The sequence below is a fragment of the Entelurus aequoreus genome, linkage group LG15 (genome assembly GCF_033978785.1).
Source record: "Entelurus aequoreus isolate RoL-2023_Sb linkage group LG15, RoL_Eaeq_v1.1, whole genome shotgun sequence".
Classification (NCBI taxonomy): domain Eukaryota; kingdom Metazoa; phylum Chordata; class Actinopteri; order Syngnathiformes; family Syngnathidae; genus Entelurus; species Entelurus aequoreus.
Window position 1 is genome coordinate 6,591,047 of NC_084745.1, and position 71,761 is coordinate 6,662,807.

The following is a 71,761-nucleotide window of genomic DNA, read 5'->3' on the forward strand; positions in this document are numbered from 1 at the left end:
AAGCTGTTTTTCAGTCAGGAAGTGAAGAAGTGATTACCAAAATAAAAGTGTTTTCCCAGTCAGGAAGTGAAGAAGCAATGACTAAAATAAAAGCTGTTTTTCAGTCAGGAAGTGAAGAAGCGATTACCAAAATAAAAGTGTTTTCCCAGTCAGGAAGTGAAGAAGCAATGACAAAAATAAAAGCTGTTTTTCAGTCAGGAAGTGAAGAAGCGATTACAAAAATAAAAGTTTTTTCCCAGTCAGGAAGTGAAGAAGCAATGACAAAAATAAAAGCTGTTTTCCAGTCAGGAAGTGAAGAAGCAATGACAAAAATAAAAGATGTTTTTCAGTCAGGAAGTGAAGAAGCGATTACAAAAATAAAAAGCTTTTTTCAGTCAGGAAGTGAAGAAGCGATTACAAAAATAAAAGCTTTTTTCAGTCAGGAAGTGAAGAAGCACTGACAAAAATAAAAGCTGTTTTTCAGTCAGGAAGTGAAGAAGCGATTACAAAAATAAAAGCTTTTTCTCAGTCAGGAAGTGAAGAAGCAATGACAAAAATAAAAGCTGTTTTTCAGTCAGGAAGTGAAGAAGTGATTACAAAAATAAAAGCTTTTTCCCAGTCAGGAAGTGAAGAAGCAATGACAAAAATAAAATAGGAAAATACATTCATACCAATAAAAGGTAATTAAATCTATTTTTATGGACTTTCCTCTTTGTGATGTTAAGTTCCTGTTATAAGCTGTTGTATACAGTATATGCCTTGAGCTCTTATTTTGAAGGCGCTAAGAGCGGAAGTGGATACGTAGTGGTAGAGCGGAGTTTTGAAAACAAACGAAATAAAGTGGTCCTCACGTGTAAAACTGGAGCCTCTGTGTTTGTTATTTTGTAGTTTTATACAGTATAGGCGACATATATAAACCCTCGGTTACAGTAATAATATTGAAATACATAAGAATTATATTCTGTTAGCCGCGTAAACAAAAACATACTTCAACCTATCAAGTTCCGTGTAGTTGTAGTTTTAGCCACTAGAGGGCGACATATGTTGCAGGAAACCGGAGCTCTGGAGGAAACGAGTCTTTTGTGTCTGTGGTTTTCTTCCGGCACTCACATGTGACTGACGACACGTCCAGGAGCTGCCAGCCGAATTCCACAGGATGACTTGACGTTTGGATTCCAACATCGTCATCATCACAGTTGAAACAATTTCTCTCCAAAAGATGTGGTTGTTGTTCGTTGGGAATGACGTCATTTCCGGCTTGTCAGTAATGTCAGGAAGGTTTGTGCGGTCACTTTGCATGCACACAAACATTTTTCATTTGAAAACAATTTTAATTTTTTTTTTAACTTTGGAATGTATTTTTAATTGAGAAAAAAATAGTTTTACTTGCAAAAAAGTGATTTTAATTTTTAAAAATGGATTTTCTTTATTGAAAAAAAGTTTTATTTACCAATTGGTTTATTTGATGAAAATTGTTTTACTTGCAAATGTTTTTTTTTACTTGCCGAAAATAGATTAAGCTTGCGACTCAGTTTTTTAATTGATACAATTTTTTATTTGGGAATGTATTTTTAATTGAAAAAAAAATTGTTTTACTTGCAAATATATTTTTTAATTAAATAAAAAAAAAAATTTAATCTGCAAATTGATTTTTTTATTATTGAAAACGAATGTTTTACTTACCAATTGGTTTACTTGATTAAAATTGTTCTACTTGCGAATGTTTTTTTTTTTTTACTCGCCGAAAATAGATTTTGCTTACGAATATTTTTTTAAATTCATAAATTCTTTTTTTTTTTACTTGTGAATATATTTTTAATTGAAAAAAAATAGTGTGACTTGCAAAACATTTTTTTAAATAACATTTTTATTTTATCTGCAAATGTATATTTAATTGAAAAAAAATGTTTTATTTGATAAATTGTTTTACTTATGAAGTCTTTTTTTTTTACTTGCCAAAAATAGATTATTTTGCTTGCGAATCAGTTTGATTAAAAACATGTTTTTTACTTGCAAATCGTTTTTTTATTCAACAAAAATTATTGTTTGAATGAAAAAAAATTGTTTTTGACTTGCGAACCATTTTTAATTGAAATTGTTTTTTTTTTTACTTGCGAATCCTTTTTTTTAACCTGCAATTTTTTTTAAACTTGCACATCATTTATTTGATACAATTACATTGTTTTTTTTAATCTGCAAATTGATTTTTTTAATTGAAAAAAAGTTTTACCCACCAATTGGTTTACTTGATGAAAATTGTTTTTATTTGCGAATGTTTTTTTCTACACTTGCTGAAAATAGATTTTGCTTGCAAATAATTTAAAAAAATATATATTAAAACATTTTTTAAACTTGAAAATCGTTTTTTTATTGAACAAAAAATGGTTTTACTTGCAAATACATTTTTAAATGAAAAAAATTGTTTGACTTCGGAATCTTTTTTTTTTTTTTTTTGAACTTGTGAACCGTTTTTAATTGAAATATTTTATTTCCTGCAATTTAAACTTACAAATCATTTCTTTAATAGAAGAAAGTTGTTTCTTTTGCAAATTGTTTTCTCAATTGAAGAAAAAGGTTTTACTTGCGCAAAGACAAAGAGTGGAAGTCAGGCGTGGGTTTAGAAAATGTTTATTAAATGGATGGACAGGCTGTCAAAATGGCTTGAATGGAAACAGCAGCTTAAAGTGAGAGGATGTAAAAAAAAACAAAAAAAAACAGCTTTGTTTGCTCTGCAGAAATATGTACAACACAAAAAGGCCCCAAACCCCCAAAAGTAAGTAAGACACGTTTTTGAAATGTAGAAAAAAGCAGTACTGTAATACTTGACACTGATAAACACTCGCTGTGGACATTTGATGTTTTGTACAAGAAAATAATTTGAGCGTTTCAAAAAAAGAAAATTACATTTCCAACGTGCACTTTGTCTCCAAAGAATGTCGCCGGAAGAAGAAGAAGAACCCGCATGCATGAAAGGATCCTCCAAGGCTGCTGAGATATGTACATCACTCTCTAGCGCCCCCCAGCGGAGACAAGTCTTCACCTTCAAACTGTATAATATATGCAGTTTGCAGCCTCCGAAGAAAAATCGGAATACAATCAAATGGATCTTTCCAACTGCCTGTGAAAATACTCCTAAACACGTCTGTCATAAAGCAGATTGAAAAGGACTTCATAAAATATTCCATTTGTCAGCAGTTCCTTAGAATTCTCTGGTCAGCAATTAGAAAATATTAGTGTCATTTCTCTCTCTGCCCGCCAGGTGGAGGCAGCAACACAACAAAGCCCACGAAAGTGTGGTTTGCGCGGGAAGCACTGGGAGCAACGGCCAGGTGGGCGGGGCTTCCCTGATTGGCAGTCCAATTGCCGACCCCTTCGACCATAAATATGTCATCTGCAAACGTCGGCAAGTTTTATTGCAGCAAAACTCTTTTTGCACATGCGCACCTCGACCTGGGCGTCTGGAATCTGATGTGTGTGTGTGCGTTTTGTCAGTTGTGGGTCCCTATTTGAATGTGTGTAGCAACATTTAGGCCCTGTTAGATTTGTGTGTGTGTAAAAAAAATAAAAATAATTCAATGTGTGTGACTGTGTAAAAAATGTGTGTATTCAGATTTGTGTGTAAAAAAATGTATCTGTATTTATGTGTGTGTGTGTGTGTGTAAAAAAATGTGTTTGTGTATTTAGATTTGTGTGAAGCAGGAACCTTGATTGGCTCTTTTTTTAAATGTTTTAAACATGACTTTAGTGACACTTAGGCCCTGTAAGATCTCTGTGTGTGTGTGTGTGTGTAAAAAAAATACTTCTGTATTTCTGTGTGTGTGTGTGTAAAAAATGTGTTTGTGTATTCAGATTTGTGTGAAGCAGGAACCTTGATTGGCTGTTTTTCTTTTAAACAGGCGACATTTAGGGCCTGTAAGATTTATGTGTGTAAAAAAAAAAAAAAATTATTCAATGTGTGTGTGTGTATATTCAGATTTGTGTGGAGCAGGAACCCTGATTGGCTTTTTTTATTTTTATTTTATTTTTTAAACATGACTTTAGTGACACTTAGGCCCTGTAAGATTTGTGTGTGTGTGTGTGTGTGTGTGTGTGTGTGTGTGTGTGTGTGTGTGTGTGTGTGTGTGTGTGTGTGTGTGTGTGTAAAAAAATAAATCTGTATTTCAATCTGTGTGTGTGTAAAAAAAAAAATTGTATTTGTGTGTGTGTGTGAAAAATGTGTTTGTGTATTCAGATTTGTGTGAAGCAGGAACCTTGATTGGCTGTTTTTCTTTTAAACATGACTTTAGCGACACTTTGGCCCTGTAAGATTTGTCTGTGTGTAAAAAAATGTTTTTAATTCAATGTGTGTGTGTAAAAAAAATGTTTGTATTCAGATTTGTGTGAAGCAGGAACCCTGATTGGCTTTTTTTTTTTTTTATAAACATGACTTTAGGCCCTGTAAGATTTGTGTGTGTGTAAAAAAATAAAATGTAATTCAATGTGTGTGTAAAATAAATGTGTAATCAGATTTGTGTGCAGCAGGAACCCTGATTGGCTCTTTTTTTTAATTTTTTTTATTTTTTAAAACATGACTTTAACAACACTTCTGTACTGTAAGATTGGTGTGTGTGTGTAAAAAAACAACAACTGTATTCCTGTGTGTAAAAAAATGTGTGTGTGTATTCAGATTTGTGTGAGGCAGGAACCCTAAATGGCTTTCTTTTTACAACTGACTTTTGTGACACATCTGCCCTGTAAGATTTGTGTGTGTAAACAAATCTGTGTGTGTGTAAAAAAAAAAAAAAAAAGTGTTTGTGTAATCAGATTTGTGTGAACCTGATTGGCTTTCCTCTTACGACTGACTTTTGCCCAGTAAGATTTATGTGTGTGTAAAAAAAAAATCTGTTTCCATATTTCAATCTTTGTGTAAAAAAATGTGTTTGCGTATTCAGATTTGTGCAAAGCAGGAACCCTTTTTACACGCGACTTGAAGGTGTAAAAAGACTTTGCCTTTCCGTTCCCTACACTCACCACTAGGGGGCGCCTAGTGTTATTCCGTGCTGAAGCCACCGCAGGAGACGCCGTGAGTAAAAATTCATGTTTTCGCAGTTCAGTATTTGTGGTCTTCAAGTAAGTTAGCAGGAACGCTATCTGTCAAAAAGTTGTGTCTAATGTGACAACTTCACGGAATAACACAAATCTGAATACACACACATCTAAACACAGACACACACACACACACACGGACGCACAGCCCGAGGTAGGCGTTTGCAGCAGTTGTACTTCCGTGCGAAAGGATGGCACTGGATGACAGGAAGTGCGAGGCAGAAATAAATAGCAGGAAATAAGTTAGAAGCCAACAATGAGCTGATAAATAAAGCGCAGAGTCCACGGAAACCGCCTTCGACTTGGGATAAAGTGCTGATTGAGGAGCTGAGCGCGGCAGTTCTTGTACCGTGTGACCCTCTTGGGAGCGGCAGAGTCCACGGAGCACAAAAGAGAAAGTGAAAGTCCATCGCAGCAATGCTCAGCACTAAAAGCTGGAGAAATGATCCCTGAGGTGCACCGTCTCCTCCTTCTCCTCCTCCTCCTCCTCCTCCTCCTCCTCCTCCTCCTCCTCCTCCTTCTTCTCCTTCTTGGTTTGGGCGAGGTCAGCGGCTGCCGTCTGGCGCTCGCAAGGCAAGTTCGGACTTCAGGGACACGTCCTACGAGGCGTCCTCCGAGGCGTCCTCCGAGGACTGTCCTCCGAGGACTGTCCTCCGAGGCGTCCTCCGAGGATTGTCCTCCGAGGACTGTCCTCGGAGGATTGTCCTCCCAGGAGTCCTCCGAGGCGTCCTCCGAGGATTGTTCTCCGAGGACTGTCCTCCCAGGAGTCCTCCGAGGATTGTTCTCCGAGGACTGTCCTCCCAGGAGTCCTTCGAGGTGTCCTCCAAGGATTATCCGGCGAGGAGTCCTCCGAGGCATCCTCCGAGGAGTCCTCCGAGGCGTCCTCCGAGGATTGTCCTCCCAGGAGTCCTCCGAGGACTGTCCTCCCAGGAGTCCTCCGAGGCGTCCTCCCAGGAGTCCTCCGAGGATTGTTCTCCGAGGACTGTCCTCCCAGGAGTCCTCCGAGGATTGTTCTCCGAGGACTGTCCTCCCAGGAGTCCTTCGAGGTGTCCTCCAAGGATTATCCGGCGAGGAGTCCTCCGAGGCATCCTCCGAGGAGTCCTCCGAGGCGTCCTCCGAGGATTGTCCTCCCAGGAGTCCTCCGAGGACTGTCCTCCCAGGAGTCCTCCGAGGCGTCCTCCAAGGATTGTTCTCCGAGGAGTCCTCCGAGGACTGTCCTCCCAGGAGTCCTCCCAGGAGTCCTCCGAGGCGTCCTCCGAGGATTGTCCTGCGAGGAGTCCTCCGAGGCATCCTCCGAGGCGTCCTCCCAGGACAGTCCTCCGAGGCGTCCTCCAAAGCGTCCTCACAGGAGTCCTCGGATGACAGTCCTCGAAGGACTGTCCTCCGAGGCGTCCTCCGAGGACTGTCCTCCCAGGAGTCCTCCGAGGCGTCCTCCGAGGATTGTTCTCCGAGGAGTCCTCCGAGGACTGTCCTCCCAGGAGTCCTCCGAGGCGTCCTCCGAGGATTGTTCTCCGAGGAGTCCTCCGAGGACTGTCCTCCCAGGAGTCCTCCGAGGCGTCCTCCGAGGATTGTTCTCCGAGGAGTCCTCCGAGGACTGTCCTCCCAGGAGTCCTCCGAGGCATCCTCCAAGGATTGTTCTCCGAGGAGTCCTCCGAGGACTGTCCTCCCAGGAGTCCTCCGAGGCGTCCTCCAAGGAGTCCTCCGAGGCGTCCTCCAAGGATTGTCCTCCGAGGAGTCCTCCGAGGCATCCTCCGAGGAGTCCTCCGAGGCGTCCTCCCAGGACAGTCCTCCGAGGCGTCCTCCAAAGCGTCCTCACAGGAGTCCTCCGAGGATTGTTCTCCGAGGAGTCCTCCAAGGACTGTCCTCCCAGGAGTCCTCCGAGGCGTCCTTCAAGGATTGTCCTGCGAGGAGTCCTCCGAGGCATCCTCCGAGGAGTCCTCCCAGGAGAGTCCTCCGAGGCGTCCTCCAAAGTGTCCTCACAGGAGTCCTCCGAGGACAGTCCTCCGAGGGGTCCTTGGACACGTCCTACGAAGAGTCCTACGAGTAGTCTTTGGACACGTCCTATGAGGAATCCTACGAGGAGTCCCACAAGGAGTCCGAAGGGGCTTCCTCCGAGGCGTCCTACGAGGAGTTTTCCGACACGTCCTACGAGGCATCTTACGAGGAGTCCTACGAGAAGTCCTTATGGCGTCCAACGAGGAGCCCAACGAGAAGTCCTCATGGTGTCCAACGAGGAGTCCTACGCCTTGGCAGACTCCATGACAGACAACTTCATGGCTTCCTCCAACATCTGATTGTCCGTAAAAGTGGCGGGAGGTTCTGGGACGGACTCGGAGAGTCCGATGAGGGACTCCAGGAGACAGGTGCCGGGGTCGGCGGGGTAGCTGGGCAGCTGGAAGTGGAAGAAGTTGTCCATGTGCTCGTACTCCTTCAGAGAGTTGTAGAGCGAGCTGGGTCCCAGGCAGGGGAAGCCGTCGAAGAACTCCAAGTCCGACTCGGAGGACAGGCTCAGGTCCATGTTGTAGCTGGCCGAGCGGTCCACGCTGGGCGAGGGCGTGCGCGGCACGCTGCCGTGGAAAAGCCCGTTGCCCTGGTTGGCGTTCTCGTCCAGGAGTTCCGAGGCGGCTCGGTTGTCGGCGTGCTCGTCCAGCAGCGACACGTCGATGTTGTCGTTCTCGTCCGCAAAGTCCGCCATGCTGAAGCTGCTGAACGTCTCCGCCGTCGCCGCCCGCCGCCGAGCGTCCGCGGCGTCCTTGTCTCTGCTCTCGCTAAAACCGAGAGTGCGGCTCAGGCCTTTCTCGTCCGCCTGCGTAGTATTGCGGCGCTCGCACGGGCGTCCCGTATTCAGCGAGTCCTCGCTCTGCGCCGACGAGTCCGACGCATCAGTCATGTCGCTGCTGCAGCTGTTGTCTCCGGCGCACGCCAGCTCCGAGCTGAAGGGGAAGGAGGGCGCGGGAGGGGCGGAGCTTATGGCGCAGGGCTGCTCCTCCAGCCGCTTCTCCAGCTCCAGCTTCATGATGGTGTGGATGTAGTGCGTCTGAACTCGGGTGGAGTTGAACTCGATGCGGCCCTCCGTGTTCCCGCAGCCGTCCTTGGTGCAGCCGCACGGGAAGGAGGAGTGGTCCATCTGGGGGAGGAGTCACACACGTCAGACAGGTTCCGGCCGGGATTGGTCACCTGCCGCCGCTCTCACCTGACACTTGATGCCCGCCAGGCTGCAGCCGCACGTTTCGGGCTCGCAGAAGCCTTGGCAGTCGCAGCCGCAGTTTTCTCTGGAGAGCCTCAAGTCGTGCAGCTGCCGCTTCTCCTCCTTGTCGATCTTCTTCACGCCGGCGGCTTTCAGCAGAGCGTAGCGCTGCCTCGACGGGTATGGCTGCAGGAAGGAGCCCTCCTCCAGGTTGGTGGCGCCCACGTCCACGTCCTGCTCGGGGACGTCGTCCACCGTCAGTCGCTCCGCCTCTTCGCTGTCCTGCGTTCCGTTTTTTGTCAGCTGGGGAGGACAAGAACACTCAGTCAGGAAGTGAAACAACGATTACAAAAATAAAAGCGTTTTTTCCCCCCAGTCAGGAAGTGGACAGATGATTACAAAAATAGGTGTTTTTTTCCAGCTAGGATAAGATGAAGTGTTTTTTCCAGTCAAGAAGTGAAGAAACAATTACAAAAATAAAAGTGTTTTGTCAGTCAGGAAGTGAAGGAGCGATTACCAAAATAAAAGCTTTTTTTCAGTCAGGAAGGGAAGACAAAATTAAACTTTCTTTTTCTTTTTTCCAGCAGCTAGGAAGTGAAGAAACAATTACAAAAATAAAAGTGCTTTTTCAGTCAGGAAGTAAAGAAACGATTACAAAAATAAAAGTATTTTCCCCCAGTCACGAAGTGAAGAAACAATGACAAAAATAAAAGCTTTTTTTAGTCAGGAAGGAAAGAAATAATTATATAAATATGTGGGTTTTTTCCCAGACAGGAAGTGAAGAAAAAATTACAAAAATAAGCTTCTTTTTTTTCAGTCAGCAAATGAAGAAACAGTTAAAAAAAAAAAAAATACAAGTGTTTTTTCCAGGCAGGAAGTGAAGGAGCGGTTACAAAAATAAAAGCTTTTTTTCAGTCAGGAAGTGAAGAAATGCTTACAAAAATAAAGGTGTTTTTCCATGCAGGAAGTGAAGAAACAATTGCAAAAATAAAAGTGTTGTCAGCCAGGAAGTGAAGGAGCGGTTACAAAAATAAAAGCTTTTTTTCAGTCAGGAAGTGAAGAAACGCTTACAAAAATAAAAGTGTTTTTTCCAGGCAGGAAGTGAAGAAACAATTGCAAAAATAAAAGTGTTGTCAGCCAGGAAGTGAAGGAGCGGTTACAAAAATAAAAGCTTTTTTTCCAGTCAGGAAGTGAAGAAACGCTTACAAAAATAAAAGCGTTTTTTTCCCCCCAGTCAGGAAGTGGACAGATGATTACAAAAATAGGTGTTTTTTTTCCAGCTAGGATGCGAAGAAACAATTACAAAATGAAGTGTTTTTTTCAGTCAAGAAGTGAAGTAACAATTACAAAAATAAAAGTGTTTTGTCAGTCAGGAAGTGAAGGAGCGATTACCAAAATAAAAGCTTTTTTTCAGTCAGGAAGGGAAGACAAAATTAAACTTTTTTTTTTTTTTTCAGCTAGGAAGTGAAGAAACAATTACAAAAATAAAAGTGCTTTTTCAGTCAGGAAGTAAAGAAACGATTACAAAAATAAAAGTCTTCTTCCCCAGTCACGAAGTGAAGAAACAATGACAAAAATAAAAGCTTTTTTTAGTCGGGAATGAAAGAAACAATTATATAAATACGTGTTTTTTTTCCCAGTCAGGAAGTGAAGAAAAAATTACAAAAATAAAAGGTTTTTTTTTTTCAGTCAGCAAATGAAGAAACAGTTAAAAAAAAAAAAAAAAAATACAAGTATTTTTTCCAGGCAGGAAGTGAAGGAGCGATTACAAAAATAAAAGCTTTTTTTCAGACAGGAAGTGAAGAAACGCTTACAGAAATAAAAGTGTATTTTCCATGCAGGAAGTGAAGAAACAATTGCAAAAATAAAAGTGTTGTCAGCCAGGAAGTGAAGGAGCGGTTACAAAAATAAAAGCTTTTTTTCAGTCAGGAAGTGAAGAAACGCTTACAAAAATAAAAGTGTTTTTTCCAGGCAGGAAGTGAAGAAACAATTGCAAAAATAAAAGTGTTGTCAGCCAGGAAGTGAAGGAGCGGTTACAAAAATAAAAGCTTTTTTTCAGTCAGGAAGTGAAGAAACGCTTACAAAAATAAAAGTGTTTTTTCCAGGCAGGAAGTGAAGAAACAATTACAAAAATAAGTGTTTTTTTTCAATCAGGAAGTGAAGGCAAGATTAAACTTTTTTTTTTTTTTTTTCAGCTAGGAAGTGAAGAAACAATTACAATAATAAAAGTGCTTTTTCAGTCAGGAAGTAAAGAAACGATTACAAATATAAAAGCGTTTTTTTCCCCAGTCACAGAGTGAAGAAACAATTACAAAAATAAAAGTGTTGTTAGCCAGGAAGTGAAGGACCAATTACAAAAATAAAAGCTTTTTTTCAGTGAAGAAGTGAAGAAACGATTACAAAAATAAAAGCTTTTTTTCCAGTCAGGACATGAAGAAACGAGTAAAAAATATATATATATTTGTTTTCCCAGTCAGAAAGTGAAGAAATAAGTTTTTTTTTCCAGTCAGGACGTGAACAAACAATTACAAAAATAAGTGTTTTTTTCCGTCAGGAAGTGAAGAAACTATTACAAAAATAAGTGTTTTTTCAGTCAGGAAGTGAAGAAACCATTGCAAAAATAAAAGTGTTTTTTTCCCCAGTCACAAAGTGAAAAAACGATGACAAAAATAACTTTTTTTTTTAGTCAGGAAGGGAAGAAACAATTATAAAAATACATGTTTTTTTCAGTCAGGAAGTGAAGAAACAATTACAAAAATAAAAGTGCTTTTTCAGTCAGAAAGTAAAGAAACGATTACAAAAATAAAAGCGTTTTTTCCCCAGTCAGAAAGTGAAGAAACGATGACAAAAATAAAAACATTTTTTTAGTCAGGAAGGGAAGAAACAATTACAAAAATATGTGTTTTTTTTCCCACCAGTCAGGAAGTGAAGAAAGAATTACAAAAATAAAAGCGTTTTTTCCCAGTCAGGAAGTGAAGAAACGATTACAAAAATAAGTGTTTTTTCAGTGAAGAAGTGACGAAACGATTACCCCCCCCAAAAAATGTTTTCCAGTCAGGAAGAGAAGAAATAATTACAAAAATAAAAGTGCTTTTTCAGTCAGGAAGTAAAGAAACGATTACAGGAATAAAAGCTTTTTTCCCCCAGTCACAAAGTGAAGAAACGATGACAAAAATAAAAAAAAATTTAGTCAGGAAGGAAAGAAACTATTACAAAAAGTGTTTTTTCCCAGTCAGGAAGTGAAGAAAAAATTACAAATATAAAAGCGTTTTTTTCCCAGTCAGGAAGTGAAGAAACGATTACAAAAATAAGTGTTTTTTCAGTCAAGAAGTGACGAAACAATTACAAAAATAAAAGTGCTTTTTCAGTCAGGAAGTAAAGAAACGATTACAAAAATAAAAGTGTTTTTTCCCCGGTCACAAAGTGAAGAAACGATGACAAAAATTAAAAAAAATTTAGTCAGGAAGGAAAGAAACAATTACAAAAATAAGTGTTTTTTTCCCAGTCAGGAAGTGAAGAAACAATTACAAATATAAAAGCGTTTTTTCCCAGTCAGGAAGTGAAGAAACGATTACAAAAATAAAAAAGTTTTTTCCCCAGTCAAAGTGAAGAAACGATGACAAAAATAAAAAAAAATTTAGTCAGGAAGGAAAGAAACAATTACAAAAATAAGTGTTTTTTTCCCAGTCAGGAAGTATAGAAACGATTACAAAAATCAGTGTTTTTTCAGTCAAGAAGTGACGAAACGATTACTCCCCCCCCAAAAAATGTTTTCCAGTCAGGAAGAATAGAAACAATTACAAAAATAAAAGTGTTTTTTCAGTCAGGAAGTAAAGAAACGATTACAAAAATAAAAGCGTTTTTTCCCCAGTCAAAGTGAAGAAACGATGACAAAAATTAAAAACAATTTAGTCAGGAAGGAAAGAAACAATTACAAAAATAAGTGTTTTTTTCCCAGTCAGAAAGTGAAGAAACAATTACAAAAATAGAAGCGTTTTTTTCCCAGTCAGGAAGTGAAGAAACGATTACAAAAATAAGTGTTTTTTCAGTCAAGAAGTGACGAAACGATTACCCCCCCAAAAAAATGTTTTCCAGTCAGGAAGAATAGAAACAATTACAAAAATAAAAGTGCTTTTTCAGTCAGGAAGTAAAGAAACGATTACAAAAATAAAAGCATTTTTTCCCCAGTCATAAAGTGAAGAAACGATGACAAAAATTAAAAAAAATTTAGTCAGGAAGGAAAGAAAGAAACAATTACAAAAATAAGTGTTTTTTTCCCAGTCAGGAAGTGAAGAAACAATTACAAAAATAAAAGCGTTTTTTCCCAGTCAGGAAGTGAAGAAAACGATGACAAAAATAAAAACGTTTTTTCCCCAGTCAAAGTGAAGAAACGATGACAAAAATAAAAAAATTTTTTAGTCAGGAACGAAAGAAACAATTACAAAAATATGTGTTTTTTTTCCACCAGTCAGGAAGTGAAGAAAGAATTACAAAAATAAAAGCGTTTTTTCCCAGTCAGGAAGTGAAGAAACGATTACAAAAATAAGTGTTTTTTCAGTCAAGAAGTGACGAAACAATTACAAAAATAAAAGTGCTTTTTCAGTCAGGAAGTAAAGAAACGATTACAAAAATAAAAGCGTTTTTTCCCCAGTCAAAGTGAAGAAACGATGACAAAAATTTAAAAAAAATTTAGTCAGGAAGGAAAGAAACAATTACAAAAATAAGTGTTTTTTTCCCAGTCAGGAAGTGAAGAAACGATTACCCCCCCCAAAAAATATTTTCCAGTCAGGAAGAGAAGAAACAATTACAAAAATAAAAGTGCTTTTTCAGCCAGGAAGTGAAGAAACGATTACAAAAATAAGTGTTTTTTCAGTCAAGAAGTGACGAAACGATTACCCCCCCCCAAAAAATATTTTCCAGTCAGGAAGAGAAGAAACAATTACAAAAATAAAAGTGCTTTTTCAGCCAGGAAGTGAAGAAAATATTACAAAAATAAAAGCCTTTTTTTTTTACCTTCAATTTGAGGGCCTCCAGTTTCTCCTCCCGCAGCCTATTGAGGACTTTCTCCCGGCGAAGCAGCCGCTGCTCGGCGGCGAACTCTGCCAGGGTGTAAGTGCGATGAACGCTGTGCCTTGGCGTCATGCCCAGGGTGCAGCCCCCCCTGCTGGGCACGCTGGTGAAGCCTTGGCATCGGGGGAAGAAGAAGACGGTCACCTGGTCAAAGGTCACGTTGCTGCGCCGCGCTCGCTTGGACTTCTTGAGGATGGAGGTGGCTGTGGACGCAGAAGAGGAAATAATTGATCAACTTCCTTCTTACACGCCACCTTTGAAAAGTTTGTTTTGGATCCCAGAATAGTTTTTTTCAGCAAAACCTCCATCTAAATAGTACATTTACGTCGCATGGACGAGTTCTCCCTTGCAGGTGCTGCGGTGTCCTTCCATTTAGTGCTTTCAACCGGAAGTAGAAGTGCCGCTACGTTACAATATAACTAAAACAATTCCTACTTTTACTGAACCGTCCCATGTGTGATGTCAGTACGAGTGTTTTCACCCACGTGCTATCGTGATGTAATCAAGCTAGCGTTGTTAGCGTTAGCTAATACGCTAACAGGTTTACGAGCGTCTGTGGTAATATCATTTACCTTACAATGGCATTCTTTTTGTATCGTTTCTGTTTCACAAATTCCTCAGTAAATTCACCAAAACGTCACCGGGGAGTTGTTGAGTCTGTTTGGATGATTGGAGAGCTAGCTTGCGCAGTTTAGTGGGTCCATGACCATGGCTTCTGTTTTGTCTGAACAGCCGTTTTACTGCCGTGTCACAGACACCGATTTGAAACAAGTTGTGTAAATAAACATTTACAGAATATTTCTGTGTAAATAACTCATTTAACAACGTATATATCTGCTATTTTCTCCAATAATTATATATACAACAATCAATTATTTGGTATATAAATGATAACATCATTATTTAAAAACTGGTTACAAAAGACTCCTAATTTAGTATGCATATATATTGCGTCATTTCCAGTTGTATTATTTTGTCAAAAACGGTCAATAATCTTAAATTCTATTTACACTTTTGCTCAAATGTAACAAACATGTATTCTTATGTAGTATCGATTTGACACCAGGTAATTTTTATGTGGCTGTATCATACCAATATTGATACTTCACATTTTTTTAAATCATTGAATTCTTACACTTATAATCGGACAAAAACACACGATGTTGGTGTAACAATATCGATGACATACTTATGTTATTTACTTTTATTACATACAATACTTTGGGCGTAATAAAGTCCATGTTAGAAAATAAGTAAACAAACAAAAACGACTATTGGCTCTGATTTGAATCCCTTGGTTTTCACCTTCAAGTCCTCCTGTGTCCAGGGACTTTATTTCCTGAGGTTGTAAACAAAAACTATTTTATGACAATAAAACATATCGATGCAACCACTGTATCAACTGTATACTGATACCTGGTATCGTTACAGTCAATATTGTTATCGATCTGCCTATCCTTGTTTACATTCAAGAGCGCTCGTCCTCCAGTGATAATACTACCTGGAAGTAACGTACTTTATTTGCTGCAATGGAGGGGAGGATTAGTGGTCTAGAATCAGTTTCACGCTGCGAAGGGACGTTAGCCGCTAGCGTGGCCGCTACATTGTGTTGTGTTGCAGGACACGAGCATAGGAGTGACTTTATCCCATCCATCCATTTTCTACCGCTTGTCTCTTTTGAGGTAGGATAGACTTTATTTATCGTCATATAGAATACGTAACGATGTAATCGTATACTGTGCAACTGATACTTGTCTACAGTGATCACTTTTGACTGTATCACATAATAAACTGGATAAATATTGTCTTTATTTTGTCAGAATGAAGGATTGTGTTTGGACCAATCAACAGCCTGCAGTGAGCTTAACCCCGCCCCTCCACTGTGATTGAAAGTATCCCAGACAACAGAGTAAGTGCCTTGGTGTGCTGCGTTTAATGGCCACAAGGGGGCGACAATCCCCACCCATGAAGCCTTAGAGGTGCAACAAAGGAGAAGATCTCCTCGGATTCAATCAATGATCAATGTAATAATTGATCTGCTCCTTCAGCAAACCTCCCCATGCGACACTCAAGCATCAACACAATGAGCTGAAACTTGACTCAAACGACAAGTGCAAACGCTGAGAAGGAACACACGTTTCCCCACAAACAGACAGGAGGTCAAAGGTCTTTTTGTGTGAAAAGAATGCAGAGTGGCCATCAAAGTGGAAGCACATGTCGGCTGCAAGAAGACATTCCACTTCTTCTGAGCTCAGCATTCTTCTACCAGCACAACACTAGTTCCTCAACACTAGTTCCCCCTTATGGAAACACATGACCACAGATCACATGTGCACAACATGATTTACTTTCACAACACATTATCTACTTTCATATGTGCACATGATTTACTTTCACATGTGCACAACATTATTTACTTTCACACGTACACAACATTATCTACTTTCATATGTGCACATGATTTACTTTTACATGTGCACAATAAGATTTACTTTCATATGTGCACAACATTATTTACTTTCATATGTGCACAACATTATCTACTTTCATATGTACATAACATGATATACTTTCACATGTGCACAACATGATTTACTTTCATATGTACACAACATTATCTACTTTCATACGTGCACAACATGATTTACTTTCATATGTACACAACATTATCTACGTTCACATGTGCACAACATGATTTACTTTCATATGTGCACAACATTTACTTTCATATGTACATAACATGATATACTTTCACATGTGCACAACATTATCTACTTTCATATGTGCACAACATGATTTACTTTCATATGTACATAACATGATATACTTTCACATGTGCACAACATGATTTACTTTCATATGTACACAACATTTTTTACTTTCATATGTGCACAACATTATCTACTTTCATATGTACATAACATGATTTACTTTCATATGTACATAACATGATATACTTTCACATGTGCACAACATGATTTACTTTCATATGTACACAACATTATCTACTTTCATATGTGCACAACATGATTTACTTTCATATGTACACAACATTATTTACTTTCATATGTAAAACACATTATCTACTTTCACATGTGCACAACATCATCTACTTTCATATGTAAAACACATTATCTACTTTCATATGTACACAACATTGTTTACTTTCATATGTGCACAACATGATTTACTTTCATAAGTGCACAACATTATTTAATTTCATATGTGCACATTATTTACTTTCATATGTGCACAACATTATCTACTTTCATATGTACACAATTACTTTCATATGTACACATTATCTACTTTCATATGTGCACAACATTATTTACTTTCACATGTACACAACATTATCTACTTTCATATGTACACAACATGATTTACTTTCACATGTGCACAACACTATCTACTTTCATTTGTAAATATTATTTACTTTCACATGTGCACAACATTATCTACTTTCATATGTAAATATTATTTACTTTCATATGTACACAACATTATCTACTTTCATATGTGCACAACATTTACTTTTATATGTGCACATTATCTACTTTCATATGTGCACAACATTTACTTTTATATGTGCACATTATCTACTTTCACATGTGCACAACATTTACTTTTATATGTGCACATTATCTACTTTCATATGTGCACAACATTTACTTTTATATGTGCACATTATCTACTTTCACATGTGCACAACATTTACTTTTATATGTGCACATTATCTACTTTCATATGTGCACAACATTATCTACTTTCATATGTACATATTTACTTTCATATGTACACAACATTATCTACTTTCATATGTACATATTTACTTTCATATGTACACAACATTATCTACTTTCATATGTACATATTTACTTTCACATGTATACAACATTATCTACTTTCATATGTAAATATTATTTACTTTCACATGTGCACATTATCTACTTTCATATACACACATGATCTACTTTCATATGTACACAACATGATTTACTTTCACATGTGCACAACATTATCTACTTTCATATGTAAATATTATTTACTTTCACATGTGCACAACATTATCTACTTTCATAAGTAAACATTATCTACTTTCATATATAAATATTATTTACTTTCATATGTGCACAACATTATCTACTTTCATATGTACACAACATGATTTACTTTCACATGTGCACAACATTATCTACTTTCATATGTAAATATTATTTACTTTCACATGTGCACAACATTATCTACTTTCATAAGTAAACAGTATCTACTTTCATATATAAATATTATTTACTTTCACATGTGCACAACATTATCTACTTTCATATGTGCACAACATGATTTACTTTCATAGAATAGAATAGAATAGAATAGAAAGTACTTTATTGATCCCTGGGGGAAATTCAGCACCACAGTTCGCTCACTATGGACAGTAATAATAATAAATAATATAATATGTATAATGTATTATATATATACTATATAAATAATATATATTATATATGTGCACAACATTCGTTGTGTGCTGGGAAACAACACATGACTGCTAAAAAAAAACATTTGAGCTTGTAAAAGTCAGAGTGCTCTGCTTCCTGCCTCCCTCCCACTCCCCCTCCCGCTCCCCCATGGCCTCTTGCAGCACCTGTGCTGGTTGGATGCCCGGCCTTCACACAACACTCTGTGTTCTAAATCGCTTGGCAGGCGGCCATGTTACTCTTCCTGGCTGCCGGCCCCTCGCCATCCTGGAAGCCTCGCAACTGTTTGCCCCACTGACACCCGCCCTCCGCCCCAGCAGGCCTGTCCCCAAACGGCCAATGGATAAAGGCCCTGAAGCGTTAAAGGGGAGCTGCACTTTTTGGGGGGAGAAGTGTGCCTGTCATTCACAATCCTTATCAGAGACAAGAACACATATGTATTTCTTAAGCTGTTCATAGCGTTTCTACTCGTATGGATTCTCCATGCATCACTGTAGGTTTTACAATGTAACTAAAACTATTCATACTTACTAAGCAGTCCCATGTGTAATGTCTGTAGGAGTGTTTCCATGCATACGTGTACGCGCTATCGTAATGTATTCAAGCTGGCGTCATGAGCGTTAGCAAATATGCTAACACGTTTACGAGCGTCTTTTTTGTATCGTTTCAAATTCCTCAGTAAATTCACCAAAACGTCACCGTGGAGTTATTGAGTCTGTTTGGGTCCATGACCACGACTTCTGTTTTGTTTGATCATCCATTTGGAAACAATTAAGGTATTTAAATAAGCGTTTACGGAATATTTATTTGTAAATAACTAATTTCAAAAAACGCGTCTTACAGTCCAGTGCGGCTAATACTGTATTTTCCGCACTATAAGGCGCACCTAAAAACCTCCAATTTTCTCAAAAGCTGACAGTGCGCCTTATAATCCGGTGCGCCTTATATATGGACCAATATTGAGCCACAACAGGTCTCGCAACCCCAGCCTCTACTGTAGCGTCTATTCTATGCGCCTTATAATGCGGTGCGCCTTATATATGAACAAAGTTTTCAAATAGGCCATTCATTGAAGGTGCACCTTATAATCCGTTGCGCCTTATAGTGCAGAAAATACAGTATAGGGAAACAATGTTTTCCCTAAAATGTAGTGGCTGCGGCTTATATATGTAGTGGCTGCGGCTTATATATCGGTGCACTCTATAGTCTGGAAAATAAGGTAATTTGTCATTAATTGATCATTTTAGGTGGCTATCAATGTAGCTAATGGGAGTAGGGCTGGGCGATATATCGATTTACTCGACATATCGCGGGTTTGTCTCTGTGTGATATAGAAAATGACTATATCGTGATATTCGAGTACCGTATTTTTCGGACTATAAGTCGCTCCGGAGTATAAGCCGCACCGACCGAAAATGCATAATAAAGAAGGAAAAAAAACATAAAAAAGTCGCATTTTTTGGGGAAATTTATTTGATAAAACCCAACACCAAGAATAGACATTTGAAAGGCAATTTAAAATAAATAAAGAATAGTGAACAACAGGCTGAATAAGTGCACGTTATATGAGGCATAAATAACCAACCGAGAAGGTGCCTGGTATGTTAACGTAACATATTATGGTAAGAGTCATTCAAACAACTATAACATATAGAACATGCTATACGTTTACCAAACAATCTGTCACTCCTAATCGCTAAATTCCATGAAATCTTATAAGTCTAGTCTCTTACGTGAATGAGATAAATAATATTATTTGATATTTTACGGTAATGTGTTAATAATTTCACACATACTGTAAGTCGCTCCTGAGTATAAATCGCACCCCTGGCCAAACTATGAAAAAAAAACTGCGACTTATAGTCCGAAAAATACGGTATACGTTCTCACGTAGTTGCTTTTAGCTGCGGGTATTACACTACCAGGCTCTTCTCACTCTTTCTTGTCTCTCCTTCTCAATAAAACAAGCGCACCTTCTCACATACGCACACTGCCCTCGCGGAGCAGAGAGGTAGCGGCAGGGGTAACGTTAGCTGTGGCGCGAGTGGTAATACGAGAGAAAGAAGGTGCGAATCTGGTAACAAATGAAGGAAGAATTCATTCCCAAGAAAAACAGCACCATCGCCTGGCGGTGGTTTGGCTTCAAGCGGGAAGATGTCGAACAGACAACCGTAATTTGTCAAGTGGGGGGGGGGGGCAAAAGCGTTGCTACAAAAAGTAGCAGCACTGCTAATATGTAGCATGATTTGAAAAGTCGCCCGCTAGAGAATGAAGAGTGCCACGCCAACAAAATGTTCAAGCAACCATTTCTTTAACACTGTATGAAAAAACTAGTCAACAACAGAAGGAGATAACGTCCGCAGGAACCTACCACATAGCGAAGGACATACACTATTTGATTTCCTATTATGCAGCTCATTTTTATTTGACACTTATTGAAATATCTTGTGTGACATCATGCACAAAAGTGCACTTTATTTGTCTTAAACTATTGTAGTGGCGTTCTGTACAAAAATTTCACTTTAATTTAGTGTTGTTTTGATATGTCATCTTAGTGACATCATGCACAAAAGTGCACTAATAGCATGTTTTAAAATGTCTCTGACAATCTTGCACTTTCTGTTTTGAAATGACATGAATGTTTGTGCCACTGCTTAATAACTGTTTGATAAATACACTTTTAGTTGTGATTTCCCTCTCTGCATGGAAGTTTAAAAGTGGCATATATTAATGCAGTATGAAGAAGAGTGTTTTAATGTAGACACATAGAATCATCATACTGCCGTGATTATATGCATCAAGTGTTCATTCAAGGCTAAGGCAAAATATGGAGATATATATCGTGTATCGTGACCAGAGGTCTTTCTGATCATGGAAATGTATAAGAAACAAAAAAAACAAATGATGCTGAGGTGGGTAGTAACTAGGGATGATACTCGAAACCGGTTTTCCCGGTTGTTCGATAAGAAAAGAACCGAGTCCTCGGACTCGTATCCCTTTTTGATAACCGGTACCCGTTATCGAGACCACTATAGTAAAGAAAAAGAGTTGGTTCTTTATTCGAATCCCTGGAATCCCGTCCCGACCAGAAATGCTCCGAAGAGAAATCACAAGAAATGACGTCACGTAGCTCAGTCATTAGGTGCAGATAGGGAAAGCAGGGGCCGGAAAAAGCGCTCCAAGGTGTAATAAAGTTAAAAACAAACGGTATAATCCAATGAATAACTTTACTGAGAGATTTGAGCAGGGTAAAACACATGACGAACACTTTTACGACCAACCGGAAACATAGCAACCAGGCTAGCAACGCACCTTCTTTACCGCAGCTGTCGCAACGTTCTTAAAGCAACCGCAGCACATACATATATGACATCTCCCTTTTTGAACTTTTGTTTTTCTTTCCTTGTAAACAAAACAAAATCACACTGTATATGTGTTGTCTGTCTAATTATAAATAATGCAGACAAGGCGTGTTGGCTGAGTTCTTGACGTCTTAGCTGCCGAGTGAGACGACATGCAACAACACTTTTCGGGGCTACCGCGCATGCTCGTCACTCCCGTTGCATGCTGGGTAGTGTAGTTGTTATATTCCTAGCTCATAAAATCAAATCTTTCCCCCTATAAACAAATAATGTTAACTCAATAACGTGTATTTCTTTTTTTAGCTTTAACTTTTCATTTTTTAGCATTGTAACCACATTTGCAAACAGCTTTTCTCCTCATAGAATTTTCTTTCAATAAAGAAATGAAATGCAAAAATGTCAAAGCATCATAACAAACAGTTATGTGAAATAGCAGCAGAAGTGCACTTTTTGGAGAGCTGTATTATTTTCAGTTTTGTGCCCAAGGGACTGATTTTATTTAACACTATATTATTATTTATACACCTATAGTGATCACAGAGACAGGTTGTTTTTGTGTTACTGTATATATTTGTTTCTCTGAAAAATCCCACTTAATATACTTTGGGTAACAACAGTCAATATTTATCAATTTATTAGATTTTATTTTTTTCTTATATAATAAAAGTGAGCTTTTGTTAAACCAAATATTGTGTGTTTTTTTCCATATACAACAACCTATCTGGACTCGATAAGAGAATCGATAAGGAATCGGTTCGATAAGAGGATTCGATAATAGGCTCCGAACTCGATAATTTCTTATCAAACATCATCCCTAGTAGTAACGCGCTACATTTACTCCGTTACATCTACTTGAGTAACTTTTGGGATAAATTGTACTTCTAAGAGTAGTTTTAATGCAACATACTTTTACTTGAGTATATTTATAGAGAAGAAACGCTACTTTTACTCCGCTCCATTTATCTACATTCAGCTCGCTACTCGCTACTGATTTTTATTGATCTGTTAATGCACGCTTTGTTTGTTTTGGTTTGTCAGACAGACCTTCGAAGTAGGATCTATCGCATGCCTGCGTTTCACCAATCAAATGCAGTCACTGGTGACGTTGCACTCCGTTTCACCAATCAAACAGAGCCAGGCGGTCACGTGATTAACTGCACATAAAGTTTCAGCGGCAAACAACAACAAGCTTAAGCTTACATGAACTCAACGTCGAATTTGAGGAAGCACATGGCGGTAAGTAACGCTAGTAGATATTTTGGCTGTCACCGTAGGCTGATGTTAGCTTCCCTGCTATGAATCACTGTCAAATGTACATCGTGTGGGCACATTTATTAACGCACTGCAGCCTCATAGACAGACACACACACACACGCACACACACTCACGCATGCATACAAACACCAATCAGAAGTGCACAGTGTGTTCTCAGGTGCAGCCCACACCTATCAGTTCATGGTTTGCGTAAAGGCTAACTTGTTATTTTCCTTTGTAATCTCTGCCTACTGAGCCTATGGTGCTGTTAAGTTATTGTAGCTCAATTTGCCTTAATTTTTTTTATGTTAATGTATTATTATTTAATACAGAGGTCACCAACCTTTTTGAAACCAAGAGCTACTTCTTGGGTACTGATTAATGCGAAGGGCTACCAGTTTGATACACACTTAAATAAATTGCTAGAAATAGCCAATTAGCTCAATTTACCTTTAACTCTGTTATTATTAATAATTAATGATATTTACACTTAATTGAACGGTTTAAAAGAGGAGAAAACACGGAAAAAATGACAATTGATTTTTGAAACATAGTTTATCTTAAATTTCGACTCTTTAAAATTCAAAATTCAACCGAAAAAAAGAAGAGAAAAACTAGCAAATTCGAATCTTTTTAAAAAAAATTTAAATATAATTTATAGAACATATTTAGTCATTTTTCCTGATTAAGATTAATTTTAGAATTTTGATGACATGTTTTAAATAGGTTAAAATCCAATCTGCACTTTGTTAGAATATAAAACAAATTGGACCAAGCTATATTTCTAACAAAGAAAAATCATTATTTCTTGTAGATTTTCCAGAACAAAAATTTTAAAAGAAATTCATAAGATTTAAATTTGATTCAACAGATTTTCTAGATTTTCCAGAATAATTTTTTTGAATTTTAATCATAATAAATTTGAAGAAATATTTCACAAATATTCTTCGTCGAAAAAACAGAAGCTAAAATGATTAATTAAATTAAAATGTATTTATTATTCTTTACAATAAAAAAAATAAATTTACTTGAACATTGATTTAAATTGTCAGTAAAGAAGAGGAAGGAATTTAAAAGGTAAAAAGGTATATGTGTTTAAAAATCCTAAAATCATTTTTAAGGTTGTATTTTTTCTCTAAAATTGTTTTTCTGAAAGTTATAAGAAGGAAAGTAAAAAAATAAATGAATTTATTTAAACAAGTGAAGACCAAGTCTTTAAGATATTTTCTTGGATTTTCAAATTCTATTTGAGTTTTGTCTCTCTCAGAATTAAAATGTCGGGCAAAGCGAGACCAGCTTGCTAGTAAATAAATACAATTTAAAAAATAGAGGCAGCTCACTGCTAAGTGCTGCTATTTGAGCTATTTTTAGAACAGGCCAGCTGGCTACTCATCTGGTCCTTACGGGCTACCTGGTGCCCGCGGGCACCGCGTTGGTGACCCCTGATTTAATATATATTATTGTTTTAGTTGCTTAAGAGATATTCCTGGCTCTGAATTTGCTCATTGCTATTTTTATGTTTTTGTGCATTATTTGTTGCCGTCATTAAACGAACAGGTTACTCATCAGTTACTCAGTTTTTGAGTAGTTTTTTCACAACATACTTTTTACTTTTACTCAATATTTGGGTGCCTACTCCTTACTTTTACTTGAGTAATAAATGTCTAAAGTAACAGTACTCTTGAGTACAATTTCTGGCTACTCTACCCACCTCTGATCGTGACCGGGCCTAAAAATATCGAGATATTAAAAAAAGGCCGTATCGCCTCTAAATCACTCAAAAAAACATCCAATAAAACGCCAACAATACACCATTTACATGACCTGAATTTTACCAAGTATTAGGAATATTGTTATTAAAAATTTAAATTTAATTTGGATTGTGTAGTTACAGCATATTTATATGGTAATTCTTATTCTGTGACTGTAAATTGTTTGCTTGTTTTCTTATTGCTGCGTTTATTTGTTTCTGTATTGTGTAGTTATAATTATATGCTTTTACCTGTAATTGTATTGAGTTTGTGGACCCCAGGTTGGGGCAACCAGCTAACGGGGATCCTTAATAAAAAATGAAAAATGAAAATCAAAAAGTGGCGCCATGACCACAGAGAGCTAACTAGCGTATGCTGCTATATTGACATATTGAGCTGCTGCATCGCCTCAGAGTTGGCGAAAGTTCATTCTCGATTCTAAATCACGCCTCTCACCCGGATAGTCGAAGGTTGTGGACCCGCTGTAAACCCACAAGTTGGTACACTTTGACATCCAACTTAGACCCAAAGGTGGAAAACCCGTTCGCATTTTTTCAACCCTTCATAGGATTATGATTAATTCTTCATCTAAACAGGAAGATATAAACATCCCATCAGTCTGCATTCCAGTGAGCGCAGACATCGTACAGTAAGTCGTTGTTTTATTATGTTTGTTGTCTCTCATCAAGTCTGCCATGATTAGTCGTGTTCTGTAAAATTAATACATCACCGAATGCTTAAAATGATGAAAATATGTAAATATTACATGTTATTATGAATGTTATTACAACGCATAACTGCAGCATGTATATAAAACATTTATGGATGTTTTTTTATTAACTTTATTTACAAGTTAGAACGCATAATGTGTTCTTGTCTTACATAAGGATTGTGACGACATTCCAAAAAAAAAAGCAGGAAATTCCTTCAGCATTCCGTAGCTTTATTTTGAAAAAGAAAAACATTTCCCCCCTGCAGTGTTGAACTTACCCGTGAACTGTGCGGTTGCCGGCGAGCCGGGGTTGCTGGGCGTGGAATCCAGAGTGTCGGAGTAGCAGCTCTCGCCCTCGGAGTCCCAGGCGGAGCAGGCCGACGAGAGGGAGGAGGGCGAGGGCGAGGAGTAGCACGGGTCCTTGTCCACCTCCTCAAACTTCCTCTTGAGAAGCCCGCTCATGGCGCTCATGACGATCTGCACACAACACAGCAGCGGCTTCATTAGTGCCTTGCTCCGGACGCCTTAGGACAAATATTTTGACTCGGGGGGCCACATTGAGAGAAAAAAATGTGTCTGGGGGGGGCCAATGTGTATACATTATATATACACATTTAGCTGTTAAAATCTGACTAACTATGAACAATAAAACACTGAATATTAAGAACATATGAACATCGCTCCTCTTTTACGTGGGATTTACAATATTAACTATGAACAATAAAAGACTGAATATTAACAACATATGAACATCACTCTTCTTCTACGTAGGATTTACATTAACTATGAACAATAAAACACTGAATATTAAGAACATATGAACATCACTCTTCTTTTACATGGGATTTACATTAACTGTGAACAATAAAACACTGAATATTAAGAACATAGTTCCTCTTTTACGTGGAATTTACAATATTAACTATGAACAATAAAACACTGAATATTAACAACATATGAACACCGCTCCTCTTCTAAGTGGGATTTACAATATTAACTATGAACAATAAAACACTGAAAATAAAAACATATGAAAATCGCTCCTCTTTTACGTGGGATTTACAATATTAACTATGAACAATAAAACACTGAATATTAACAACATATGAACATTGCTCCTTTTCTACGTGGGATTTACAATAATAACTATGAACAATAAAACACTGAATATTAACAACGTAGCTCCTCTTTTACGTGGGATTTACAATATCAACTATGAACAATAAAACACTGAAAATAACAACATATGAACATCGCTCCTCTTTTACATGGGATTTACATTAACTATGAACAATAAAACACTGAATATTAACAACATATGAACATCGCTCATCTTTTACGTGGGATTTACAATATTAACTATGAACAATAAAACACTGAATATTAACAACATATGAACATCGCTCATCTTTTACGTGGGATTTACAATATTAACTATGAACAATAAAACACTGAATATTAACAACATATGAACATCGCTCCTCTTTTACGTGGGATTTACAATATTAACTATGAACAATAAAAAACTGAATATTAACATATGAACATCGCTCCTCTTTCACTTCTCAGACCAGCTCCTCGATAGTTTTGTATCTTTTACAATCAAGCAAAACACAACAAAAATGTGACAATCCGCAAAATATGAATGCAAAGTGTAATAAACACCTACGAAATGATATATTATCACGTGAAAATCTGCTTCCGCATCTGTTCCTGACACATGAGTTTGGGGCTGGCTGCTCTGAAAACAAACCGCGCCCACTCTGCTTTGTTCCTGGTCTGAGCTGCTGTGACGTAGATTATTGTAATAACTCTTCTAACACCCAAAAGCGCAGATTTCGACCATTGAAATACTTTCTATAGTTCAAGACTCACGGTCATTTAAAAACATCACTGCACATCATAATGGTGGCTACAGTTTTGATGTTAAAGGTCTAAAATAATTATGTAGAATGGACTGAAAATCTTAATGGGCCGTATTTTGCCCAGGAGGTAGAAAGACCACCACCAGGTCGCACACCAGGCATCCGCCAAACTGTTTCTACAAAACAATCAAGCTTTGCTCAAAACAAGAAATCATTCCTAACAGAAATTATTTAATTAATTGAAAATAGGTAAAAATGTATTTCACGGTTTAAAATATTTATTGACTAACTTTACTATTTATTAATAATTGTATATTTTTTACACTCAGTTTTACACTTCATTTTCCTAATATATAACACTTTTTTTTAAATTTTTTTTTTTACAAAAGAACAAAATGTGAGCCTCAACGTGACTGGGTGTAATATTGTATTAGGCCACCAGAGGTCACCAAAGCACAACACGGCTGCACAGACAATGTAATGAGTCTCACACGTAACAATACCAAGGCTGCTGGCAGTAGGATGACGTCAGTGTAATGCTATTACGTCATTATCTAGGTTCTTGCACAAAAAAAAAACATTTTGCAGCTTGCTGTGTTCTTTTGGATGACTTTGAAGACACTAGAAGAAACATCAAACAAGAAACAGAGCAGAAAGGAAAGCCTTTCAGACACGCTAATATTATTTTAATTATTGCATGTGAGAGAGAGAGCCACTGAGCCGGAGGACGCAATCAATAAGAGCTCATTTGCATAAATCAACAATTAGTGGAGCCTTTGCTCCCAAATCCTATCAAGGTTTTAGAAGAAGTCGTCCAGCGAAACGCCAACACTGTCAAACATTCCGCATCGATAAACGCGGTCACATGACCTTCCCCAGTGAAGATACATCCTGTGAGGCGAAGTGCAGCATCAGCGATAAAAAACAATTGATCGTTTGAGAGGCAAAAGGCAGGAAAAAAGAGCTCCTGAGGAGAGAACGAGTTGAACGTGCACTCTAAAGACAAAATGTGAGTTGAACAGCAAAGGTTAGAGAATCAAACGCCGACCTTAGGGAGGTCATTTTTGTTATTGTTGGCTTTTGTACAAGCTTATCGTGAACTACTGTGGGAGCAAAACACATCTTTAGATTTGTTCAACACAGGTTTTAGTACGGCTGGGCGATACGGCTGAAAACCGTATCACGATGTAAGTGTTTTACATCGGTCAAAAAATATCCATCATTGATATTTTCTGTGAAAAATATATAGGATTTTATTTCAAATGGCCCTCTGATTATAATCCCTCAGCTATCAAGGCAATAATCACATTGAACACTTAACAATAAACTCTTAAAAATCAGGAATATGTAAGAAATGCGTCATAAAGTGTAAGAAAATAGGGCAAAGTGTGAAAATATAAACAGAGAATAACTATTTTCTGCAGGTTTAGTGGCAGGAAAAATAACGGCTGTGTAACATTAATTTGCCCTGTTATTCTTGTTTAACTATGGAGATTATTTGTTGTTATTGTTTAAATATTATTAATAAATTGGTCGATATCAATAATTGACATTTTTTATGACCTATAGAAAATAAGGAGCAGGAGAATAATATTTATTAGAAATGTAACTTCCTGGGATTATGATCCCTCAGCTATCAAGGCAGGAAGGACGTGTCAACACAAGCATGGAAAACACTCAAACAATGTCAACAAAATAGTAAAATCACATTGAACACTTAACAATAAGCTCTTGAAAATAAGGAATATAAAGTGTAAGAAAATAGTGCAACATTATTAGGCTTCCTGTGCACCTAAGATGCGACTTTAAGGTTTTACTACTTACGTATAAAATACTACACGGTCAAGCTCCTGCCTATCTTGCCGATTGTATTGTACCATATGTCCCGGCAAGAAATCTGCGTTCAAAGAACTCCGGCTTATTAGTGATTCCCAAAGCCCAAAAAAAGTCTGCGGGCTATAGAGCGTTTTCTATTCGGGCTCCAATACTATGGAATGCCCTCCCGGTAAAAGTTAGAGATGCTACCTCAGTAGAAGCATTTAAGTCTCATCTTAAAACTCATTTGTATACTCTAGCCTTTAAATAGACTCCCTTTTTAGACCAGTTGATCTGCCGTTTCTTTTCTTTTCTTTTCTACTCTGCTCCGGGGTGGACCGCTAGCCTGTCCATCAGATGGGGACATCTCTACGCTGCTGACCCGTCTCCGCTCGGGATGGTTCCCGCTGGCCCCACCATGGACTGGACTTTCGCTGATGTGTTGGACTTTCACAATATTATGTCAGACCCACGCGACACCGAGGATGTCGTTGTGGCTTGTACAGCCCTTTGAGACACCTGTGATTTAGGGCTATATAAATAAACATTGATTGATTGATTGATTATTCTTGTTTAACTATGGAGATAATTGTTTGTTATGCAGTAATTGTTTAAATATTATTAATAAATTGGTCGATATCACTAATTATTTACATTTTTTATGACCTATAGAAAATAAGGAGCAGGAGAATAATATTTATTTGAAAAGTAACTTCCTGGGATTATAATCCCTCAGCTATCAAGGCAGAAAGGAAATATCAACACAAGCATGGAAAACACTCAAACAATGTCAACAAAATAGTAAAATCACATTGAACACTGAACAATAAGCTCTTGAAAATAAGGAATATAAAGTGTAAGAAAATAGTGCAAAGTGTGAAAATGTAAACAGAGAAACCTGAGAAGAAGTACTTTCTGCTGGTTTAGTGCCAGGAAGTTACAGCTGTGCTCTAAAGGGTGAGCGCGGCTAAGGTGGTGTGCTATTAGCGGTCTCGCCTTGCATCATTTACTGACCACATTGGTCTGACTCCGGTCCCTTTAAAAAAAATTCCGCTTTTATCCACAATTTCTGTATTTGGGTATCGGTTTCAAAAAGTAAAATGTATGACTTTTAAAAACGCCGCTGTACGGAGTGGTACACGGACGTAGAGAGAAGTACAGAGCGCCAAAAAACCTTAAAAGGCACTGCCTGTGTGTGCCGGCCCAATCACACAACATCAACGGCTTTTCACACACACACACACGAGTGAATGCAATTCATATTTGGTCAACAGCCATACAGGTCACACTGAGGGTAGCCGTATAAACACCTTTAACACTGTTACAAATATGCGTCACACTGTGAACCCACACCAAACAAGAATGACAAACACATTTCGGGAGAACGTCCGCACCGTAACACAACAGAACAAATACCCAGAACCCCTTGCAGCACTAACTCTTCCGGGACGCTACAATATACACCCCCCCCCCCCCCACACCTCAACTCCGCCCACCTCAACCTCCTCATGCTCTCTCAGGGAGAGCATGTCCCAAATTCCAAGCTGCTGTTTTGAGGCATGTTAAAAAAAATAGTGCACTTTGTGACTTCAATAATAAATATGGCAGTGCCATGTTGGCAGTTTTTTCCATAACTTGAGTTGATTTATTTTGGAAAACCTTGTTACTTTGTTTAATGCATCACAACAAAATTAGGATTAATAATGTGTTAATTCCACAACTGTATATATCGGTATCCAGTGTTTCCCATAAACTGCCAAGATACCTGTGGCGGTGGGGGCGTGGCTATGGGCGTGGTCACCATGACATCATCGAGTCATTTGCATAATTTACTACAATGATATGATTTTCTCTAAAAAGGCTCAAAAATGTATACTTACTAATTAATAATAACAGTTTTATTTTAAACGTCCATCCATCCATCCATTTTACAATATAATTACAACACTTTATGTACATATTTATATACAGATTTGAACAATAAGTTATTCACTGAAATATATTTATTAATTGTGGTTCTTACAAAAAATATGTCTTATATAATATAAAAGCTAAAATGTCTCTTAAAGCTCTGCCCCTTTAATTAGTGCATACTAAATCATTTAACTTTAGCCTACTGCTACAACCATATTATTTACCAGCAACATAAAGTGAAACAGAGGCAGAGGTGTCCTGCCACAGTCAGTAACAAATAAACAGAAAACGGTAGTGGTAAGGCAACAAGAGAAGTACCCCACACTTCTCTTTTGTAAAGTAAATCTGAACATCTACATCAACTATATGATTTGCCTGAGAAGCTGGAAAGGACAACAACAACAACAACAAAAAAAAAAAAAAAAAATTTTTTTTTTTGTATTTTTTAAAAATTTGTGCCGGACGTAATTCTTTCGTGGCGGGCCGCCACAAATAAATGAATGTGTGGGAAACACTGGTATCGGTTGATATCGGAATCGGTATTTAAGAGTTGGACAATATCGGCCTATCGGATATCGGCAAAAAAGCCATTATCGGACATCTCTAGTAGTAATTTAAATTTATCGATACAATCGCCCAGGCCTACTTCCTGCGTCGCTCGGTTACGAGAGAGCGAGTGCCTTTGTCCACGCAACCAACCTTGCTTTGCAACTTCCACTTTCAACCCGACGAAAAATTGGCGAACGTTTTTTTTTTTATTGATGTCAATTGTTGTATATTGGTACTGCCCGAGGTTTTAAAACTATGAAGAGGAGTTGGCGTTAGCAGGCGGCCGAAGGACTTGTTGGGGGAGTGTGACCTGCACGCTGCCTCTTATCAGCTGTTATGCAATGTCAGCAAGCTTCAGGCCGCAACATGGAGCAATTACGTCAAAAAAAGAAGTTACAAGGACAGTGTGACCAGGATAAGGGAGAAGACATCTTATCACGTCCCCTCCCTGCACGCAGAGTGAATGAATCACTTTGCCGCAAAAGACCGCCGCGCTCCAGACCCCCCGCGTTCGTACCCGTGCATGACTTCTTACAGAAATGAAATAAAGCAAACAAAGCGACGAGGCGTCCTCGAGGGAGCGCAGAGTGCCAGCTCAGCAAAGTCTTTTTAATTAAAAGCTGCGGCGAGGCGGCCGGGAGCAGGATGGGAGGGACCGGAGGGTGTCAGAAGTGGGTCATTGTCTCTTGACTGCAGCCCACCTGACACATTGATTTGCTAATCCTGCTCAACGGGCAGAAACAATGGCCAGAGGTTAATCCCAGTTTGTGCAGCGCACGGAGGAAGACCACGAGGCCGCCGAAGGGGGGGGGGGGGGGGGGGAAGGCGGCCGAGTGAAGGAGAGCAGTGCGAGGGCTGAGACGAGACAGCGCGGCCGGAACCCAGACCTAAATGGTGCATCGCTGTCCTTCCGTCGAGGTAGGACAGGAAGCATCCATCGCTCGCCAAGGGAAGACGTCGGCACAAAGAGTGAAACAACAAACATTATCATTTACCTTTAGAATGCTGCACAAACAGCAGCAAGACAGTGGACTTTGTCCAGACCTGATAAGAGAACATGTGTCAAGCGGCACCGAGAGATTTTGCATCACAGATGTCCAAAGTGCAGCATGGACAACATTTCTACCCTGCAGCTGCTTTTTTTCGAGGTTTTTTTTTTTTTACTGCCCTGCAGCACTAATTCCACACATACAATCAGCCAAATCTCCCTACAAAAAACACCCAAAAACCATATATATACATATTATTAGGGATGTCCGATAATGGCTTTTTGCCGATATTGCCTAACTCTTAATTACAGATACCGATATATACAGTCGTGGAATTAACACATTATTATGCCTAATTTGGACAACCAGGTATGGTGAAGAAAAGGTCCTTTTTTAAAAAAAGTATAAAATAAAATAAGATAAATAAATTTAAAAACATTTTTTTGAATAAAAAAGAAAGTACAACAATATAAAAACAGTTACATAGAAACTAGTAATTAATGAAAATTTGTAAAATTAACTGTTAAAGGTTAGTACTATTAGTGGACCAGCAGCACGCACAATCATGTGTGCTTACGGACTGTATCCCTTGCAGACTGTATTGATATATATTGATATATAATGTAGGAACCAGAATATTAATAACAGAAAGAAACAACCCTTTTGTGTGAAAGAGTGTAAATGGGGGAGGGAGGTTTTTTGGGTTGGTGCACTAATTGTAAGTGTATCTTGTGTTTTTTATGTGGATTTAATATTTAAAAAAATAAATAAATAAATAAAAACTGATACTGATAATAAAAAAAACGATACTGATAATTTCCGATATTACATTTTAACGCATTTATCGGCCGATAATACCGGCAGACCGATATTATCGGACATCTCTAGATAACATTTCTAGCCTGCAGCTGCTTTTTTCGAGGGTTTTTTTTTTTTTTTTACTGCCCCGCAGCACTAATTCCACACATACAATCAGCCAAATCTCCCTACAAAAAACACCCAAAAACCATATATATACATATTATTAGGGATGTCCGATAATGGCTTTTTGCCGATATTCCGATATTGTCCAACTATTAATTACCGATACCGATATCAACCGATACCGATATATACAGTCGTGGAGTTATTATGCCTAATTTGGACAACCAGGTATGGTGAAGATAAGGTCCTTTTTTTAAAAATGTATAAAATAAAATAAGATAAATAAATTTTAAAACATTTTCTTGAATAAAAAAGAAAGTACAACAATATAAAAACAGTTACATAGAAACTAGTAATTAATGAAAATTTGTAAAATTAACTGTTAAAGGTTAGTATTATTAGTGGACCAGCAGCACGCACAATCATGTGTGCTTACGGACTGTATCCCTTGCAGACTGTATTGATATATAATTGATATATAATGTAGGAACCAGAATATTAATAACAGAAAGAAACAACCCTTTTGTGTGAATGTGTGTAAATGGGGGGAGGGAGGTTTTTTGGGTTGGTGCACTAATTGTAAGTGTATCTTGGGTTTTTAATGTGGATTTAATATTAAAAAAAATAAATAAATAAATAAATAAATAAGAACTGATACTGATAATAAAAAACCGATACCGATAATTCCCGATATTACATTTTAACGCATTTATCGGCCGATAATATCGGCAGACCGATATTATCGGACATCTCTAGATAACATTTCCAGCCTGCAGCTGCTTTTTTCGAGGTTTTTTTTTTTTTTTTACTGCCCTGCAGCACTAATTCCACACATACAATCAGCCAAATCTCCCTACAAAAAACACCCAAAAACCATATATATACATATTATTAGGGATGTCCGATAATGGCTTTTTGCCGATATTCCGATATTGTCCAACTATTAATTACCGATACCGATATCAACCGATACAGATATATATAGTCGTGGAGTTATTATGCCTAATTTGGACAACCAGGTATGGTGAAGATAAGGTCCTTTTTTGAAAAATTAATAAAATAAAATAAGATAAATAAATTTAAAAACATTTTCTTGAATAAAAAAGAAAGTAATACAATATAAAAACAGTTACATAGAAACTAGTAATTAATGAAAATGAGTAAAATTAACTGTTAAAGGTTAGTACTATTAGTGGACCAGCAGCACGCACGATCATGTGTGCTTACGGACTGTATCCCTTGCAGACTGTATTGATATATATTGATATATAATGTAGGAACCAGAATATTAATAACAGAAAGAAACAACCCTTTTTTGGGGTGGTGTACTAATTGTAAGTGTATCTTGTGTTTTTTATGTTGATTTAATAAAAATAAAAAATAAATAAAAAACTATACCGATAATAAAAAAAACGATACCGATAATTTCCGACATTACATTTTAAAGCATTTATCGACATCTCTACATATTATGCATATATACCTACATATATATACACAATTTATAGATACCAGTGTTTCCCACACATTCATGTATTTGTGGCGGCCCGCCACGAAAGAATTAGGTCCGCCACAAATAGATTTTTTTTTTTTTTTGTCCTGTCCAGCTTCTCAGGCAAATCATATAGTTGATGTAGATGCCCATATAGGCTGTTCAGATTTACTTTCAAAAGAGAAGTGTAGGATACTTCTCTTGTTGCCTTATTTGTATTTGACCACTACTGTTTTCTGTTTATTTGTTACTGACTGTGGCAGGACACCTCTGCCTCTGTTTCACTTTATGTTGCTGGTAAATAATATGGTTGTAGTAGTAGGCTAAAGTTAAATTATTTAGTATGCACTAATTAAAGGGGCAGAGCTTTAAGAGACATTTTAGCTTTTATAATTTTATAAGATATATTTTTTGTAAGAACCACAATTAATAAATATATTTCAGTGAATAACTTATTGTTCAAATCTGTATATAAATATGTAAATAAAGTGTTGTAATTATATTGTAAAATGGATGGATGGATGGACGTTTAAAACAAAACTGTTATTATTAATTAGTAAGTATACATTTTTTGAGCCTTTTTAGAGAAAATCATATCATTGTAGTAAATTATGCAAATGACTCGATGATGTCATGGTGACCACGCCCATAGCCACGCCCCCACCGCCACAGGTATCTTGGCAGTTTATAGGAAACACTGCATACATACATACTTTATACATATATACATACAGTCGCGATCAAAAGTGTACATACACTTGTAAAGAACATCATGTCATGGCTGTCTTGAGTTTCCAATCATTTCTACAACTCTTATTTTGTTGTGATAGAGTGATAGGAGCACATACTTGTTGGTCACAAAAAACATTCATGAAGTTTGGTTCTTTCATGAATTTATTATGGGTCTACTGAAAATGTGCTGGGTCAAAAGTAGACATACAGCAATGTTAATATTTAGAGATGTCTGATAATGGCTTTTTTGGCGATATTGTCCAACTCTTAATTACAGATTCCGATATCAACCGATATATACAGTCGTGGAATGAACACATTATTATGCCTAATTTTGTTGTGATGCCCCGCTGGATGCATTAAACAATGTAACAAGGTTTTCCAAAATAAATCAACTCAAGTTATGGAAATAACTGCCAACATGGCACTGCCATATTTATTATTGAAGTCACAAAGTGCTTTTTTTTTTTTTTTTACCATACCTCAAAACAGCAGCTTGGAATTTGGGACATGCCCTCCCTGAGAGAGCATGAGGAGGTTGAGGTGGGCAGGGTAGCGGGGGATGTATATTGTAGCGTCCTGGAAGAGTAAGTGCTGCAAGGGGTTCTGGGTATTTGTTCTGTTCTGTTTATGTTGTGTTACGGTGCGGATGTTCTCCCGAAATGTGTTTTGTCATTCTTGTTTGGTGTGGGTTCACAGTGTGGCGCATATTTGTAACAGTGTTAAACTTGTTTATACGGCCACCCTCAGTGTGACCTGTATGGCTGTTGACCAAGTATGACTTGCATTGTGAAAAGCCGTAGATATTATGTGACTGGGCCGTCACGCAAAGGCAGTGCCTTTAAGGTTTATTGGCGCTCTGTACTTCTCCCTACGTCCGTGTACACAGCGGCGTTTTAAAAAGTCATACATTTTACTTTTTGAAACAGATACCGATCATTTCCGATATTACATTTTAAAGCATTTATCGGCCGATACTATCGGCAGTCCGATATTATCGGACATCTCTATTAATATTTTCTTACATGTCCCTTGGCAAGTTTCACATCCACAAGCTTCTGCTTGAATTTTTGACCACTCCTCTTGACAAAATTGGTGCAGTTCAGCTAAATTTGTTGGTTTTCTGACACATACTTGTTTCTTCAGCATTGTCCACACATTTAAGTCAGGACTTTGGGAAGGCCATTCTAAAACCTTCATTCTAGCCTGATTTAGCCATTCCTTGACCACTTTTGACGTGTGTTTGGGGTCATTGTCCTGTTGGAACACCCAACTGCGCCCAAGACCCGACCTACGGGCTGATGATTTTAGCTTGTCCTGAAGAATTTGGAGGTAATCCTCCTTTTTCATTGTCCCATTGGCAGCAAAACAGGCCCACAGCATAATACTACCACCACCACCACCACCATGCTTGACGATAGGGATGGTGTTCCTGGGATTAAAGGCCTCACCTTTTCTCCTCCAAACATATTGCTGGGTATTGTGGCCAAACAGCTCAATTGTTGTTTCATCTGACATCACAAGGACAAAGATAAGACCTTCTGGAGGAAAGTTCTGTGGTCTGATGAAATAAATATCTATCTATATCAGGGGTCACCAACCTTTTTGAAAACAAGAGTTACTTCTTGGGTACTGATTAATGCGAAGGGCTACCAGTTTGATACACACTTAAATAAATTGCCAGAAATAGCCAATTTGCTCAATTTACCTTTAACTCTATGTTATTATTAATAATTAATGATATTTACACTTAATTAATCGGTTTAAAAGAGGAGAAAACACGAAAAAAATGACAATTAATTTTGAAACAAAGTTTATCTTCAATTTCGACTCTTTAAAATTCAAAATTCAACCGAAAAAAAGAAGAGAAAAACTAGCTAATTCGAATCTTTTTTGAAAAAATTAAAAAAATAATTTATGGAACATCATTAGTAATTTTTCCTGATTAAGATTAATTTTAGAATTTTGATGACATGTTTTAAAAAGGTTAAAATCCAATCTACACTTTGTTAGAATATATAACAAATTGGACCAAACAAAGACAAATCATTATTTCTTCTACATTTTCCAGAACAAAAATTTTAAAATAAATTCAAAAGACTTTGAAATAAGATTTAAATTTGATTCTACAGATTTTCTAGATTTGCCAGAATAATTTTTTTGAATTTTAATCATAATAAGTTTGAAGAAATATTACACAAATATTCTTCGTGGAAAAAACAGAAGCTAAAATGAAGAATTAAATTAAAATGTATTTATTATTCTTTACAATAAAAATAAATTTACCTGAACATTGATTTAAATTGTCAGGAAAGAAGAGGAAGGAATTTAAAAGGTAAAAAGGTATATGTGTTTAAAAATCCTAAAATAATTTTTAAGGTTTTATTTTTTCTCTAAAATTGTCTTTCTGAAAGTTATAAGAAGCAAAGTAAAACATTAAAGAATTTATTTAAACAAGTGAAGACCAAGTCTTTAAAATATTTTCTTGGATTTTCAAATTCTATTTGAGTTTTGTCTCTCTTAGAATTAAAAATGTCAGGCAAAGAGAGACCAGCTTGCTAGTAAATAAATAAAATTAAAAAAATAGAGGCAGCTCTTTAAGTGCTGCTATTTGAGCTATTTTTAGAACAGGCCAGCGGGCTACTCATCTGGTCCTAACGGGCTACCTGGTGCCCGCGGGCACCGCATTGGTGACCCCTGATCTATATCAATGGAATAAAAAATACTATCGTTATGGGGATATTATATATTTGTGTCCATAAGACAGTGAACAGTATCTAACTTTGATGATTTGTACAAGTCTGCTCTTGTTTAGTTCTTGCTTCCTTCAGGATGGAACCAATCCAACAGAGTCTTTAACTTGAACTTACTAGTGCTGAGATATCAGATGAGATCACGCGGGTGTTAAAGGACTTCTTTTGAAAATATCTATTGATCTTTGTCTATGGGGCCCACATGAATACGCCTCTCAAGTAGCACTAAAGTTCCACGCTCAGACCATCGCCATGAAAATCTCGACTGTAAGTCATTCGTGCTTCTTAGTTCAGCAAACATCGGAGGTTTTTTTTTTTCTTCCTGTGCTTTTCTGCAACAACCGATAAGTTAGTTTTGTTACATTTGCAGTAAATGTTAGTCAGGTTACATTTGGATCATTCGATGTTGAAGACTCTTATGTTTTTCCTTTTTTTTATGCATTTTAACTTGTAAATAAATAATAGCAAAAGTCAGCTAACAATGGAGCTAATGTGAGTCGCTCTATTCCACCTATACAGTGCTCTAAAAACATTCACAAACCTCCATTAAGGTTTTATGTGAGTATATATGTAATGTAGTAACATTCATAATAACATGTAATATTTACATGTTTTGCTCCTTTTAAGCATACGGCGTCGTATTAATTAATTAACGTTCAACAACAACAAGACTACTAATCATGTCAGACTTGATGAGAGACAACAAAGACGACTTTGGTACAAATAATGATCCAAAAACTTTTATTTTTGAACCTGAATATAAGGAGGATGACCGCATACGGCGTCGTATGAATTAATTAACGTTCAACAACAACAAGACTACTAATCATGTCAGACTAGATGACAGACAACAAAGACGACTTTGGTACAAATAATGATCCAAAAACGTTTATTTTTTAACCTGAATATAAGGAGGATGACCGCATACGGCGTCGTATTAATTAATTAACGTTCAACAACAACAAGACTACTAATCATGTCAGACTTGATGAGAGACAACAAAGACGACTTGGGTACAAATAATGATCCAAAAACTTTTATTTTTGAACCTGAATATAAGGAGGATGACCGCATACGGCGTCGTATTAATTAATTAACGTTCAACAACAACAAGACTACTAATCATGTCAGACTAGATGACAGACAACAAAGACGACTTAGGTACAAATAATGATCCAAAAAGTTTTATTTTTGAACCTGAATATAAGGAGGATGACCGCATACGGCGTCGTATTAATTAATTAACGTTCAACAACAACAAGACTACTCATCATGTCAGACTTGATGAGAGACAACAAAGACGACTTTGGTACAAATAATGATCCAAAAACTTTTATTTTTGAACCTGAATACAAGGAGGATGACCGCATACGGCGTCGTATTAATTAATTAACGTTCAACAAAAACAAGACTACTAATCATGTCAGACTTGATGAGAGACAACAAAGACGACTTTGGTACAAATAATGATCCAAAAACTTCTATTTTTGAACCTGAATATAAGGAGGATGACCTACAAGTTTGCTGAACAGATGCAGCTTTAGTCAAACACTGAGCATCATGTAGCAGTATTGCTAAGTGCTAAACAAGATGTATAAACATAATAAAACAATCACTTACTGTACAATGTCTTCTCTCACTGGGATAAAGACTAATGGGATGTTTATATCTTCCCCTTTACATGAACTATTCATCATAATCCTCACAAAATATATATTTTTAAAGTGCTTTTTCCGCGTATTTTGATCATTTTAAGCGTACGTGTTTGTGGAGGGAGGTGTGGCCAGCGCGCCTGCAGGAGCAAAGGTCACCGCCTCTGTCTATGGTGCTGAGGACGAGCACCATGGGATAGGGGCGGGGCATGTGCTGACGGCGAGACACGGCTGGCAGGTGATTGGATTTCACAGGTGGTACGTGTTAATCTAATCATCTGTTGTCTTTAACAGTAAGCGGCCGGGAGCAAGAGGGGAGAGAGGATACGGACGTGGCTGAAAAGTCGCGTCCTGCTGGGGAGAAAACTTGTGGTAAAATCTATGTACATTAAAACCTGGTTAAAAACTGCACGCTTGGCTCTGGTGCTGTGTCTGGGAAGCAACTTCCACAGTGTTAATTAACGTTCACTATTTCCTTCAACAACAACAACAAGACTACTAATCATGGCAGACTTGATGAGAGACAACAAAGACTACTTTGGTACAAATAATGATCCAAAAACTTATATTTTTTGAACCTGAATATAAAGAGGATGACCTACAAGTTTTAGAAGCTTTCGTCAAACACTAAGCATCATGGAGCAGTATTGCTAAGTGCTAAACAAGATATACAAACATGATAAAACAATCACTTACTGTACAATGTCTGCTGGAATAAAGACTGATGGGATGTTTATATCTTCCCCTTGACATGAACTATTCATCATAATCCTCACAAAGGGTTAAAAAACTAGTTTTTTTCGTGTTTTCTCACCATCTCCGGGTCTAAGTGGGATGTCAAAGTTAAAAAACTTGTGCGTTTATGTCCACAAACTTCTACTATCCAGGTGAGAGGCACGATTTATAATCTGGAATTAACTTTCACCGACTCAGAGGCGACGCAGCAGCTCAATATGTCAACATAAAAATTCACATTTATTTATTTATTTACATCCGAATTGGGATTTTTATTCATGCTGATTTTAAATTGATTCATACATTTCAAAAACTTTTTTTTTTAAATTAAAATCTTGTTTTTCAAAAGATATTTTTAGGCCATCTCCATGGAACCGGGGGGAACCTTTCTAACCCGTGAGCGGTTTTGAAAAAGTTTCATTATAATCTTAATACCAAAGTACAGTAGTTTGAATCGAGGTCGTGTTGAATCGAAAATACATTTTGGATCGAATCGTCAGCCCAGGAATCTGAATTGGAAAGAATCGTTAAGTGCCCAAAAAGAGTCACAGTCCTAACAATGAGCTTTCTGTCGTGGCGCGGCTAAAAATGCGTTAGCACTTATAATAGCAACATTGCTAATGCTTAATATAAATTCACGACATGTAAATAGAGAATTGTTGACGTTTTTGGATGTTTTTTTAAAGGGCCTTATGGGCACAATTGTGTTCCCCTTTTAGCTGCCATTGTTAGCCACCTTGTACTAGCTGTATTTTACGAGTTAGAATGCATAACAAGATAAACAAAACAAAAAAGTCCACTTTAATGAATAAAAATGTGAAGAATAAACATTTCATTCTTCAAAATGAGGCCTTCGGAGAACACGTTGATGATGTGTGTGTGTGTGTACGGACGCCGACAAGACAACAAATTGACTTGAAAAGAGCGCCTCCTGCTGGTAGGGAGGAGAACGCTCCCGAGCGGAAGCGGAGAAACATTCCGTTCCCTGGTCGTGTTCCCGGCTTTCCAGAAAGGCGAGGGAGGATTGTACAAAACAAATAAATAATGTCATGTCTCCACGCCGCAGGAATTCCACCCTGGCGGCCGGGAAAGACGCTCAATCTAAGCCAGATGTTTCCCGCTCGGAAAGTCTTGACACTGGCGCGCCAAAGCCGCACACCTGACTGTGTGCACGTGCACCTCGCCATTAATCTGGGGCGCCCTTGGAAGTTTGGGGGGGGGGGTCGAAGGTCGAATGGAAGCTGCTGCCTTTAGGACAGGGGTCGGCAAACCAAAAATGTTGAAAGAGCCATATTGGACCAAAAATACCACAAAAAAATCTGTCTGGAGCGGCAAAAACTTAAAAGCCTTATAATGAAGGCAACACATGATGTAAGTGTCTATATTAGCCTACTATCAAAATGACTTTGTCTTATATAAGTGTTATAATGAAGACAACACATGATGTAAGTGTCTATATTAGCTATATTAGCCTACTATCAAAATGACTTTAAAAGTCTTATATAAGTGTTATAATGAAGACAACACATGATGTAAGTGTCTATATTAGCCTACTATCAAAATGACTTTAAAAGTCTTACATAAGTGTTATAATGAAGACAACACATGATGTAAGCGTCTATATTAGCTATATTAGCCTACTATCAAAATGACTTTAAAAGTCTTATATAAGTGTTATAATGAAGACAACACATGATATAAGTGTCTATATTAGCTATATTAGCATACTATCAAAATTACTTTGTCTTATATAAGTGTTATAATGAAGACAACACATGATGTAAGTGTCTATATTAGCCTACTATCAAAATTACTTTGTCTTATATAAGTGTTATAATGAAGACAACACATGATGTAAGTGTCTATATTAGCTATATTAGCATACTATCAAAATTACTTTGTCTTATATAAGTGTTATAATGAAGACAACACATGATGTAAGCGTCTATATTAGCCTACTATCAAAATGACTTTAAAAGTCTTATATAAGTGTTATAATGAAGGCAACACATGATGTAAGTGTCTATATTAGCTATATTAGCCTACTATCAAAATGACTTTAAAAGTCTTATGTAAGTGTTAAAATGAAGACAACACATGTGTCTATATTAGCTATATTAGCCTACTATCAAAATGACTTTAAAAGTGTTATAATGAAGACAGCACATAATGTGTCTTTATTGGCCTACTATCAAAATGACTTTAAAAGTCTTATATAAGTGTTATAATGAAGACAACACATGATGTAAGTGTTTATATTAGCTTTATTAGCCTACTATCAACATTACCTTAAAAGTCCTATATAAGCTATATTATATAGTCTTATCTAAGCTATATTAGCCTACTATCAAAATGACTTTAAAAGTCTTATGTAAGTGTTATAATGAAGACAACACATGATGTGTCTATATTAGCTATATTAGCCTACTATCAAAATGACTTTAAAAGTGTTATAATGAAGACAGCACATAATGTGTCTTTATTAGCCTACTATCAAAATTACTTTAAAAGTTTTATATATATGTTATAATGACAACAACACATGATGTAAGTGTCTATATTAGCCTACTATCAAAATGACCTGAAAAGTCTTACATACGTTATAATGAAGGCAACAAATGATGTAAGTATTTATATTAGCTATATTAGCTTACTATCAAAATGACTTAAAAAGTTTTATATAAGTGTTATAATGAAGACAACACATGATGTAAGTGTCTATATTAGCCTACTATCAAAATTACCTTAAAAGTCCTACATAAGCTATATTATATACTCTTATATAAGCTATATTAGCCTACTATCAAAATGACTTTAAAAGTCTCATATAAGTGTTATAATGAAGACAGCACGACGTAAGTGTCTATATTAGCCTACTATCAAAATGACTTTACAAGTCTCATATAAGTGTTATAATGAAGACAACACATAATGTAAGTGACTATATTAGCCTACTATCAAAATGACTATGTGTCGCAGGCTGACGCAAATCTTCAATGACAGAAATGTTGAAATGTAATATTTATTCTACACATTTTTACAACATTGGAAAACATTAGTCAAACTTCTCAGAGGGTGATATAACTCCTGGAAATGACCATCTTAGAATGGCCAACAGATATAGATGTGTGTGTCCAAGTTAAGGAAAAATCTTCCTCTAATGGATGTATTACAATCTTTGCAAGCTGGGTAAAATTTGCTGTGGTCTGGAACAACATGGCGCACAAACAACTATCAGAAATGCAGCCAATATTACAGACTGATAATGTGTCATGAGACATGCAAATATAAACTAAAAATACAAAGAAGTTAAGGAAATTAAATTAGCTCAAATATACCCACAAACGAGGCCCAACGATGCAATATGTACACACAGCTAGCATGAATAGCTTGATTAGAGCTCCAACAAGTCAATAACATCAACAAAGCACACCTTTGTGCATTCAGGCACGGCATAAAAAGTTTGGTGGACAAAATGAGACAAGGAAAAAGTGGCATGAAACACGACTTTCTGTGGCAGCATCAAAGAAAGTTGCACGTGTAAACAAACCGCGTTGCGTTCAAGGACCGCCGAAACTAGTAGGACAAAACAGTGCTCGCCAAATATAAACAGTGGGATTTCTAACAGTTAGGGAGGTTTGTGTCATGTTTGTCCTCCTACACAAACCATATGAAAACAACAAAAAATTGTTTTTCTCCCATCTTTTTCTTTTCCATTTTCATACATTTTTGAAAAAGCTCCAAGGAGCCACAAGAGCGGCGCTAAAGAGACGCATGCGGCTCTAGAGCCGCGGGTTGGCGACCGTCCGCTTTAGGACAACAGGAAGTGGGCATTGAGTGTTTGTCAGATATAAACAGCAGGATGTGAGGAGAAATAGTCCATTTGTGGCAGGAGAAAAATATAAACATGCTAAGAAGACAAATGGAAGCTAAACAAAGGATCCAACACGTCATGTCAGACTAGATGACAGACAACAAAGACTACTTTGAGACAAATGATGATGCAGAAACTTCTTTTTTTGAGCCTGAATATAAGGAGGATGACCTACAGGTTTCAGAAGCTGTGTGCTAAACAGATGCAGCTTTAGTCAAACACTAAGCACCATGTAGCAGTGTTGCTAAAACAAGATGTACAAACATCATAAAACAACCACTTACTGTACAATGTCTTCTCTCACTGGGATAAAGACTGATGGGATGTTTATATCTTCCCCTTTCCGTGAACTATTCATCATAACCCTCACAAAATATTTCTTAAAGTGTTTTTTTTCATCATTTTTGTTAATTAACGTTCACTATTTCCTTCAACAACAACAAGACTACTAATCATTGCAGACTTGAAAGACAACAAAGACTACTTTAGGACAAATTATGATGCAGAAACTTCTATTTTTGAGCCCGAGTATAAGGAGGATGACCTACAAGTTTTAGAAGCTGTGTGCTAAACAGATGCAGCTTTAGTCCAACACTAATCAATCAATCAATGTTTATTTATATAGCCCTAAATCACAAGTGTCTCAAAGGGCTGTACAAGCCACAACGACATCCTCGGTACAGAGCCCACATACGGGCAAGGAAAACTCACCCCAGTGGGACGTCAATGTGAATGACTATGAGAAACCTTGGAGAGGACCGCATATGTGGGTAACCCCACACTAAGCATCATGTAGCAGTATTGCTAAGTGCTAAAACAAGATGTATAAATGTCATAAAACAACCACTTACTGTACACTGTCTGCTCTCACTGGGATAAAGACTGATGGGATGTTTATATTTTCCCCTTTCCATGAACTATTCATCATAATCTTCACAAAATATTTCTTAAAAAGTTTTTTTTTTAAAATCATTTTAAGCATATGTGTTAATTAACATTCACTATTTCCTTCAACAACAACAAGACTACTAATCATGGTGGACAACAAAGACTACGTTGGGACAAATGATGATCCAGAAACTTATATTTTTGAGCTTGAGTATAAGGACGATGATGTACAAGTTTTAGAAGCTGTCCGCTAAACAGATGCAGCTTTAGTCAAACACTAAGCATCATGTAGCAGTATTGCTAAGTGCTAAAACAAGATGTACAAACATCATAAAACAACCACTTACTGTAATTAATTAACGTTCACTATTTCCTTTATCATTGAAGACTTGAAAGACAACAAAGATGACTTTGGGACAAATGATGATCCAGAAACTTATATTTTTGAGCCTGAGTATAAAGAGGATGACCTACAAATTTAAGAAGCTGTGTGCTAAACAGATGCAGCTTTCGTCAAACACTAAGCATCATGTAGCAGTGTTGCTAAATGCTAAACAAGATGTACAAACATCATAAAACAACCACTTACTGTACAAGGTCTGCTCTCACTGGTGGGATGTTTATATCTTCCCCTTTCCATAAACTATTCATCATAATCCTCACAAAATATATATTTTTAAAGTGTTTTATTTTGTGTTTTTTGATCATTTTAAGCATTTGTGTTAATCCCCTAGGGGGGGGGGGGGGGTTACCCACATATGCGGTCCTCTCCAAGGTTTCTCATAGTCATTCACATTGACGTCCCACTGGAGCGTATGTGGGCTCTGTACCGAGGATGTCGTTGTGGCTTGTACAGCCCTTTGAGACACTTGTGATTTAGGGCTATATAAATAAACATTGATTGATTGATTGATTGAATTAACGTTCACTATTTCCCCTCAACAACAACAATACTACTTATCATGGCAGACTTGAAAGACAACAAAGACTACTTTGGGACAAATGATGATCCAGAAACTTCTAATTTTGAGCCTGAGTTTAAGGAGGATGATGTACAAGTTTTAGAAGCTGTCCGCTAAACAGATGCAGCTTTAGTCAAACACTAAGCATCATGTAGCAGTATTGCTAAGTGCTAAAACAAGATGTACAAACATCATAAAACAACCACTTACTGTACAATGTCTTCTCTCACTGGGATAAGGACTGGTGGGATGTTTATAGCTTCCCCTTTTTGTGAACTATTCATCATAACCCTCACAAAATACTTCTTAAAAAGTTTTTTTTTTCCATGTTTTTTTATATTTTAAGCATTTTTGTTAATTAACGTTCACTATTTCCTTCAACAACAACAAGACTACTAATCATGGCAGACTTGAAAGACAACAAAGACTACTTTGGGACGACTGATGATGCAGAATCTTCTATTTTTGAGCCCGAGTATAAGGAGGATGATGTACAAGTTTTAAAAGCTGTGTGCTAAACAGATGCAGCTTTCGTCAAACACTAAGCACCATGTAGCAGTGTTGCTAAACAAGATGTACAAACATCATAAAACAACCACTTAATGTACAATGTCTTCTCTCACTGGGATAAAGACTGGTGGGATGTTTATATCTTCCCCTTTTCGTGAACTATGCATGGTAACCCTCACAAAATATTTCTTAAAAAGTTTATTTTTTCCGTGTTTTTTTATCATTTTAAGCATTTTTGTTAGTTAATGTTCACTATTTCCTTCAACAACAACAAGACTACTAATCATTGCAGACTTTAAAGACAACAAAGACTACTTTGGGACGAATGATGACGCAGAAACTTCTATTTTTGAGCCCGAGTATAAGAAGGATGATGTACAAGTTTTAGAAGCTGTGTGCTAAACAGATGCAGCTTTCGTCAAACACTAAGCATCACGTAGCAGTGTTGCTAAATGCTAAACAAGATGTACAACCATCATAAAACAACCACTTACTGTACAATGTCTGCTGGAATAAAGACTCTCCTTTTCCATTTTCATACATATTTGAAAAAGCTCCAAGGAGCCACAAGGGCGGCGCTAAAGAGCCACATGCAGCTCTGGAGCCGCGGGTTGCCGACCCCCCCATTTTAGGACAACAGGAAGTGGGCATTGAGTGTTTGTCAGATATAAACAGCAACATGTGAGGAGAAATAGTCCATTTGTGGCAGGAGAGGAATATAAACATGCTAAGAAGACAAATGGAAGCTACACAAAGGATCCTTCTCCTCATTGCACTCCTCCAACACATCTTTACTCCAAACAACCGGCGGAGGTCGCCCTGGAGACGCTTTCAAGTCGCCATTATTGGCAATATTGCCGATACGATCATCGATATTGCCAGCAACAGCCCAACAATGCCCCATTGGTCCAAGTTATCGTCAATAAGATGGCAAAGGTGTCTGACATGTCAGCTGGCGGCGCTCACACACTCCAAAGCAAGTCGCGGCCGATAACAAACAAGCAGGCAAACTTGACAGAAAGGCGGTATCGGCCCCCACGTCGACGCCGATGGATCGATACGCCGATCGACGCGTCAACTAAAGAGCGACTTGAAACACAAAAGAAAGTAAAAGGTGATAAAAATGTAAAAAAAAAGAACATCTTCCTCACCAGCGGCGCAGTCCGGGCAGCATGAGACGTGATGGCGTTCATCCACGGGACGAGAACGTGACGGCGTTTATCCACGGGACGAGACCAGGGGAGGAAAGATGAAAGGATCCCCGCGCGGGTCGTGGCCGATTTCGTGCGCCTGCTGGCGGCGACGGAGAGTCTGCTCGTCTGAGCTCGGCGGAGAAACACTCGAGCTTTTCTGGCGTCAGTGGAAAACTCCTCCCGGCGTGTGTCGTGACGCAGGCCGTGACACACGCAGGAGGCGGCGGCCATTGTGCTTCCTCCTCCTCCTCCTCCTCCTCCACCTCCTCCCACTCCTGTGTCGTCATCGTGCTCCTCCCATGTGACCACGTCGACCGCGTCATTTTGTCACGCAACTATTTCGGCCAAAAACAAGGTGAGCTACAAACGTTTAAAGGCCTACTGAAATGAATTTTTTTTTATTTAAACGGGGATAGCAGATCTATTCTATGTGTCATACTTGATCATTTCGCGATATTGCCATATTTTTGCTGAAAGGATTTAGTATAGAACAACGACGATAAAGATTGCAACTTTTGGTATCTGATAAAAAAAAGGCTTGCACCTACCGGAAGTAGCGTGACGTAGTCAGTTGAACATATACGCAAAGTTCCCTATTGTTTACAATGATGGCCGCATGAAGTGAGAGAGATTCGGACCGAGAAAGCGACAATTTCCCCATTAATTTGAGCGAGGATGAAAGATTTGTGGATGAGTAAAGTGCAAGTGAAGGACTAGTGGGGAGTTGAAGCTATTCAGATAGGGAAGATGCTGTGAGAGCCGGGGGTGACCTGATATTCAGCTGGGAATGACTACAACAGTAAATAAACACAAGACATATATATACTCTATTAGCCACAACACAACCAGGCTTATATTTAATATGCCACAAATTAATCCTGCATAAAAACACCTGCGTGTTTGTTATGCTAGCTCCTAGCTCCTCTGCTAGCTCCTAGCTCCATAGAACACGCCAATACAATTCAAACACCTGATCAACACACACAATCACTCAGCCCAAAAGACCGTTTACCTAACCCAAGGTTCATAAAGCTTATATATTTTTTAAAAGTTACGTACGTGACGCGCACATACGGTCAAGTTATCGAATGTTTAGCAGCCAAGGCTGCATACTCACGGTACCTGATATTCAGCTGGGAATGACTACAACAGTAAATAAACACAAGACATATATATACTCTATTAGCCACAACACAACCAGGCTTATATTTAATATGCCACAAATTAATCCTGCATAATAACACCTGCGTGTTTGTTATGCTAGCTCCTAGCTCCTCTGCTAGCTCCTAGCTCCATAGAACACGCCAATACAATTCAAACACCCGATCAACACACACAATCACTCAGCCCAAAAGACCGTTCACCTAACCCAAGGTTCATAAAGCTTATATATTTTTAAAAAGTTACGTACGTGACGCGCACGTACGGTACGGTACGTGTTATGCTAGCTCCTAGCTCCTCTGCTAGCTCCTAGCTCCATAGAACACGCCAATACAATTCAAACACATGATCAACACACACAATCACTCAGCCCAAAAGACCGTTCACCTAACCCAAGGTTCATAAAGCTTATATATTTAAAAAAAGTTACGTACATACGCAAAAAAAAGCCAAAGCTGCATACTCACAGTAGCACGTCTGCGTCTTTGTCATCCAAATCAAAGTAATCCTGGTAAGAGTCTGTGTTGTCCCAGTTCTCTACAGGCGTCTGTGTATCCAAATCAAAAGTCCTCCTGGTTAGAGTCTCTGTTATCTGAGTTCTTCCATCTTGACTGCATCTTTCGGGAATGTAAACAAAGAAGCGCCGGCTGTGTACTGTTGTGGCTGACTACGTTCGAAAAATACGTCCATTTCGCACCGACAACTTTCTTCTTTGCTTGCTCGGCTTCCTTCTCCATAATGCAATGAACATGATTGAAACAGATTCACGAACACAGATGTCCAGAATACTGTGGAATTATGAAATGAAAACAGAGCTTTTTCGTATCGGCTTCAATGTGGAAGGCATACCCGTGTTCGTCGGGCTACGTCACACGCATACGTCATCCTCAGAGGCGTTTCGAACCGGAAGTTTAGCGGCAAATTTAAAATGTCACTTTATAAGTTAACCCGGCCGTATTGGCATGTATTATAATGTTAAGATTTCATCATTGATATATAAACTATCAGACTGCGTGGTCGGTAGTAGTGGGTTTCAGTAGGCCTTTAACAAAACTGTGGAGTGAAATGACACACACACACTTATCTCACGCCCGACGATTCGCAAGCAAAAAAAAATTAAAACATTTCTGAACGTGAAAAAAACGATTCACAAGTTTAAAAAAAAAAAAAATCTGTACCTAAAAAAACGATTCCCAAGTAAAAAAACCAAACATTTTCCACTAGTAAATCTAAAATCCAAAAAATCTATAAAAAAAAACGTTTTTTTCTACAATTAAAAAAAAAAAATTCTGCAAGTAAACCACAAAATTTTAAAGGCCTACTGAAAGCCACTACAACCGACCACGCAGTCTGATAGTTTATATATCAATGATGAAATCTTAACATTGCAACACATGCCAATACGGCCGGGTTAACTTATAAAGTGACATTTTAAAATTCCCGGGAAATATCCGGCTGAAACATCGCGGTATGATGACGTATGCGCGTGACGAAGTCCGAGTAATGCAGACCTGGGCATTCTGCGGCCCGCGGGCCGCATCCGGCCCTTTGTGCGTCCCTGTCCGGCCCGCGTGAGGCCAATTATAAATTACAAAGTACATTTTAAAAAGTATCCATGTCGAGTGTGCAATACAACGGTGCTGCTTTTGTTTTGAAAATCGTTATTTGTATTACTTCCGTATGGACGTATGCGTGTGCGTGATTGTGAGTGAACGTGAGCAGCTGCAATCACAAATTACAAAATAAAGTTGAAAAAACATCTATGTCGTGCGCGCAATACAACTGTGCAGCTTTTATTTTGAAAAGTGTTATTTATGGGCGTGTGTCCGTGTGTAACCTGCGAGTGAAGGTGCACATGCAGCGACAAGTGATGCACGGTTTACACCCGAGACGCTAAAAAGAGAAAAGTTGATGACGAATGGCGTGTTTCCAACAAGACATGGACTGCCAAGCAACGTTCCCTCTAAGGTGCGTGCCTGCACAATTGCGCACTGCTCAAGGGTCCGCTACGCGCAGCAAATATATGCCGCGCACCAAATCAAATCCCATCTGAATTCTAAACAAAATAAACATATTTATTCTATGTAATTTTGCAATGCAACTTTGAGTGACAGTGACAGCAAGCGGCCCTAACGGTGTTCGTCAACACCGTTCAATTGAACACCGTTCAATTATTGTAACGTCTATCGAGATGCTTCGAGGCCAGGAATTATATCGATCACTTTATTGAGCAAAACTGTTTATATTCAGACATAACCACACCAAAAACATGAGTAAAACAATTCTATCTCGAAAAACTAGTCATTTTCTGCCGTACAAACCAGGCCAAAACCAACTTGTCATGTGTCACCAACACGCATACCACTAAACCACTGGTGCGTTTATGGCCACACAAAAAGTCGGACAACTCAAACACCACACAAAGTTACACTATGACTCCTCAGTCATACGTGTGCTTATTTTACTGTCATTTATTATTAATGTTAATTTATTTATATTAGTCATGGAATGCTGTTACACACACTATGTTGAAGTATTACTAAGTATTATTATTATTATTAATATTATTTATCTTACGGTATATATCAAAAATAATATTGAGCAAAATTTAGTTGAAATATTGTCGATGTGGCCCTCCAGCAGTGCTCGGGTTGCTCATGCGGCCCCCGGTAAAAATTAATTGCCCACCCCTGGAGTAATGGTACCCCGTAGAATCCTATACAAAAAGCTCTGTTTTCATTTCATAATTCCACAGTATTCTGGACATCTTTTGCAATTTTTTTAATGAACAATGAAGGCTGCAAAGAAGACAGTTGTAGGTGGGATCAGTGTATTAGCAGCGGACTACAGCAACACAACCAGGAGGACTTTGTTGGAGCGCTAGCCGCGCTAGCCGCGCTAGCCGCGCTAGCCGCGCTAGCCGCGCTAGCCGCTGACTTCACCTTGACTTCCTACGTCTCCGGGCCGCCAAACGCATGGGGTGAAGTCCTTCGTCCTTCTGCCGATCGCTGGAACGCAGGTGAGCACGGGTGTTGATGAGCAAATGAGGGCTGGCCGGCGTAGGTGGAGAGCTAATGTTTTTAGCATAGCTCTGTGAGGTCCCGTTGCTAAGTTAGCTTCAATGGCGTCGTTAGCACAGCATTGTTAACCTTCGCCAGCCTGGAAAGCATTAACCGTGTATTTACATGTCCACGGTTTAATAGTATTGTTGATTTTCTATCTATACTTCCAGTCAGGGGGTTATTTCTTTTGTTTCTATATGCAGTTAAAGCACGATGCTATCACGTTAGCTCGTAGCTAAAGCATTTCGCCGATGTATTGTCGTGGAGATAAAAGGCACTGAATGTCCATTTCGCGTTCTCGACTCTCATTTTCAAGAGGATATAGTATCCGAGGTGGTTTTAAATACAAATCTGTGATCTACAATAGAAAAAGGAGAGTGTGGAATCCAATGAGCCAGCTTGTACCTAAGTTACGGTCAGAGCGAAAAAAGACGCGTCCTGCACTGCACTCTAGTCCTTCACTCTTAACGTTCCTCATCCACGAATCTTTCATCCTGGCTAAAAATTAATGGGGTAATCGTCGCTTTCTCGGTCCGAATCGCTCTCGCTGCTGGTGTAAACAATGGGGAAATGTGAGGAGCCTTTCAACGTGTGACGTCACGCTACTTCCGGTACAGGCAAGGCTTTTTTTTTATCAGCGAGCAAAAGTTGCGAACTTTATCGTCGATTTTCTCTACTAAATCCTTTCAGCAAAAATATGGCAATATCGCGAAATGATCAAGTATGACACAGAATGGATCTGCTATTCCCGTTTGAATAAAAAAAAATCATTTCAGTAGGCCTTTAACCATTACTAAAAAGATACCTTAGTAAAAAAAAATTCTGAAAGTAAAAGAATGATTTGCATGTAAAAAAAACGAAACAAAAAAATTTCAGCAAGTAAAAAATTAAAACAATTCTGCAAAACGATTCGCAAGTAAAAAAATAAAAAATGCAAGTACGAAACAATTTGCAAGTATAAAAACACATTTTTTCCATCCATCCATCCATTTTCTACCGCTTATTCCCTTCGGGGTCGCGGGGGGGCGCTGGAGCCTATCTCAGCTACAATCGGGCGGAAGGCGGGGTACACCCTGGACAAGTCGCCACCTCATCGCAGCACATTTTTTCCGCAAATCGTTTTTTATTTGTGGGAAATTGTTTTGTATACAAAAATGTTTTGCGAGTAAAAAACATGATTCCCAAGTTTTAAAAAAACAAACAAGTAAAAGAAGGATTCGCAATAAACACAAATTTCCACAAGTAGAAAAAAGATAAAAATATTCTGCAAGTGAAAAAAACAAATGTCTGAAAGTAAAGAAACAATTTTCAAGTCTTAAAACAATTTTACGCAATTTAAAAAATGATTTGCAAGTAAAAAACTATTTTCTGCAAGTAAAAAAAAAAGATTGGCAAGTTAAAATAAAAAAAGATATATTTTGCACAATTAAAAAACAATTTGCATATATAAAAACTATTTTCTGCAAGTAAACATGCAACATTTTAACCAGTATAAAAAAGATGCCTAATTTAAAAAACTAAATCTGCAATTAAAAAAGTGATGCCCAAGTTAAAGAAAAAAACACATTTCTGCAAGTAAAAGAATGATTTGCAAGTGTCGTTGTGGCTTGTACAGCCCTTTGAGACACTTATGATTTAGGGCTATATAAATAAACATTGATTGATTGATTGAAGTAAAAACTAAACAAAAAACATTTCAACAAGTTAAAAAAAAAATTCTGAAAGTAAAAAAAAGAATTTGCCGGTAAAAAAACAAAACAATTTTCCACAAGTAAAAGAATTGATTACCAAGTTAAAAAAAAAAAAGCAAAACATTTCTGCAGGTAAAAGAATGATTCGCAAGTAAAAAACAAAACAAAAAGGTAAGTAAAAAGTAAAAAAAAGTAAAAAAGTAAAAAAAAAAAGATTCCCAGGAAAATCGTAAAAAAAAGATTTGCAAGTAAAGTAAAAGACCGATTTGCAAGTAAAAAAAAAAAAAAAAAATTTCCTGCAATGAAAAACACGATTGGCAAATATAAAAACTATTTTCTTCAAATTAAAAGTTTTTCGTGGTAATATTCCACTCTGCGTGATCCGCACACTTGCACTCAGAGCACCTGTAATTCACACTCTACAACAACAGGTGGCGCTGCTGAGCCAATTTAAGGCCGTCAGAGCTACCGTTATTTGCGCATGGTACCATCCGCCAAAAATACCAAACGAGCTCGACCTATAAGTTATCATATATATATATATATATATATATATATATATATATATATATATATATATATATATATATATATATATATATATATATACACACATATATATATTCATATATATATATATATACACACATATATATATATATATATATATATATATATATATATATATATATATATATACACACATATATATATATATATATATATATATATATATATATATATATATATATATATATATATATATATATATATAAACTTTTTTTTTTTTTAATGTTTTTTTTTTTTTTAAATTAATAAATCCAACAGAATTATACCATAATAATACAATTACAATTCCAAACCTGGCCCAGCAACATTCAGAATAGCAATCAACAGAGCAATTGAGAAGACACACCAACATGACACAAAACAATCCAAAAAGTAGTCAAACAAAAAATGTATAATATCAACAACAGTATCAATATTAACAACAATTCCAACATAGCAGTGATTAGAAATCCCACATTTACATTATCATCACAGCCCGAACGGGACAAGTGGTAGAAAATGGATGGATATATAAAATAAAAAGATTTAAAAAAAAAAAAGAACAATAGTGTTTTTTAAACTTTCAACAGCTTCAGTGAAGTGAAGTGAATTATATTTATATAGCGCTTTTCTCTAGTGACTCAAAGTGCTTTTACATAGTGAAACCCAATATCTAAGTTACATTTAAGCCAGTGTGGGTGGCACTGGGAGCAGGTGAGTAAAGTGTCTTGCCCAAGGACACAACGGCAGTGACTAGGATGGCGGAAGCGGGGATTGAACCTGGAACCCTCGAGTTGCTGGCACGGCCACTCTACCAACAGACCTATCCATTCATACACAGTTTTATACACAGTTGTATGTTTGTGTTGTTTTTTTATGCTTTATGCTCTTTTTGTAAAATAAAAATAAAAATAAAAATAAAAAACATTTTTATCATAGGAAAAACATAAAATATGCAAAATTAGTTTTTAAAGTGAAATATTTAAGATTAAGTTTCGGCACGGTGGTGCAGTGTTAACGCATTTAAGTCGTTTTTTAGCAGATAAACACTGTAAATGAATATACAGTATATATATATATATTGTCTTTCACATTAACTAGTGGTTAAGAAGTGTAATTACACCCAAAACTATTTGACCTCGTACTTGGAAGGGACACACATGGATCCATTCAGTATTTGTGCTAAAATGATTCCCAACATGTCAGCTCTTTGGCCCCACGAAAAATGTTTGTTACAATGGCAGTCAATGGGGGCCCAAAATGGGCAAAAGAGGTCAAGTGTATACAAAACAAATATCTCCTATTTGGAATAACTTTGCAAAAAAGTGCCATGATGCCGTTTTAAAGGCCTACTGAAACCCACTACTACCGACCACGCAGTCTGATAGTTTATATATCAATGATGAAATCTTAACATTATAACACATGCCAATACGGCCGGGTTAACTTATAAAGTGACATTTTAAATTTGCCGCTAAACTTCCGGTTCGAAACGCCTCTGAGGATGACGTATGCGCATGACGTAGACCGGCGAACACGGGTATGCCTTCCACATTGAAGCCAATACGAAAAAGCTCTGTTTTCATTTCATAATTCCACAGTATTCTGGACATCTGTGTTCGTGAATCTGTTGCAATCATGTTCATTGCATTATGGAGAAGGAAGCTGAGCAAGCAAAGAAGAAAGTTGTCGGTGCGAAATGGACGTATTTTTCGAACGTAGTCAGCAACAACAGTACACAGCCGGCGCTTCTTTGTTTACATTCCCGAAAGATGCAGTCAAGATGGAAGAACTCGGATAACAGAGACTCTAACCAGGAGGACTTTTGACTTCGATACACAGACGCCTGTAGAGAACTGGGACAACACAGACTCTTACCAGGATTACTTTGATTTGGATGACAAAGACGCAGACGTGCTTCTGTGAGTATGCAGCTTTGGCTTCTAAACATTTGATCGCTTGACCGTATGTGCGCAACTTTTTTTTGCGTATGTACGTAACTTTTTTAAAATATATAAGCTTTATGAACCTTGGGTTAGGTGAACGGTCTTTTGGGCTGAGTGATTGTGTGTGTTGATCAGGTGTTTGAATTGTATTGGCGTGTTCTATGGAGCTAGGAGCTAGCAGAGGAGCTAGGAGCTAGCGTAACAAACACACAGGTGTTTTTATGCAGGATTAATTTGTGGCATATTAAATATAAGCCTGGTTGTGTTGTGGCTAATAGAGTATATATATGTCTTGTGTTTATTTACTGTTGTAGTCATTCCCAGTTGAATATCAGGTCACCCCCGGCTCTCACAGCATCTTCCCTATCTGAATAGCTTCAACTCCCCACTAGTCCTTCACTTGCACTTTACTCATCCACAAATCTTTCATCCTCGCTCAAATTAATGGGGAAATTGTCGCTTTCTCGGTCCGAATCTCTCTCACTTCATGCGGCCATCATTGTAAACAATAGGGAACTTTGCGTATATGTTCAATTGACTACGTCACGCTACTTCCGGTAGGGGCAAGCCTTTTTTTTATCAGATACCAAAAGTTGCAATCTTTATCGTCGTTGTTCTATACTAAATCCTTTCAGCAAAAATATGGCAATATCGCGAAATGATCAAGTATGACACATAGAATAGATCTGCTATCCCCGTTTAAATAAAAACAATTCATTTCAGTAGGCCTTTAAAGATACACTTGTTCAAAACTATGTGGACAACCTTCCGCCCTCTAAACTTTTAATTGATTTAAGGGTTACACAAACATGAAGTTTTCCCCGCCGAAAAAAACGAATTTATTTTATATGTGAGGTATTTTTTTTGGCGTGACTTTAACGAGGCGTCGTAAAGGGCCAAGATGTCGGCGGCGTGACAGCGTGCGTCCATTGTGGGCAGATGGAAAGCAGTGAAGGCCATTATTGTGCGGCGTTGAACTCTTTGGCACACTTTTTAAAGAGAGCTAATGTATGCAAAGCTTGTCCCATCCCCCTCCGCTGCACACTAGAAACATGCGCCGTCTTCCCTGGAACTTCTCGCCTGTTTATCCAAAAAAAGAAAAAGAAAAGCCTCAGCTGACGAGCGACATGAAAGTGGCGTGAGTTCCGCAGGCCGGGACACTTCCTGTTTATCTGTGCAGGCGTCGGTGAGGGACGCCCTCGCCAAAGAAAGACCTTGTTTCTGCCAGCAGTCGTCTGAGCGATCACGTGTGATGATCATGTGTTATTAATAATCATATTTGCTATCAATAATCAGCATGTGTTATTAATAATCATTATGTTATTAATAATCATATTTGTTATTAATAATAATCATGTTATTAATAATCATCATGTTATTAATAATCATATTGTTATTAGTAAACATCATGTGTTATTAATAATCATACTTGTTATTAATAATCATCATTTGTTATTAATAATCATCATGTGTTATTAATAATCATATTTGTTATTAATAATCATCATGTGTTATTAATAATCATACTTGTGATTAATAATCATCATTTGTTATTAATAATAATCATGTGTTATTAGTAATCATATTTGTTATTAATAATCATCATGTTATTAATAATCATTGTTGTTATTAATAATAATCATTTGTTATTAATAATTGTAATTTGCTATTAATAATCATATTTGTTATTAATAATCATCATTTGTTATTAATAATCACAAATTGCTATTAATAATCGTATTTGTTATTAATAATCATCATTTGTTATTACTAATAATATTTTTTATATTAATAATCATTTTTTAAATTAATAATCATATTTGTTATTGATGATCATATTTGTTATGAATAACCATCATTGTTATTAATAATCATATTTGTTATTAGTAATCACATGTGTTATTAATAATCATAATTTGTTATTAATAGTCATATTTGTTATTAATCATCATATTTGTTATTAATAATAATTTGTTATTAATAATAATTTGCTATTAATAATCATATTTGTTATTGATAATCATTTATTATAAATGATCATATTTCTTATTAATAATCATCATTTGTTATCAATAATCATATTTGTTATTAATAATCATGATTTTCTAATAATAGTCATATTTGTAATTAATAATAATCATTTGTTATTAATAATCATATTTGTTATTAATGTTCATATTTGTTATTATTAATCATCATTTGTTATTAGTAATCATATTTGTTTTTAATAATCATAATATGTTATTAATAGTCATATTTGTTGTTGATAATCATATTTGTTATTAATAATAATTTGTTATTGATAATCATATTTGTTATTTATACTTATTTCTTATTAATGATCATAACTTGGTATTAATAATCATATTTGTTATTAATCATCATAATTTGTTATTAATAATCATATTTGTTATTAATGATCATATTTTGTTATTATTAATCATCATGTGTTATTAGTAGTCATATTTGTTATTAATAATCATAATTTGTTATTAATAATCATATGTTATTAATGATCATATTTGTTATAAATAATCATAATGTATATTAATAGTCATATTTGTTATTAGTAATCCATCCATCCATCCATCCATCCATTTCTACCGCTTATCCCCTTCGGCGTGCTGGAGCCTATCTCAGCTGCAATCGGGCGGAAGGCGGGGTGCACCCTGGACAAGTCGCAACCTCATCGCAGGGCTAACACAGATATAGTAATCATATTTGTTATTAATAATCATATTTGTTGTTAATAATATTTATTTGTTATTAATAATCATATTTGTTATTGATAATCATATTTGTTACTAATAATCATATTTTTTAAATTAATAATCATAGTTGTTATTAATGATCATATTTGTTATTAATAATCATCATTTGTAATTAATAATCATATTTGTTATTAATGATAATTTTTGTTATTAATAATCATATTTGTTATTAATCATCATCATTTGTCATTTATAATCATATTTGTTATTAATAATCATATTTGTTGTTAATAGTATTTATTTGTTATTAATAATCATATTTGTTATTGCTAATCATATTTGTTATGAGTAACCATCATTGTTATTAATAATCATATTTGTTATTAGTAATCATATTTGTTATTAATAATCATAATTTGTTATTAATAGTCATATTTGTTATTAATAATAATATTTGTTATTAATAATAATTTGTTTTTAATAATCATATTTGTTATTGATAATCATATTTGTTATTGATAATCATTTATTATCAATGATCATATTTCTTATTAATGAAGATAATTTTTTATTAATGATCATATTTGTTATGAATGAGCATATTTGTTATTAATCATCATCATTTGTCATTTATAATCATATTTGTTATTAATAATCATATTTGTTGTTAATAGTATTTATTTGTTATTAATAATCATATTTGTTATTGCTAATCATATTTGTTATTGATAATCATATTTTTTAAATTGATCATCATAGTTGTTATTAATGATCATATTTGTTATTAATAATCATCATTTGTAATTAATGATCATATTTGTTATTAATGATCATATTTGTTATTAATAATCATATTTGTTATTAATGATCATCATTTGTTATTTATAATCATATTTGTTATTAATGATCATATTTGTTATTATTAATCATCATTTGTTATTAATAATAATACTTTGTTAATAATAGTCACATTTGTTATTAATAATCATAATTTGTTATAAATAGTCATATTTGTTATTAATAATAATATTTGTTATTGATAATCATTTGTTATTAATGATCACATTTGTTATTAATGAACATAATTTGTTAATAATAATCATATGTGTTATTAATAATCATCATTTGTTATAAATAATTATATTTTTTATCAATGATTATATTTTTATTATTAATCATCATTTGTTATTAATAATCATACTTTGTTATTAATAGTAATAATCATATTTGTTATTAATAATCATAATTTGTTATTTATAGTCATAATTTGTTATTAATGATCACCATTTGTTATTTATAATCATATTTGTTATTCATAATCATCATTTGTTATTAATGATCATATTTGTTATGAATGAGCATCATGTGGCAAGTTGAAGGAGCACCTGTGTTTGCATTGCTGCGTTCAAGTCCCACTGAGAATGTCAGTCATTTGTAAACATGAGGACGCTCACAGAAGAATGAAGTGTGTGTGTGTGTGTGTGTGTGTGTGTGTGTGTGTGTGTGTGTGTGTGTGTGTGTGTGTGTGTGTGTGTGCGTGTGTGCGTGTGTGTGTTTACACACACATTCCCATGAACGACTTGGAACGCAGAACAACGCCTTCATAATCCACTCATGCTCCGAACGCAAGCGCTTCCTACGAAGTGTTTGAGCTGGAAAGAACATGACATTCCTCAAAGTGATTCAATGTTTGTTCTCAGCAGCACTAATCATGTTTGCTGTGACTCACATGCGTCCACACGCCAGCACTATTATACTACTCAGACTTTGACACACACTTACTAGCACTATTATACTAGTCAGACTTTGCCACACACTTACCGCTTACTAGCACTATTATACTAGTCAGACTTTGCCACACACTTACTAGCACTATTATACTACTCAGACTTTGACACACACTTACTAGCACTATTATACTACTCAGACTTTGACACACACTTACTAGCACTATTATACTAGTCAGACTTTGCCACACACTTACTAGCACTATTATACTAGTCAGACTTTGCCACACACTTACTAGCACTATTATACTACTCAGACTTTGACACACACTTACTAGCACTATTATACTAGTCAGACTTTGCCACACACTTACTAGCACTATTATACTACTCAGACTTTGACACACACTTACTAGCACTATTATACTAGTCAGACTTTGCCACACACTTACCGCTTACTAGCACTATTATACTAGTCAGACTTTGCCACACACTTACCGCTTACTAGCACTATTATACTAGTCAGACTTTGCCACACACTGACTGCTTACTAGCACTATTATACTAGTCAGACTTTGCCACACACTGACTGCTTACTAGCACTATTATACTACTCAGACTTTGACACACACTTACTAGCACTATTATACTACTCAGACTTTGCCACACACTTACTAGCACTATTATACTACTCAGACTTTGACACACACTTACTAGCACTATTATACTAGTCAGACTTTGCCACACACTTACTAGCACTATTATACTACTCAGACTTTGACACACACTTACTAGCACTATTATACTAGTCAGACTTTGCCACACACTTACCGCTTACTAGCACTATTATACTAGTCAGACTTTACCACACACTTACCGCTTACTAGCACTATTATACTAGTCAGACTTTGCCACACACTTACCGCTTACTAGCACTATTATACTACTCAGACTTTGCCACACACTTACCGCTTACTAGCACTATTATACTAGTCAGACTTTGCCACACACTTACCGCTTACTAGCACTATTATACTAGTCAGACTTTGCCACACACTTACCGCTTACTAGCACTATTATACTAGTCAGACTTTGCCACACACTTACCGCTTACTAGCACTATTATACTAGTCAGACTTTGCCACACACTTACCGCTTACTAGCACTATTATACTAGTCAGACTTTGCCACACACTTACCGCTTACTAGCACTATTATACTAGTCAGACTTTGCCACACACTTACCGCTTACTAGCACTATTATACTAGTCAGACTTTGCCACATACTTACTAGCACTATTATACTAGTCAGACTTTGCCACACACTTACTAGCACTATTATACTAGTCAGACTTTGCCACACACTTACCGCTTACTAGCACTATTATACCAGTCAGACTTTGCCACACACTTACCGCTTACTAGCACTATTATACTAGTCAGACTTTGCCACACACTTACCGCTTACTAGCACTATTATACCAGTCAGACTTTGCCACACACTTACCGCTTACTAGCACTATTATACTAGTCAGACTTTGCCACACACTGACTGCTTACTAGCACTATTATACTAGTCAGACTTTGCCACACACTGACTGCTTACTAGCACTATTATACTAGTCAGACTTTGCCACACACTTACTAGCACTATTATACTAGTCAGACTTTGCCACACACTTACTAGCACTATTATACTACTCAGACTTTGACACACACTTACTAGCACTATTATACTAGTCAGACTTTGCCACACACTTACTAGCACTATTATACTACTCAGACTTTGACACACACTTACTAGCACTATTATACTAGTCAGACTTTGCCACACACTTACCGCTTACTAGCACTATTATACTAGTCAGACTTTGCCACACACTTACCGCTTACTAGCACTATTATACTAGTCAGACTTTGCCACACACTGACTGCTTACTAGCACTATTATACTAGTCAGACTTTGCCACACACTGACTGCTTACTAGCACTATTATACTACTCAGACTTTGACACACACTTACTAGCACTATTATACTACTCAGACTTTGCCACACACTTACTAGCACTATTATACTACTCAGACTTTGACACACACTTACTAGCACTATTATACTAGTCAGACTTTGCCACACACTTACTAGCACTATTATACTACTCAGACTTTGACACACACTTACTAGCACTATTATACTAGTCAGACTTTGCCACACACTTACCGCTTACTAGCACTATTATACTAGTCAGACTTTGCCACACACTTACCGCTTACTAGCACTATTATACTAGTCAGACTTTGCCACACACTTACCGCTTACTAGCACTATTATACTACTCAGACTTTGCCACACACTTACCGCTTACTAGCACTATTATACTAGTCAGACTTTGCCACACACTTACCGCTTACTAGCACTATTATACTAGTCAGACTTTGCCACACACTTACCGCTTACTAGCACTATTATACTAGTCAGACTTTGCCACACACTTACCGCTTACTAGCACTATTATACTAGTCAGACTTTGCCACACACTTACCGCTTACTAGCACTATTATACTAGTCAGACTTTGCCACACACTTACCGCTTACTAGCACTATTATACTAGTCAGACTTTGCCACACACTTACCGCTTACTAGCACTATTATACTAGTCAGACTTTGCCACACACTTACTAGCACTATTATACTAGTCAGACTTTGCCACACACTTACCGCTTACTAGCACTATTATACTAGTCAGACTTTGCCACACACTTACTAGCACTATTATACTAGTCAGACTTTGCCACACACTTACCGCTTACTAGCACTATTATACTAGTCAGACTTTGCCACACACTTACCGCTTACTAGCACTATTATACTAGTCAGACTTTGCCACACACTTACAGATTGCTTCTGCAACTCTGAATGGTTTGGAGGGAAGCTCGTCAAGTCTGCCTAGCAACAAGCGCCAATGTCAGCTGAGCAGGAACAATAACCTCCCTGCCAGTTTTATGTTCCTCATACAGTTTGACCTTTCAAATACATTCATCAACAACCCTTTTGAAAACAACACAACATGTAGTAACATTCATGTAGGATAGCCTTTTTACTCAACTTGCATTATTACCCGCATTATGCATGCGGGTAATAACCTGTGATTAATCATGATTAATCAAAATGCATATCCAATCCAATCCACTTTATTTGCATAGCACAAAATGTTTCCAAAGTGCTGCACAACAATATTAAAAACAATATTCAAATATTATCCTTAGCTCCACCAATGACTGAATAAAAACAAAACAATAAATACATATAAAACCAATATAAAAACAATATCGAAATAAATATGATTAAAAACGATTTTAAAGGGTAAAACTAGGGATGTCCAATAATGGCTTTTTGCCGATATCCGATATTCCGATATTGTCCAACTCTTTAATTACCGATACCGATATCAACCGATATATACAGTCGTGGAATTAACACATTATTATGTCTAATTTGGACAACCAGGTATGGTGAAGATAAGGTACTTTTTAAAAAAAATTATAAAATAAAATAAGATAAATAAATTAAAAACATTTTCTTGAATAAAAAAGAAAGTAAAACAGTTACATAGAAACTAGTAATTAATGAAAATGAGTAACATTAACTGTTAAAGGTTAGTACTATTAGTGGAGCAGCAGCACGCACAATCATGTGTGCTTACGGACTGTATCCCTTGCAGACTGTATTGATATATATTGATATATAATGTAGGAACCAGAATATTAATAACAGAAAGAAACAACCCTTTTGTGTGAATGAGGAGGGAGGTTTTTTGGGTTGGTGCATTAATTGTAAGTGTATCTTGTGTTTTTTATGTTGATTTAATTTAAAAAAAAAAAAAAAAAAAAAAAAACGATACCGATAATAAAAAAAACGATACCGATAATTTCCAATATTACATTTTAACGCATTTATCGGCCGATAATATCGGACATCCCTAGTGTTGCGTTGACCAGCATTCCTTCAATGGGGAATTCAAATTGCTAGTCTCTCCCAGATTCTTTTTATGGCAATATGCTGTTGTTTATATTCAATCACCAGGCAGAAGTTGGTATTTTGTGGTTTATTCTCCAAGCTTAGAGGACAAACCTGAGACCAACCCAGCACCCAAGCGTTCCCTAGCCCGGTCCAGATCGGTCTACCAAAACCCCGGAACTCCTGTCTACTTCCTCCTTCTCCTGTCCCCCCCACCTGCTGTTTCCCCAGTCTAGCTGTGCTCCGTATCTTAGAAATGTAATGGCAGTCTCAACAAAGACAGCGCTCTGACTCTAACCAAGGACACTCGAATCCAAGCACTTTGTACCACACGAGACATTAGCTGATGTAAATATGACTATAGGAGTTTTTAGAAAGAAGTAACACTTAAATATGGATATGATTCCAACACTAGGTAAAACCAATTAAAACAATAAATAAAAATCTATATTTAAAAACACAGAGGACCACACAACTCACGTAGTGTTAAAAGCCAGAGAATAAAAGTGGGTCTTAAGACGAGACTTAAAACATTCCACTGTGGGAGCAGTTCGAACATGGAGGGGCATAGTATGCATTTGATTATTAGATTTTTTTTTTTTTTATGTATAACTTGCTTTTAAATCATAAATAAAGGTGACCACCAGATATTTACATTTATTTGTTTTTATCTCACAAAAATAGTTTTTGCAATACAGTATATAATAATATAATTGGCATGATCACATAGTATTCAAGTTTGAAATATGCATTTTTTTTTTCGCTGTCAAAATTGAAAGAACGAATGCATTTAGTAAACTATGTGTATCTTTTTTTAAATTAATAAAAATTATTTTTATTGAAGCCCATTTTTTTCCAGGCTTTCACGGGCCACATAAAATGAGTTTGACACCCGAGTTTTAAAGGATGTAATCACCTCATCTACAGTATTCCACTTTGTAACTTGTTTCTGGAAATTATGTAAATGTTGTGCTTTTCCCAGTATTTTTTTAATTTATTTTTTACAAAAAGAGAATAAATACAAAAAACGTGACAAAAATATATAAATGTTATATCAATGGATAGAGCTGTTGAACCATTTTAAACGTTGAAAGTTAAAATATGTATATTTCACTTTTTATTGTCGCTTAGGAGGTTTAATGTAGTTTTGAATGAAGTCGACTGAAGGATTAAGACAGCTTCGAAAAACAATTTTAAAGAAAATGTATTCTAAATATTAAATAAACGTTAAAAAACGTCTGCTTACAGCGGCACTATAGCACCATAAAATCAGAAAACTAACCATTCAAAAACCACCAACAACACTCCGTTTACTTTTCATGACTTGAATATTAACGAGTATTAGTGATATTGTTATTATAAGTGCTAACGCAGGCAGACTATTTGTGATCACTTCCTGTGTGCCAATGTTGACATCATCGAGTGGTCTGTATTATTCCAGGTCATAAATCATGCATCTCACCTGGACAGTAGACGCCTGACTAGGTAATCCAACAAGTTGGGACAATTTGACAGCCAATTTAGACCAAGAAAACGACAAGAGCGACACGACTGTCAGGTTCAAACACCGAACTATCTATTAAACGATACAAGAAGCAAGGAATCACGCAGAGACAGAGTTGAATTTTGCTCATGAGGAGAGACGTATTGGGCTGCACACTCAGTTACAGTTTCACCCTACGCTCTAAGGTACAGTCCCACGTGCTCCTCTATTTATTCGGGCGTTCCCTAGTTAACATCACTGAGGTGCTTCTGAAGGGAGGAGTAATGCAAGCAGCCCCAGTAGACACAATACAACATTTTTGGGACTTTTGCCGACTTTTCTCCCCCACTTCCCGTGGGACTTTGCTGGGCGCATTTTGGACATCCCGGGATTTGCGTGGCCGGCGGCGGGACTCGTGGGACTCGAACCCGGGTGTGATTTTTTAACATAATCGTGGGACTGGAACCATAGGTATTTTGGACAAAATTCGGACTTTTGACCATTTTGACCGCTTTTCCCCCTCTTCTTCCCCGCCTTCCTGTGCACCATTGCTGGGTGTGTTTTGGACATTTTGGACCTCCCGGTGTCCGGCGGGACTCATGGGCCTGGAACCCGTGTAGGTAATTTGGACAAAATTGGGACTTTTGACCATTTTTGCCGCCTTTTCCCCTCTTCTTCCCCGCCTTCCTTTGCACCATTGCTGGGCGTGTTTCGGACATTTTGGACATCCCGGCATCCGGCGGGACTCGTGGGCCTGGAACCCGGGTAGGTATTTTGAACAAAATTGGGACTTTTGACCATTTTGTCCGCCTTTCCCCCTCTTCTTCCCCGCCTTCCTTTGCACCATTGCTGGGCGTGTTTCGGACATTTTGGACATTTTGGACATCCTGGCATCCCGGTAGGTATTTTGGACAAAATTGGGACTTTTGACCATTTTGGCCACCTTTCCCCCTCTTCTTCCCCGCCTTCCTGTGCACCATTGCTGGGTGTGTTTTGGACATTTTGGACATCCCGGCGGGACTCGTGGGCCTGAACAAACACAGGTAATTTTGGACAAAATTGGAACTTTTGACCATTTTGGCCGCCTTTCCCCCTCTTCTTCCCCACCTTCCTTTGCACCATTGCTGGGTGTGTTTTGGACATTTTGGACCTCCCGGTGTCCGGCGGGACTCGTGGGCCTGGAACCCGGGTAGGTAATTTGGACAAAATTGGGACTTTTGACCATTTTTGCCGCCTTTTCCCCTCTTCTTCCTTGCCTTCCTGTGCACCATTAATGGGTGTGTTTTGGACATTTTGGACATCCCGGCATCCCGGGTAGGTAATTTGGACCAAATTGGGACTTTTGACCATTTTGGCCGCCTTTCCCCCTCTTCTTCCCCGCCTTCCTTTGCACCATTGCTGGGTGTGTTTTGGACATTTTGGACCTCCCGGTGTCCGGCGGAACTCGTGGGCCTGGAACCCGGGTAGGTAATTTGGACAAAATTGGGACTTTTGACCATTTTTGCCGCCTTTTCCCCTCTTCTTCCTTGCCTTCCTGTGCACCATTAATGGGTGTGTTTTGGACATTTTGGACATCCCGGCATCCCGGGTAGGTAATTTGGACCAAATTGGGACTTTTGACCATTTTGGCCGCCTTTCCCCCTCTTCTTCCCCGCCTTCCTTTGCACCATTGCTGGGCGTGTTTTGGACATTTTGGACATCCCGGCGGGACTCGTGGGCCTGGAACCCGGGTAGGTATTTTGGACAAAATTGGGACTTTTGACCATTTTGTCCGCCTTTCCCCCTCTTCTTCCCCGCCTTCCTTTGCACCATTGCTGGGTGTGTTTTGGACATTTTGGACATCCTGGCATCCAACGGGACTCGTGGGCCTGAACCCGGGTAGGTAATTTGGACAAAATTGGGACTTTTGACCATTTTGGCCGCCTTTTCCCCTCTTCTTCCCCGCCTTCCTGTGCACCATTAATGGGTGTGTTTAGGACATCTCGGCGTCCGGCGGGACTCGTGGGCCTGGAACTCGGGTAGGTATTTTGGACAAAATTGGGACTTTTGACCATTTTGTCCCCCTCTTCTTCCCCGCCTTCCTGTGCACCATTGCTGGGTGTGTTTCGGACATTTTGGACATCCCGGCATCCCGGTAGGTATTTTGGACAAAATTGGGACTTTTTACCATTTCTTCCGCCTTTCCCCCTCTTCTTCCCCGCCTTCCTGTGCACCATTGCTGGGTGTGTTTTGGACATTTTGGACATCCTGGCATCCGGCGGGACTCGTGGGCCTGGAACCCGGGTAGGTAATTTGGACAAAATTGGGACTTTTGACCATTTTGTCCCCCTCTTCTTCCCCGCCTTCCTGTGCACCATTGCTGGGCGTGTTTCGGACATTTTGGACATCCCGGCATCCCGGTAGGTATTTTGGACAAAATTGGGACTTTTGACCATCTTGGCCACCTTTCCCCCTCTTCTTCCCCGCCTTACTGTGCACCATTGCTGGGTGTCTTTTGGACATTTTGGACATCCCGGCGGGACTCGTGGGCCTGAACCCGGGTAGGTAATTTGGACAAAATTGGGACTTTTGACCATTTTGTCCCCCTCTTCTTCCCCGCCTTCCTTTGCACCATTGCTGGGTGTGTTTCGGACATTTTGGACATTTTGGACATCCCGGCATGTATTTTGGACAAAATTGGGACTTTTGACCATTTTGGCCGCTTTTCCCCCTCTTCTTCCCCGCCTTCCTGTGCACCATTGCTGGGTGTGTTTTGGACATTTTGGACATCCCGACGGGACTCGTGGGCCTGAAGCTGGGTAGGTATTTTGGACAAAATTGGGACTTTTGACCATTTTGTCCGCCTTTTCCCCTCTTCTTCCCCGCCTTCCTGTGCACCATTGCGGGGTGTGTTTTGGACATTTTGGACCTCCCGGTGTCCGGCGGGACTCGTGGGCCTGGAACCCGGGTAGGTAATTTGGACAAAATTGGGACTTTTGACCATTTTGTCCGCCTTTTCCCCTCTTCTTCCCCGCCTTCCTGTGCACCATTGCTGGGTGTGTTTTGGACATTTTGGACATCCTGGCGGGACTCGTGGGCCTGGAACCCGGGTAGGTATTTTGGACAAAATTGGGACTTTTGACCATTTTGGCTGCCTTTCGCCCTCTTCTTCCCCGCCTTCCTGTGCACCATTGCTGGGTGTGTTTTGGACATTTTGGACCTCCCGGTGTCCGGCGGGACTCGTGGGCCTGGAACCCGGGTAGGTAATTTGGACAAAATTGGGACTTTTGACCATTTTTGCCGCCTTTTCCCCTCTTCTTCCTTGCCTTCCTGTGCACCATTAATAGGTGTGTTTTGGACATTTTGGACATCCCGGCATCCCGGGTAGGTAATTTGGACCAAATTGGGACTTTTGACCATTTTGGCCGCCTTTCCCCCTCTTCTTCCCCGCCTTACTGTGCACCATTGCTGGGTGTGTTTCGGACATTTTGGACATTTTGGACATCCCGGCATGTATTTTGGACAAAATTGGGACTTTTGACCATTTTGGCCGCTTTTCCCCCTCTTCTTCCCCGCCTTCCTGTGCACCATTGCTGGGCGTGTTTTGGACATTTTGGACATCCCGGTAGGTATTTTGGACAAAATTGGGACTTTTGACCATTTTGTCCGCCTTTTCCCCTCTTCTTCCCCGCCTTCCTGTGCACCATTGCTGGGTGTGTTTTGGACATTTTGGACCTCCCGGTGTCCGGCGGGACTCATGGGCCTGGAACCCGTGTAGGTAATTTGGACAAAATTGGGACTTTTGACCATTTTTGCCGCCTTTTCCCCTCTTCTTCCCCGCCTTCCTTTGCACCATTGCTGGGCGTGTTTCGGACATTTTGGACATTTTGGACATCCCGGCATCCGGCGGGACTCGTGGGCCTGGAACCCGGGTAGGTATTTTGAACAAAATTGGGACTTTTGACCATTTTGTCCGCCTTTTCCCCTCTTCTTCCCCGCCTTCCTTTGCACCATTGCTGGGCGTGTTTCGGACATTTTGGACATTTTGGACATCCTGGCATCCCGGTAGGTATTTTGGACAAAATTGGGACTTTTGACCATTTTGGCCACCTTTCCCCCTCTTCTTCCCCGCCTTCCTGTGCACCATTGCTGGGTGTGTTTTGGACATTTTGGACCTCCCGGTGTCCGGCGGGACTCGTGGGCCTGGAACCCGGGTAGGTAATTTGGACAAAATTGGGACTTTTGACCATTTTTGCCGCCTTTTCCCCTCTTCTTCCTTGCCTTCCTGTGCACCATTAATAGGTGTGTTTTGGACATTTTGGACATCCCGGCATCCCGGGTAGGTAATTTGGACCAAATTGGGACTTTTGACCATTTTGGCCGCCTTTCCCCCTCTTCTTCCCCGCCTTACTGTGCACCATTGCTGGGTGTCTTTTGGACATTTTGGACATCCCGGCGGGACTCGTGGGCCTGAACCCGGGTAGGTAATTTGGACAAAATTGGGACTTTTGACCATTTTGTCCCCCTCTTCTTCCCCGCCTTCCTTTGCACCATTGCTGGGTGTGTTTTGGACATTTTGGACCTCCCGGTGTCCGGCGGGACTCGTGGGCCTGGAACCCGGGTAGGTATTTTGGACAAAATTGGGACTTTTGACCATTTTGTCCCCCTCTTCTTCCCCGCCTTCCTGTGCACCATTGCTGGGCGTGTTTCGGACATTTTGGACATCCCGGCAGGTATTTTGGACAAAATTGGGACTTTTGACCATCTTGGCCACCTTTCCCCCTCTTCGTCCCCGCCTTACTGTGCACCATTGCTGGGTGTCTTTTGGACATTTTGGACATCCCGGCGGGACTCGTGGGCCTGAACCCGGGTAGGTAATTTGGACAAAATTGGGACTTTTGACCATTTTGTCCGCCTTTCCCCCTCTTCTTCCCCGCCTTCCTGTGCACCATTGCTGGGTGTGTTTTGGACATTTTGGACATCCCGGCGTCCGGCGGGACTCGTGGTCCTGGAACCCGGGTAGGTATTTTGGACAAAATTGGGACTTTACGTGATTATTCAGAATGGAAATGTGCTGACACTCGTGATTTCGCCCTGTCTCTGTTTTGTCTGCGTTGAGGTACTCGATGTCCGTCCTTGGCTGTCAGCAGGCGGGGTCTGGAAACAAACTGCTGCTGCGAGACAACTCGCAGTGGAAGATTACAAGTTGTGTGCCTTTGCAGAGATAGAAAAGTACAACTCGAGCACAATAGATAATAACTATAGCAACGGCCTTTAAGCATAAGAGTTGTGTGATAACTTATAAATAATTATTCTAAGATGCCTGGTTCCACCCCCTTTCCTTGGCAAGGATTATGAGTCATTCCTCACCTGGATGGGAATATATGAACATCCTAGCAGTCGGCATCCTAATGACAGCAGACCTTGTACAGTAAGTTTTTATTATTTGGGTTATTAGTTTCAACACTGGAACTTTCTTATGGTAATTATGCTTTTGGTATGGTTTTATTTCAATGGTATTTTTAGAATGTGCTGCAGGCCAATACAAATACTGGTTGCAAAATGGCTCCCGGGCCGCACTTCGGACCCCGGCACAGATGTTGTGGGAGCAGATCCAGGTTTCAAGTTCCAAAGTCAGCAGAGACACGAGTGAACGCTCGCAGCCTCCTCATCAAGCACGGACTTGATGAGGAGCGCCCTGGAGGAGCCACTG

The 71,761-nt window shown here is 38.0% G+C and overlaps 2 protein-coding genes across 4 annotated transcripts; both read right to left on the bottom strand.

The window, feature by feature from the left end:
- Window positions 1-3,796: 3,796 nt before the first annotated feature.
- LOC133629716 (uncharacterized) lies at window positions 3,797-7,025 on the bottom strand. Of its 3 annotated transcripts, none has more exons than XM_062020648.1 (4): window positions 6,771-7,025; window positions 6,389-6,682; window positions 4,407-6,172; window positions 3,797-4,270 (listed from the first exon to the last, which is right to left on the bottom strand). In XM_062020648.1, exons 1-3 carry the CDS (start codon window positions 6,986-6,988, stop codon window positions 5,308-5,310), a joined length of 1,377 nt encoding a protein of 458 aa, XP_061876632.1. In that variant the 5' UTR covers window positions 6,989-7,025; the 3' UTR covers window positions 3,797-4,270; window positions 4,407-5,307. The 3 variants fall into 3 exon arrangements, with proteins under 3 accessions (XP_061876632.1, XP_061876630.1, XP_061876629.1); XM_062020646.1 differs by having other exon boundaries at window positions 3,797-3,847; window positions 4,230-4,270; window positions 4,407-6,682; XM_062020645.1 differs by having other exon boundaries at window positions 4,407-6,682.
- A 273-nt stretch (window positions 7,026-7,298) lies between these two features.
- csrnp1b (cysteine-serine-rich nuclear protein 1b) lies at window positions 7,299-48,090 on the bottom strand. The gene is made up of 5 exons (XM_062020644.1): window positions 47,681-48,090; window positions 25,154-25,352; window positions 13,265-13,524; window positions 8,258-8,554; window positions 7,299-8,191 (listed from the first exon to the last, which is right to left on the bottom strand). Exons 1-5 carry the CDS (start codon window positions 47,951-47,953, stop codon window positions 7,304-7,306), a joined length of 1,917 nt encoding a protein of 638 aa, XP_061876628.1. The 5' UTR covers window positions 47,954-48,090; the 3' UTR covers window positions 7,299-7,303.
- Between the last annotated feature and the right edge of the window lie 23,671 nt (window positions 48,091-71,761).

Excerpts from the sequence above, each read along its gene's own strand:
- LOC133629716 (XM_062020646.1), bottom strand. The coding sequence starts at position 6,988 with ATGCCTCGGAGGACTCCTCGCAGGACAATCCTTGAAGGACGCCTCGGA. Across the intron at positions 6,683-6,770 it reads GGACAATCCTTGGAGGACGC|CTCGGAGGACTCCTGGGAGG; the intron begins CTCGGAGGACTC and ends CTTGGAGGATGC.
- csrnp1b (XM_062020644.1), bottom strand. The coding sequence starts at position 47,953 with ATGGCCGCCGCCTCCTGCGTGTGTCACGGCCTGCGTCACGACACACGC. Across the intron at positions 8,555-13,264 it reads TGGAGGCCCTCAAATTGAAG|CTGACAAAAAACGGAACGCA; the intron begins GTAAAAAAAAAA and ends TGTCCTCCCCAG. Across the intron at positions 8,192-8,257 it reads TGGCGGGCATCAAGTGTCAG|ATGGACCACTCCTCCTTCCC; the intron begins GTGAGAGCGGCG and ends CTCCTCCCCCAG.